Raw genomic sequence first — 66,244 nt, 5'->3', positions numbered from 1 at the left:
ATTTCTAACATTTGTATAGGTATATTTTAACTAATCAAAACTGTGAGGAAAAATATAAAGTTTATTAATAGACTCCAACTTAGTATTTCCTCTTACCTAAGGTGCTGTGGCTGCTGAACCTGGATTTGCTGTTCTTGCTGAGTTTGTGGTTGAATGTTGCTTGTTACTGGACAAGCAAGTTCAAGCAAAGATCCAGCCACTTCAGTACTGTCTGAGTATATGTAGTTGGTACACCATGGTGGTGGTGGTGGTCTGCTGGAACTTCTGAAGAGCTTCTGGTACCTTAGAAACCAGTGAGTCCAGAAATCCCTTCATCCTGTGTTGGGGGACAGTCCTCACCTTCACTCAGATGTACACTTCAAGTGAAATAGCATTGTCCAGAGAATTATTCATATTTATGGTTCCTAAAATTAAAGAACGGTACTCAACTTCATATGGAAAAACAAATAAAACCCAGGATAACCAAACAATTCTGTACAATAAAAAAACTTCTGGAGGCATCACAATTCCTGACTTCAAACTCTACTACAGAGCTACAATACTGAAAACAGCCTGGTATTGGCACAAGAACAGACAGAAGAATCAATGGCACTGAATTGAAGACCCGGATATCAATACACACATCTTCGAATACCTGATATTTGATAAATAAGCAAAAAATATCAAATGGAAAAAAGAAAGCCTATTTAACAAGTGGTGTTGGCATAACTGGACATCAACATGTAGAAGAATGAAAATAGACCCATATCTCTTACCATGCACAAAACTCAAGTCCAAATGGATCAAAGACCTCAACATAAAGCCAGGCACACTGAACCATATAGAAGAGAAAGTGGGAAGTACACTTGAAAGCACTGACACAGGGAACCACAGGTTTTGACTGGGAGGGTGGGGCTACAAAGGGGAAGGTTCTGTGGAAAGGTGTATAAGGGTCAGAGCTGTCCAAAAGCCCTGAGGATTGGATCCTGTCATTCCTTGGAGTCGCTGCCTACCCCTTCTGGGAACTGGAGATCTGTTGTCAGTGTTCAGAGCAGTTAAGTCCCTTAGCTCCATCAAGACACCCTATCTCACCCAGCAGAGCCTAGAGTTGGGTTCACCTCCACAGTCACTTACATCTCTTATAGTTTGCTGATTTTTTTTGAGATAAGGATTTCCTACTTAACCCTGTTTGCCCTGCAAGAGATTCTGCTAGATAACAAACAGCCAGGGACTTTTGTTTCTACCAAAGTCATTACTTGAGTCAGTTTGTGTATTCTGTTCTGGGTGACCTTGTGTAGCATGTCATGCCCACCCACCTACACTCTTCCCTGCTACCACACAGTTCATGAAGCAGGCAAGGGACTGGAGAGTGAAATACACAAAGACTCACAGACAGAGACACAGGTCATCGTTGATTCCAGAATACCCCCCAAAATGCCCTTTTATTGTGTCCAGGGGCAGCTTATATAGGGATAGCCATGACCCAGTCAAACCCACCAGAAACCACTCCCTTACCATCAGGATCTCCTGAGAGTTTCCTGCTCAGAGCAGCTGTAACCTGTCTTAGAGCAGAGTAAATAAGTTGTTTACAAGAAATTCAGGAACTGGAGGTTCACAGCTTCCAACTACCTTGAACTCCAGGAAGTTTTGAGGGCTGGAGATTGCACATGTGTGTCATTCATAATGGTTTGAATGACTTCTTGAAAATGACTTCTTCTTCTCCTTCTCCTTCTCCTTCCCCTTCCCCTTCTCCTTCTCCTTCTCCTTCTCTTCTCCTTCTCCTTCTCTTCTCCTTCTCCTTCTCTTCTCCTTCTCCTTCTCTTCTCCTTCTCCTTCCCCTTCTCCTTCTCCTTCTCCTCCTCCTCCTCCTCCTTCTCCTTCTCCTTTCTCTTCTTTTTTTCTCTCTCTCTTTTTTCTTTTTCAGTGTTTCAATACAAGACAGGGTTTCTCTGTAGCGCTAGCTGTCCTGGAACTCTCTCTCTGTGGATCAGGCAGTCCTGAACTCATAGGAATTAACTTCGAGTGCTGGAATTAAAGGCATGTGCCACCAATGTCCGGCTTGTGCTGATCTTTAGTTTTACTTACACCAGGTATGGTTCTGTACATCTTTACCATCAACATTTGGGAGGCAGAGGCAATCTCTCTGAATTCCTGGCCAGCCTGGTCTACAGAAGGAGTTCCAGGACTGCAGGGTGACATCCTGTAATTAAACAGCAATAACAAGAAGCTCTTCTCTGCTGGTTGATTCATGGTCCCATCATGGAGACTAGGATATACTCAATCTGGCAGGAAGCATTCTGCTTCTCTTGTCTCAGTGTTCAAATTAAAACTGTGAACCATCATTTTACACTTAATTTAAGATTTTATGCTTTTTCTTATTTCTTCCATTAGTTTCTAGAGACCTCAGGTACGATGTTCTAGAACTCTAGAAGTAACCAACCATAACATTGAACTAATGAGTTTCCTGACTGTAGCATCTAAATTATCATCTCCATCTTAAAGTCCTGTCTTTCCCAATGTTGTACAGTTGCAGACCACACTAATGATACTGAATCTTTAATTTCTCTATTGAGTCTTTCTTTCCCACCCTATCCATCTATGGAGCCCAGAGTACAAGCTTGGAGCCCTCCTGCCTCCTTCGCTGAAACATCAGCACAGGTGACAACTGGCAATTAAAATCAATAACTAATGATGCCCATTTCACAAATGCTTTCAATTGTTTCAGGAAGGGTCATCTAGGTGAATGGAGACTCAGAAGCTGGGAAACTGGGTGTATCCTTGGCTTTCTTTGAGATCATGGAGAACCAATCACCTGGAGTGATTCTTTGCTTCCTGTAGCCTGTTTCTCAGTGTGAGTGGATTCACCTGCACTGTGGTTAGAATTCAACAGGGTATTTGGGATAGAGCATTCTATTGACAGGCTTCACACCACAGACAGAAGGATGACTTTAAAACCAACAGATGGTGATCAAAATGTGTAAACTTAGGGCCTACCTTAACCTGTCAGGAGTGTTTAATCGTGAGCTATTGTGGCCATGATGCAATTAAAGTTTATGGAAATTGATGATTCGGATGTCAACCCTCTTGAGAAATTACTCTCGGATGGAGGAGCCTGCCTGGCAGAGCCGGCAATAGCGTTGACTCTGACAACTCTGAATTGCTTTCATCTGTAATTATGTTTTGTAAAAACAGATTTAATATCTTCCCATTAGCATGCATTTTCTTGTAATATGTACATGTAATCTCATGATTACATCTCAAACCTGTGGGCACACATCTTTCTGGAATGTCAAAAGATGACCTCTCTCTCTACTATATTCTCCACTTTATGGTAAGAAACTCGGAAGTCTTTTCCCATCATTAGCCTTACTGACAGAGCAAGTTGGTCAGACATGTGTTTTTCTGGACAGATCACAAATGGAACTTTTGCAGAGTTACTCATGAAATCACAGGTCTCTGGCCTTGTTGGATATAAGCCCTTCAAACAATTTATTTCTCTTTCTTTCTTTCTTTTTTGCTTTGGGTGTTCTTTTTGCTTCAACTGCTTACTGCAAATTATAATCTTCAGTGATGTGGGATTCCCCTCTGTATGCTGTGAATACTATTGGTTAATAAAGAAACTATCTTGGGCCTGTACAGGGAATATAGGTAGTCAGGGAAAACTAAGCTTAATTCTGGGAGAAAGTGGGCTTCATTCCAGTCCTGCAGGGCTGGTTCAACATTCTCAAATCTATCAATGTAATACATCATATAAATAAACTGAAAGAAAAAAAACTACATGATCATTTCATTGGATGCTGAAAAAGCGTTTGACAAAATTCAACACCCCTTTATGATAAGGGTGTTGGAGAGATTGGGTTTACGAGGATCATACCTGAATATAATAAAAACAATATATAGCAAGCCGACAGCTAACATCAAATTGAATGGAGAGAAACTCAAAGCCATTCCACTAAAATCAGAAACACGACAAGGCTGTCCACTCTCTCCATACCTCTTCAATATAGTGCTTGAAGTTCTAGCAATAGCAATAAGACAACATAAGGGGATCAAGGGGATTCGAATTGGAAAGGATGAAGTTAAACTTTCGTTATTTGCAGACGATATGATAGTGTACATAAGCGACCCCAAAACTCTACCAAAGAACTCCTACAGTTGATAAACACCTTTAGTAATGTGGCAGGATACAAGATCAACTCCAAAAAATCGGTTGCCCTCCATACACAAAGGACAAAGAAGCAGAGAGGGAAATCAGAGAAACATCACCTTTCATGATAGCCACAAATAGCATAAAATATCTTGGGGTTACTCTAACCAAGGAAGTGAAAGAACTATTTGACAAGAACTTTAAGTCCTTGAAGAAAGAAATTGAGGAGGATACCAGAAAATGGAAAGACCTCCCCTGCTCTTGGATTGGGAGAATCAACATAGTAAAAATGGCAATTCTACCAAAAGCAATCTATAGATTCAATGCAATCCCCATCAAAATCCCATCAAACTTCTTCACAGACCTTGAGAGAACAATAATCAAGTTTATATGGCAAAACAAAAAACCCAGAATAGCCAAAACAATCTTATACAATAAAGGAACTTCTGGAGGCATTACCATCCCTGACTTCAAACTCTATTACAGAGCAACAGTGTTGAAAACAACTTGGTATTGGCATAACAACAGAGAAGTCGACCTATGGAATTGAATAGAAGACCCGGATATTAACCCACAAACTTATGAACACCTGATTTTTGACAAGGGAGTTAAAGCTATACAATGGAAGAAGGATAGCATCTTTAACAAATGGTGCTGGCACAACTGGATGTCAACCTGTAGAAAAATGAAAATAGATCCATATCTATCACCATGCACAAAACTCAGGTCCAAATGGATTAAAGACATCAACATTAATTCGACCACTTTGAACGTGATAGAAGAGAAAGTGGGAAGTAGTCTACAAGATATAGGCACAGGAGACCACTTCCTAAGCAGAACCCCAGGAGTGCAGACAATAAGAGAAACAATGAATAAATGGGACCTACTGAAACTGAGAAGCTTCTGTAAAGCAAAGGACACTGTCAGTAAGACAAAAAGTCTGCCTTCTGACTGGGAGAAGATCTTCACCAACCCCTCATCAGAAAAAGGTCTGATCTCCAAACTATACAAAGAACTCAAGAAACTAGACACTAAAACTCTAATTAACCAAATTACAAAATGGGGTACTGAACTGAACAGAGAATTCACAACAGATGAACTTCGAATGGCCAGAAGACATTTAAGGTCATGCTCAACCTCCTTAGCGATCAGGGAAATGCAAATCAAAACCACTTTGAGATACCATCTTACACCTGTCAGAATAGCCAAACTCAAAAACACCAACGATAGCCTATGCTGGAGAGGATGTGGAGTGAGGGGAACACTCACCCCTTGTTGGTGGGAATGCAAACTTGTGCAGCCACTGTGGAAATCAGTGTGGCGGTTTCTCAGGAAACTGGGAGTCAACCTCCCTCAGGACCCAGCAATTCCACTCTTGGGAATATACCCTAGAGATTCCCTAACATACTACAAAAGCATTTGTTCAACTATGTTCATAGCAGCACTATTTGTAATAGCCAGTACCTGGAAGCAGCCTAGGTGCCCCTCAATAGAAGAATGGTTAAAGAAGGTGTGGAATATATACACATTAGAGTTTTACTCAGCGGTAAAAAACAATGACATCTTGAATTTTGCATGCAAATGGATTGAAATAGAAAACGCTTTACTGAGTGAGGTAAGCCAGACCCAAAAAGAGGAACACGGTATGTATTCACTCATAAGTGGATTCTAACCATAGTTAAAGGTCTTTGAGCCTATTATTCGTGATCCTAGAGAAGCTAAATAAGAAGACAAACCTGAAGAAGATTATTTAGCTATCCGCCAGGAGGTAGGAAATAGACAAGAGTCCCAGGTAACCTTGGGTGCATGGTGGGGGGTGGGAGGGTTGTTGGAAGGGGAGACGGTTAGAGAGAAGGGAGTAGGGGAGGAATTGGGAAAGCTCGGTGGACCGGGATGGGGGGGGGGTGGGAGGAAGGATGAATATGGGATCAGGGAAGAATATATTTCAACTAAGGGAGTCATATTAGGGTTTACAGGAGACTTGATTATATATGGGATCCCAGGTCCAAGGAGAGATCCCCAGATTGTTCTCTGGACAGAGGAGAGGGTGCCTGAATCGGCCTTGGCCCTTAACCATACTGATGAATATTTTGCTTATCACCATAGATCCTTCATCTGGCGATGGATAGCGATACAGACGGAGACCCACATTGGAGCACCGGACTGAGCCCCCCAAGGTCCAAATGAGGAGCAGAAGGACGAAGAAAATGAAAAAGGAAATAAGGACTGCGAGGGATGCTATCACCCACTGATACAAGGGGACCGATCTTATGAGAGCTTACCAAGACCATTTGGACTGGGACTTAACGAGCACGTGATCCAACCAGATTCTCTGAATGTGGCCGGATTCTCTGAATGTGGCTGGCCTGGAGTCTTTCTGAAAAGCCATTGACAATGACACTGGGACTTGTTTCCCCTGCATATACTGGATTTTGGGGATCCAATCTGTTTGGATACTCACCTTCCTGGACCTGGAGGGAGAGGGGAGGAACTTGAACTTCCCACAGGGCAAGAAACCCTGACTGCCCTTAGGGAAGAAGAGGGAGGAGGAGAGGGAGTGAGGGGGTGTGGGAGGGTGTTGGGAGGAGGGGCGGAAATGGAAACTTTTATAATTTAATAAAATTACTTTAAAAAATCAGAAATGAAAGGGGGCATAATAATAGACACTGAGGAAATCCAGAGAATCATTATGTCATACTACAAAAACCTGACTCCACAAAATTGAAAAAAAATTAAAAGAAAAGGACAATGTTCTGGATAGATACCAGATAGAAAAATTAAATAAAGACCAGGTGAATGATTTAATTAGACCTATAAACTGCTAGAAAATTTAAGCTGTCACGAAAAGCCTCCCAACCAAAAAAAGCCCAGCTTCGGATGGTTTTAATACAGAATTCTACCAGAACTTCCAAGAAGAGCTATTACCTGTAATCCTCAAAGTAGTCCACAGAATAGAAACAGAAGTAACACTGCCAAACTCTTTTTCTGATGTTACTGTTACCCTGAAACTGAAGCCACACAAAGATTCAACTAAGAAAGAGAATTACAGACCAATGTCACTCATGAACATAGCTTTAAAAATACTCAATAAAATATTGGCAAACTGAATCCAAGAAATCATCAAAAAAAATCACCCACCATGATCAAATTTGTTTCATGCAGAGAATGCAGGAATGATTCAATATACAAAAAGCTATCAATGTAATTCATCATATAAATAAAATGAAACAAAACAACCATACAATCATCTCATTAATGCATATAAAGCATTTGACAAAATCCAATACCCCTTCATGATAAAGTTCTTGGAGAGAGAGGGATACAAGGAGCATACCTAAACATAGTAAAAGCCACATACAGTAGGCCGACAACCAACATCAAATTAAATGGAGAGACACTCTAACTGATTCCACTAAAATCAGGAATAAGATAATACTGCTGTAGGAAGTCCTACAGCCAATAGCCCATAGGTTACCCGCCCACTGGGGCTTGGCCACTTTTACTATTTATACCAATGTAAAGCATGTGTCCACTCTCTTTATCAGCTGTAGGATTTGATTACTGTTCCCCATTCCAGCAGAGGATATTGATTTGTGGGTCTGCCCCTAAATAAATAACCATCTACTATTCTCAATTCTGAGCAAATGTAGGATTAATTTTAACCTTCCATCTTCATCTGGCACACATGTGGATTCAGACTTTACACCAAGGTGGATGGCCTAAAGGCCTAGCCAGTCCATGGCCCAGAAATTCTCCAAACCCTGCCCACTTGGCTTGCTTTTACTTACGCAGTTTTTTGTAGAACTCCCACCACAGTGGAGCTTAATGAGTGTGGTAACTTGAAAATTTCCCAAGCACACACACAATTGCTGTGTTCCCTGGTGCTTTTCCCTGGCAGGGTTCCTTGCTACATGGGGATTTCTGATGCTTCCGGTTTGTACTTCCTGCCCGTGAGTTCTGGGATTCTTGCTCCATGTATGGAATTGATTTAATTGCTTTTAATTAGTTCATCAAAGTATACTTCCCAGAATTTAACCAGTACCAAGGCACGAAACTAAAGCGGCTCAGTACCATTCCTGTTGCCACAAGTTGCATTGTTCCTAGTCGCAACTCTGCAACCAAGGCATCTCCTGGATAATAAAGTTTACAATTTACCAGATCACATAACAGGTAATTAATACATCAGTATGGCAGACTACATTAATAGTGAAACATTTAGTAACTTTTTTTTGCAAAAACTCTAAATTTTTTTCTGCAAGGCTTATGGTGATACTTCAATTTATTGGCTATTGGGACTCAGTTTTTTCCTTCATATTTGATCATTAAGAAAAAATATGGCACTTTTAGGAATGATACAGTCTTTACAGACTAATAATGTACAGCTAGTTGACAGGACTAATACCATAAAAAATCAGAAGTTGCCTGAAAAAAATAATGCTGTTAAAATTAATTTGACAGACAAAATTGAATCCATATCTAAGAGTACTGAGAAATTATCTGAAAGAAATCATACTGTTGAATTTGAAAATCAAAATTTGTTAAAAATTTATTATAGGTTAGCTGATAGAGTATCTCTCCTGGATGACAATCTGCACGCAATCCAAGTAAATTTCAAGGATGAAGTGTTATCTTTAAAGGAAAAACTTTAGACCTTGGAATCACATGTGCAGAAGTTAAGTGCCACAATGAAATTACTAGAAATATATACAGGCCGGGAGACTCAGGCTTTACAAAAGACAATAGTAAAAAGATATGAAATGATTGAGGAAATTATTGGAACTGATTAATAAGAAAAGAAGGCACAAGGACAGGATTCAGCATCACCAATAGCTGTCAGAGATGACTCAACCAGGGTTTTAGCTTCCTACCCTGTAATCTACTCTGACAAAGCATCAAGTTCTAAAGGGCCAAAAGGATCCAAAGAAGGTAGGTGGATACCTATAGGAATAAATGATCTAAAAGAAAATAAGCCAGCAGTTGTAACTTATGGCTTAGAACACAAAAAGATACTTGTACTATTAAAGGTTAGATCGGCACTTCCCTAGGGGACAAAGAGGGAGGAGGAGAGGGAGGGGGGGAGTGGGAGGGCGTTGGGAGGAGGGGCGTAAATGGAAACTTTTTATAATTTAATAAAATTACAAAAAAAAAAGAAAATAAGCAAGCAGTTGTAACTTATGGCTTAGAATGCAAAAAGATACTTGTACCTTTAAAGGTTAGATCAGCACTTATGGAACAATGGATCCTTTATACAATGAACATTGAGACATTTGACTATAATAGTGAACATTGGCTGGGAGAAGCAATTTCCTAACAAATAACGAGACATCAAAATGCCAAATGTTTTAATTGTGGTAGAATAAGACATCTGAGAAGGGATTGCAGACAAGGAAATCTAGGAATAATGTCTCCTCTGGTAATGGTAAGAATAGGAGGACTCAGTCTTCAGGTATATGTAGAAAGTGTGGCAAAGGCCGACATTGGACCAATGAATCCAGATCAACAAAAGACAGACATGGCAACCTGATACCATGGGGAAACTCCTTAAGGGTTTGCTCATAGGTCCCCAAGCCTAATGTGGCCCAGTCAATCCCAGTCACTGTGGAAGACATATCTCACCTGTAAAAGTAAAACATCCAGAACTTTTTGTAAAAGACCATACTGTTTTGTTTTATATGATACCATAAACATTGGGGATAAGTCAAAAATTCCAATAGGAAATAGGAAAGGTATATTCTAGCAGACTTCTATAAATGATCAAAGACCAAGGCTAAGAGTGCACATAAATGCCAATGTATTTGTTAGTTTGATAGCCTCAGGTGTTGCTGTGAGTATCATTACTCCAGAATCTTGGCATCCAAATTGGCCTCTTCAAGAGGCAGATGTTCAATTACTAGGAAATGGAAGCATAACTCAAGTTAAACATAGCACAAGATGGGATGACTGTCCTGGACCAGAAGGACCAAGAGGGAAACTGAGGCAATATTTGACTAATATTGCAGTAAATTTGCTATTTATGCTGATGAAAAGTGTGCATCTGCTTTCTTTGCCAGCTGTGGGATTCTGATACTGTTCTCTGTTTCAACAGTGAATATTGATATGTAAGTCTACCACTAAATAAATAACTATGTATTATTCTCAATTCCGAGGTACTGTGGAATTTCTGTTAAGCATCCATATTCACAAGGGTCTCCAGTATCTCCAAATCTATTCACCATAGGTCTTTTAGTTCTGGATATAGCAATAAGACTACAAAAGGAGATCAGGCAATTAAAATTTTAAAGGAAGAAGTCAAACTTTCATTATTTGCAGATGATATGATAGTATATCTAAGTTACCCCAAAACTCTACCACGGCTCTCCTCAAGATGATAAAAACCTTCAGTAATGTGGCAGGATACCAGATAAAACCAAAAATATCAGTAGCCCTCCTTCTATATACAAATGATAAAGATGCTGAGAAAAAAATCAGAGAACTTTCATAATAACCACAAATAAAATAAAATATATTGGAGTAGCACTAACCAGAGAAGTGAAAGACCTATTTGACAAGAACTTTCAGATTTTGAATAAATTGAAAAAGTTGCAAGAAAATGAATAGATCTCCCATGTTCTTGAATAGCAAAAATCAACATAATAATAACAGCAATCCTACCAAAATCAATCTATAGATTCAATGCAACTCCCATCAAAATCTCAACACAATTTTTCACAGACCTTGAAAGAACAATAATTAACTTCATATGAAAAAAAAAAACTCAGGATAGTCAAAACAATCATGAACAACAATGTAACTTCCAGAGGCAACACCAACCCTGACATCAAGCTCTATTATAGAGCTACAGTAACAAAAACATCTTGGTATTGGCATAAAAACAGAGAGGTTGATGAATATAATTGAATCAAAGACCTGGATATTAATCCACATACCTATGAACACCTGATTTATGACAAAGAAACTAAAATTATACAATGGAAAAAAGAAAGCAACTTCAAAAACTGGTGTTGGCATAACTGGATGTCAACCTGTAGAAGAATGAAATTAGATCCATATCTACTCCCAAGCACAAAACAGAAGTCCAAATGAATTAAAGACCTCTGTATAAATCTAACCATCCTGAACCTAATAGAAGAGAAAGTGGGACGTGTCTTTCAATGCATGGGCACAAGAGACCACTTCCTAAATATAACTCCAATAGCACAGACACTGAGAGCAACAATAAATAAATGGGACCTCCTAAACATGAAAAGATTTAGTAAAGCAAAAAACATGGTCAACAAGACAAAAAGAGTCTACTGAATGGGAAAAGATCAGAACCAACCCCACATCAGTTAAAGGATTAATCTCCAAAACATACAAAAAACTCAAGAAATTGTTCATCAAAAGGAGAAATAATTAAAAAAAAATGGAGTACAGACCTAAACAGAGAACTCTCAAGAGCAGAATCTAAAATGGTTGAAGACATTTAAGGAAATGCTCAACATTCTTAGTCATCAGCAAAATGCAAATCAAAACAACTCTGAGATTCCATCTTATACCTGTAAGAATGACCAAGATCAAAAACACTGATGACAACTTATGCTGAAGAGGATGTGGAGTAAGGGGAACCCTCATCCACTGTTGGAGGGAATGAAAACTTGTACAACACTTTCAGAAATCAGTATGGTGATTTCTCAAACAATTAGGAAACAACCTTCCCCAAAACCTAGAAATAACACTTTTCAGTATATATCTAGAGGATGCTCAATTGTTCCACAAGGACATGTGCTCAAATATGTTCCTCGAAGCATTATTTGTCAGAGCTAGAAACAGCAAACAACCCAAATGCCTTTGACCAAATAGTAGATAATGAAAATGTGGTACATTTACACAATGACTTCTATCCACTTGCGATTAAGTATATACTCTGTTTATTTTTCTGAATCTGGGTTACCTCAGTCAGGACAGTTTTTTTTTCGCTACCATCTATTTGCCTGTAAATTTCACATCATTTTTTTACAGCTGACCAATACTGTATTTTGTACATATACCATATTTATTTATTCTTAAATCTAAGTTTTATCCACATTCTGACACTTGAAAATATTGCAGCTATGAACATTGTTGAGCAAGTATCCTTGTGTTATGATTGAGTATCCTTTAGGAATTCACCCAAGAGTGGTATCACTGGGCCTTCTGTTAGATTGATTCCCAATTTTCTGAGAATCCACCATACTGAATTTCAAATTAGCTGTACAAATTTGCAGTTCTACTAACATAGTGGAGAGCGTTTCCTGTTCCACATCTTCTCTAACATAAGCTATCCTCAGCACTTTAGATCTTAGCCGCTTTGACAGGCTTAAGATGGTATTTCAGAGACATTTTGAATGATCCTTTGTTGTAGACTAGAATCGCCTCAATAGCATAGGGACACATCTGTTCAAGGTCCTTAGTATGGAGAATAATGGCATGTATTATCTCCTCAATATTGTTCACCTATTTTAAATTTATACCAACATATCATTTATTCGTATTGGGTGTATATGATCAACATATTTTTTTCTACAGTTGAGTGAGTGGCCTCCCAGCTAGACAGCCCAAATCATAAAGTTTTCACATGTTTATTTTTGGTTTTTATTTTTATTTATTGATAGATTTATTTATTTTTTGGTTTTTCAAAACAGGGTTTCTCTGTAACTTTGGAGGCTGTCATGGAACTAGTTCATGTAGACTAGGCTGGCCTTGAACTCTAGAGATCTGCCTGCCTCTGCCTCTCAAGCACTGGCATTAAAGACATGTGCCACTACTGCGTAGCCCATGTTTATTTTGAAATGTACAATGAGATCTGAGGGGAACACTCGTTCTCTTTGCCTCATCTCAAATACTAAATTAGTCATGTCATTACCCACAGCAAAACGCTTGCACTAGGTTTGTCCTACTTTCTCTGTAGTACATTTCCTCCAAAAGAGGCTCTCCAGCCCACACTCAGCAGAACACTCCCACACTGACAGTGCAGGTTTCTAGTGCAAACTAAGTAGAATACTAGGAAAATAGTATAAGAATTTACACATAAACACAGCATCACTTCCCAGTTTCTCTTTGCTTCAAAGATACTAAACAAGACTTCTTTATAGGCCCTATGGGATTATAAAATGAGTAAAATAATGAAGGGAATCAGAGATAAACCAGAAGAAATGGATCAAAACACAGTATTCATCTGCTTGAATGGAGGACAAGAGAGCGAGATCATGTTTAGAAATCTAATACACTGCTTCTGATTAATAATGATTGGCTTGGGGAATGAGTGATAAGACTTGTATAGTATTAGTAATGAGGCACAGAGGTCTGGTTTTCTCTCTGAATCTTTTGAATACTTAAAATCAGCATTCAACATGGGAATGAACTGTGGTTCTATGATGAGCTGGGTGGTTTTGGAGCAGTAGGATTCAGAAATTTTCTGGGTTTGGCCTGATTAATGGATTTCAAGACAATGGAAGCACAGGCTTTGGTTAGATATTTTGGGCCTGTAACTTATGTAGAATAGGTCGCACTGTGTGTGCTGTGTGTTGCTCAATTGCTTTAAATATGGAGCTATTTTTCCCTGACATGGACTCAGTGAAACAATTTCCAGTGAGGAACCATGAATTCTGACATCGTAAGTCCTCCTGAACCAATGTGCATGTCTCACTGTGGATCATCTAATGAAATCCACTGACATCATTTCTAAAGGTGTTATCATAAACACATTGATAATGCGGCCATTGAATCAAATTTTCTCAAATTGGCATCTTCCCAGGGGCATAATTTCCACAAAAATGAGTGGTGTCATGAAACTAGCGTAACTGTCCTTGTGTCTATTTATAAACAAAATTTCAAAACATGCACTGTGGAAATCAGGTGCAGAGCCGCAGGGAAGAGAATTTCAAAGTTTTCCCAATGGATGAGAAAACATCTGCACACACACAAAGAAAGGATTCGTGAATGCATAAGGAGCTTCTCATACGGCCACAGAAATAAAAGCAGGTGGTGATACCCAGGTGCCGACTGGATGTGCTGATCTGCATGGAAGGTCATAATTCAACTGCCGAGGCTTTGAGCAGACAAACATGCTTACTTTGATTTTGTTCTTCTTGCTCCAGAACATTTTACCTCAGGAGCCCAGTCTCATTCATCCCAGGTGCTTTTGGAGAATGAAGCAGAATGAAGAGAATGCTGGAGACACATTGAGATATTATACCTTCCTTATTTTCCCAACAAATAGAACAGATCTTGCAGAGTTTTTGGGAGAATTCTCTCATGAAGAGTAAGTGCCTTTGAATTTTCTATGTAAATGTCATCATGGATATTCCATGAGGGGCCAAGAGGGTGAACATTTGAACAATGCCTTATATATTCTGTCCTCTTCTCCCAACCTGCACCCAAACAAAAAACATCATGTTATTTAGAGACTATATGTTATTTTTCTACATTTATATTTCCAGTTTTCTGGAAATTTCTATTTCCAGAAAAAATATTTCTATTTTTCTCCCAGTCACCCTCCAAATTACCAGAGTGGGTGCTTTGTGAATAAGTACTCTATAACTAAATGTGCATTAATACTGTCCATATACACAGATGCATACAGACAAACATCTTATAAAATAGAATTCTGGTATTTGAATACATTTAAAAATATTTCTTAAAAAAGATTATATGACTGAAAAATATAAACAGGAAAGAAAAAGATGAAGATGGATAGGATGGGATGTGTTAAGTATATCACCCACTGATTATAAATAATTGTAAGCAGAAGAACCAAATATTGCCCATACTACTTTACACTCATCAGACATTTTGACTGCCTTAGCCAATTCAGTTAATTTCACAGAAAATACAGTAAATTCAATGGTTCACACATCACGTCCATTTTTATTGTTCAATAATTTAAAACTGAAATCATGACCAGGTTTACTCTTTGGTCAAAGCCTGTGGCCTTATCTTTATTCAAAGACCAGAGATGGACAAGGTTCTCAGTGAAAGACGACCATGGCGCATCTTCTTTATTGGAAATGCACTCTCATGAAATATAAAGTTTTTTCAAGCTTCCAGCTTCTTATGTCATCTGAACATCACAACACAGAGTACTTATTTCAATCATTGGGGGTGGTTTGGATTACCATTCAGTACAGATAGTCCTTGCATTTATTGCACATGATTTTCTGTAGGTATTTCTCCTATTAAACTCCGTATCATTTTACAGAATACTAAATGAAAACTATCGGTTTGTATTGGCCTTCATTTTTTCCGTGGAAGAAGTCAACAGGGACCCTGATCTTTTACCAAATATGCCTTTACTAATACTAATTTTTCCAAGTGGGTGTAAGACTGTGCCACAATTACACATTTGCAATCAATATTATTATACTATCCATGGTCAATATACTGAAGGCATGTATCCTAATTATCACTGTAAAATCTTGCCAGCATGTACAGTTATGCTTTCAGGACCAAGCTGGGTAGTATCTTCTATGGATGGAAAAGGCATGCACGGCTTCTTTCCTTATCAGGTGAGATTTTCTGTGGTCATGGGTGCAAGAAATCCTGTCTCCGTTGGTGCCATTCTCAGGTGCTAAGAAAAGTGTGAGGAGGAGACCGGCCTACACTTATCTCAAGCTGTTTAGTCCATGGGTACTATTCAGGGGACTTCTGTATTTACATTTTTGAAATAGAGATGAGGGAAGAGTAACAGGCAAGGCTGTGATTTAGAACTCTTTGCAGAAAAGTGTGTTTAACAAGTTCTTAGGAGTGCATGCCACCTCACGCTGTTCCCTGTTTCCTAGATTCTTCAGCTCACCTATGGACCCTTCCATCCCACCCTGAGTGATCATGAACAATTTCCTTTTCTGTATCAAATGGCCCCTGAGGACACATCTCTACCCATGGCCATGGTCTCCCTCATTCTTCACTTCAGCTGGAACTGGGTTGGACTGACCATCTCAGACAATGATCAGGGTATCCAATTTCTCTCATATTTGAGAACAGAGATGGAAAAAAATATACTCTGCTTTGCCTTTGTTAACATGATTTCGCAAAACATTTATTTGTACATGTCAAGAGCTGAAGTGTATTATAACCAAATCTTGACATCATCCTCAAATGTTGTTATCATTTATGGTGAAACAGATAGTACTCTATCTGTCAGCTTTAGAATATGGACATCTCGAGGTATACAGAGAATATGGGTCACAACCTCACAGTTCGATGTCACTACAAGTAAGAGTGATTTCTTGCCTGAATTGTTCCATGGGACCCTGGCATTTGCACACCACCATGCTGAGATTTCTGGTTTTAAAAATTTTTTCCAGTCAAAGAACCCTCTCAAATACTCAGATGAATACCTGTCAAGGTTGGAGTGGATGAATTTTAACTGTGGAGTCTTGGCTTCTATGTGGAAAACACTGAGGAACTGCTCATCCAACAGCTCATTGGAATGGCTGATTGCACAGACATTTGACATGACTTTTAGTGATGGCAGCTATGACATATACAATGCTGTGTATACTACGGCACATGCTGCCCATGAGAGGCTTCTTCAGCCCATGGACAATCAGGAAGAACACCTGTCTAACTGCATGAAGGTGATATTTCTATTTAATGATATTCATTGTTTTCTATATCAGTCTTTATTAGAGTCTCAGCTATCCCATTCTAATGTGTTAGAATATAGTTCCCCAAATAGAAAGATATTTGAACATTTTTCTTCTTGAGGAAGTAAATTACAGATTTGGAAAATCTCAAATGCAAACGTTGTGGGTTGGGAGACAAAATTTCTCGATGAAAACCAGTGATTCTGTTGTATAGTATCTGTATATCATCACACCAGTTGTAATACTGGAAACACGGGAGTCTTCGTCATTAATCCTCTCCAAGATAAAAAGATGAGCTTTTGTTCCTACTTGTCAAATATGTGGTAATCAGGGTAGGGGATGGTTTGCACAGGTGTTCTAAACTGATTCTGCCCCCAACTCTGGGCTCTGGAAAACGCACATGTATGTGAATGGATGGTTCTTATAGTGTAAGGGTGGATATTTCTGTGTTTCTCTGTACTTCTGGGTATATCTGTTTTGATGTTAAATATGTGTTTCTATCTATCTGCCTATCAACCTGTGTGTATAAGTGGAAGTAAATTGGTCTTTTTGTCAATGTCTTTCTCTATGGGTGTGTTGCTGTGTGTCTCTCCCTATGTGTATTTGTCAGTGCATGTATCTACAAGTGCCCATGTGTGTGATTTGTCTGTGTTTGTGGTTGTGCTTGCACTTATGCATATTTGTGTTACTGTGTATGGGCGTGTTTGGTGAATGTGTTATACATATGTATATCTTTATTTCTGTTCATTTGCATTTGAGGATAAATTTGTTTGTGTCAATGTCTCCCTGCATGGCTGTTTATAACTGTGTATGTCTCCTTGTACAAATTTATCCATGAATTTGTGAGCATGTGTATGAGCCTGTGTAAGTTTTTGTGGGTTTCTCTTTCTCTGTGTCTGAGTGCATAAGTCTGTCTCTGTGTGTCTGTATGTTCATATCCTTTCTTGGCCTCAGGAGTATGTATGTGTAAATAGTATGTGCCTGTATTATGTATGTATCTATGTATGAATAGTAGTCTGTGTGTATGTGTTTATGAATATTTAATACTTACAATTGGTGTCTTCATGTATGTCTGTGCTTATGTTTGGTAGTTCCTCTAAAAAAATAAAATTCTAGGACTGTTATTATATTTCCATTTAACTACTTGCTTTCATTGAGATTTCTCACATTGGCACATTCAAGAAAGTTGCATTTAAGATGAAATCAGAATATATTTTCTGACTTCAAGGAATTGCACATTCACTAAAGAATGCTGCCTGTCTTTCAGATGAAGTCCTTAATTAGGAAAACTCACTTCATTAATCCAGTTGGGGACAGAGTAAATATGAACCAGAAAGAAAAACTGCAGCCAGAGTATGACATTTTCCAGATTTGGAATTTCCCAAATGGTCTTGGACTTAAGGTGAAGATAGGAATGTTTAGCCCTTATTTTCCACACGGTCAACAGCTCCATTTATATGAAGACATTCTAGAGTGGGCCACAGGAAGTAGACAGGTAGGTCTGACCTGATGAACTGATTTACATTACACAGCAGTAACACTGTCACATGGGTCCACTTGTGTTTCCATGTAACTTAGTAAGAATAGATTGTCACATTTGGAGCCATTTTCTAGCCTCCTACAAAATGTTTCTTCTTTTCACTTTTTTGATGAGACTTTGTATGAACTGTTTCAGGATTTCATACATGCATACTGTGATTTTTATCATACAAGAACATGTTTCAAGCTTTAAAATAAATAGCAAACTGGTGGTTACCACTATTTAATCTTATTTCCTGAAATTCAGAAATATACTGTTGGTCCCATTTTCATTACTACACAGTAGTTTTCCTCTTTTCTGCTGCACCTCTGACACAGATGCTGAAAGACTGAGGCAAATTGTAAGGGAGGAGTAAAGTAAACATATGCCAATCAATGATTTTTATGATATAATTTGCTTTAAGCATTTTTGATGACAGATTTAAATTGACAATATCTTTAGCCATGCATTGACAGAACATTTTTTGACCCATCGAGAAACCTTATGAATTGAATTATTTTTATCTTTCTGTCTTTTTCTTTTCCATTGATATGAGTGTTTTTTGGCATGACTCTTTGCAGTACTGGAATGTGTGGTACGTATGCATGTCAGAACAATGATTTGGATTTCCACAAAACTGGTGACAACTTGGTTCCACAAAGAGTGAGCTATGAATGAATCTTGCATCTGTTCATGAAGAGCAATTGTTACTGACGGCTGAGCCATTTCTCTAGCTCTGAAGCTTATACTGTAAAAGAAATTTCTCACTAGAGGAACATTGCTTGATCACGTTAATTCTTTCATAGTTCACCCAAAACAAACAAGTGTGTATCTAGTTTCCTTATCTCTTTGTGTGGAGGTATTGGTAGTAAAGAAATTTGCTTTTGAAAATTTACAAATGATATATTCTTCTATGAGTTCTATTTGAGTTATAGATTAGAATTCTCATGAAGGTGATTTTAAGGTATCTAATTCAAACTCGCAAACTACAAAGTGGCTAGAATTTTAAAGGAGTTAACTTCAAAACAGACTTCAAGCTTTATCTGAAGTTATATCTCAGGTTGCCCAGGTAGTCTGAAATCTACAGTTAATATCCTTCCTCAGAGCGACAAGGAGAGTCATTCTCAGGGAAAAGGACATTTGATCTGAAGGTTTAACTACTGAGCTACATGTCCATTCAGAGATCGGCAATGATTTCAGATGTGTTGTAAGCTAGCCTCCCTTGAGCATTACGAAAACATTCACTGCAGGAGTCCAGAGGATTACGAACAGTGCAATCAGGGCTATACTCCTAGATATGCAAATTTCAATACACAAACAAGTGAAGAAACTATGAAGACATCCATGCAACAGAACTCCAAATATTAGAATCAGAGGTTTAAACAAGAGTGTGTTCAATGATGTACTGAACATAGAATTCAAAGATGACCTTGAAAGTCAACCTCCAGAACAAACAAGGAGTTCACGAAAACTTGCACACAATACAGAACTGAGTGAGCATGTGACAGATACATCCCAAAAGGTACAAAATAATGAAAAAATCCAAACTAAAATATGGAAAGGAAAGACAAATGAAATCACTTAAAGATATCAGTGAAAAGTCTCACTAACAGAATACTACAAGATGACGACAGGGTGGCAAGGCTCAAAGACCAGGCTGAAAATAGATATCTGAAACTATGATGAAGATAAAAATAAGAAAAATAAAAGATGTGTGAGACCAAGAGGAAATCTTAAAGGATCCAAATTTTAACCTATAGCCAGAAGAGAAGAATACACCATAATCATCACTGGTATATCCAATAAAATATAAAAGTGACTTTCCAGAATACAGTGGGATATGTGGCTATCTAGAGACAGGAGGCATTTAAATACCAAACACATAATATCAGAAAAGAACCTTCCCCTGATATAGTTTACTTTGAATTCAAAATATATAGGACAAAGAGAAGTTGAAGGCTTCAGGAAAGAAGTCCATTTTATAGAAATTCCCCACCTGGATTACAGTAGATTCTTTCATGAACTCTGGAAACGGGACAGTATCAGTGAAAGAATTGAAGCATTTAGATTCATAACTATTGATTCAATATAAATAATCTATAGATTCAATATTAATAATATATACTATAAATAATAATCTATAATATAATATATAAATAACAATTTATAATATAAATAATCTATAGATTCAATATTAATAATCTATAATAAATATAGATTCTATACTATACCTTACAAAGTTATCTTTCATAAATGAAGGAGACTGTGTTTCCTCCTCTTGAGTATCAAGTTGACAGTATTTAGAATTTAATGAAACCCAAATATACAGAGCAAACCTGAAATGGATTTTTGCTTAATGTGAAATAGGACAATCCACTTCTTATCCATCCATATCTTTCAGATGGGAAAAAAACTTACAAAGAGGGGGGGGTGCTGCATGCCTTTAATCACAGAACTCTTGAGGCACAGGCAGGTAGATCTCTGAGTTGGGGGAAACCTGGTCTACACTTTAATCCAGATCATTTCATTTAGGAAAATCCCCCTCTTATCTTGGATGCACCCTTTGCTAGAGTCACATATAATGAAATAAAAAAACATTTGTTCTTTGTGTGCTTCTTCCCGAGTTCATTATTTCATTGGCATTAAGGGTATTTCTTTGGGAGTCCAGTGTATAATGGAGATCAACTGAGGCATTAAGCCTCATGGACTGAGAAGTTGTTGGATTATTAAACTTTCCATTCATATCCAGCAATTATTGGGTTAGCTAGATCACAAGACATTCTAATAAATTGCATATGTTTATAAATAGAGGAGAGAGCCAGAGATAGAGACAGAAACAGCGACAGATTTGTTCTATAAGTTTGTTATCCTAAGAACCCTAACTAATACAGAGATAGAACAAAATTCAATGATGTACATAAATTATTGGAATTCACAACCATTCTAACACTATTATGGAATTTATATGAAGACCAATAATAATTAGCTAAAAAATTTCAATGGCATTTTATTGTTAATTTTCTCATTCTCTAGTCAAAATACACAAACATCAAGATTGGCTATAAAACCAGCATTCATTTTTGCTTCCAAAACCAAACCTCACTTACAAACATGAAGAGACTACTTCTATAAATATTGGGTGGGAGAATTTTGAGGAAATGTAACATAATAAAAAAAATTAGAGACTAAACATTTTGATGGACATAGATCTAAAATTTCTCAACTAATTTTAATAAGTTAATAATAAGACTCAACAACATGACTTTCCATCTCTCTCTCAAAAAGGCAGTTTCTGTCTCTCCCTTCTTCCCACTTCCTCCCCCCTCTCTTCCTCTCTCTCTACTCCTTTCCCTTCTGTCCTTTTCTCATCCATAACCCAGTAAATAAATATCCAACCTCATTCGGCCAAAAACAAAATGAAACAACAAAAAAAAAACTCCACAAAACCTCAACAACACAACAGAAATATCTGCTCCTCTGGTAAAGATGACTGCATTTCAGAGATTCAAGTTTGGTTCAACATATGCAGATCAGTTATGTAAATGTGGCACTTAAATAGATTCATGGATAGAACTAGAGGATCATCCAAATATGTGTAGAAGGTGTGCATAACAGTTTCAGCATTCATTCAGAGTTAAAATTTAAAAAAAGCACAAAAGAAAGATTACATCTTGACAAAATCAGGTTTTCTTTTGATTAATTAATATTTTCCAACCTTTTAAATTTTAAAATTTTCTGTGGCAAAGCATTTGACAACATTGTCCTACAAGAAGAGAAACTCAAGAATTTCCATTAAAATCCTAAGTGAGGCCAGATGTATGTTGAGGTACATATCTTAATCTAAACTCTTGGGAAGCAGAGACAGTCAAAGCCCTGACTTTTTATGGCAAGTATGGTCTACATAGCAAGTCCAAGCCAGCTAGGGTTGCATATAGAGACCACACTTCAAAATACTTGGGCAAAAATAGACAAGTACATACATGTACTCCACAGTCATTCAAAATAGTCCTTAATATCTTAGCACGTAGAAAATGAAATTGCAACTATGAAAAACAGAAAAAAGGAAAGAAATATGTTCTCTGATAAGATACATGTTTAATCCCAGCATTCAGGAGGCAGAAGAGGCATATCCTTGTGGGACCTAAGTCAGTCTAGTCTATAGAAGGAGTGAGGTCTACCAACACTACACTGTGAAACCCTCATTCAAGGAGGCAGAAAACAAAGGAGTACTTGTCCCTAACCATATTATGGAGAATATGAAAAAGCCTGTGCATAAAAGATACTGCAGTTTCAACACTGAACTCGGCACTGAACAGAGCGCGCAATGTGAGCCTGCAATATTAACAGTTTTCCAAAGCAGCATAAAGAGCCCTATGACCAGGTTTTTGATGATTTGAAGATATTTTATTTTAAACTTTAAAATCTTGTTCAATTAACCTGAAGTTATTTAACTTTTATCCATGCTCTGCAGTATCTGCAGCCTTTGTCAAGCACATTATTCTCAGGAAACACTCCACCTTCCAGCTCAGTACACATCAACTCAGCACTTCATCACTAGAAATGCACCAGGCTCTACATAGTTATCTGTCTTTTTTTATACTCTGTCATGCTTTGCAGGGCAATTTCAGTGGAGTTTTAGTGTGCTATCTCAGATTTGAGGAGTATTTCCCTGTTTTAGATTTCTCCATTGGTCCTAGCTTGCTCTGCTATTGCTGTGATTAAACAGACCATAAGCAAAGTGAGAAGGGAGGGTTGGTTTGACTCATGGGTTGTAGTTGAGGGAAGACAAGGCAGGAATCTGAAGACTGCAACTAAAGTACCGATCCTGAAGGAACACTGCTTACTGGCTTCTTCTGCTTGATTTCTCATACAGCCTGCCTAGGGGACAGCACTGTCCACAGTGAACTGGGCACTCCTACATCAAATACCAATGTGTAAAATGTTTTACAGTTATGATGACAGGTTAATCCAATGGAAAGAATATTTTGATCAATGATCCCTCTAACTTTTTAATGTACTCTGTGTCAAATTGCAAAACTTAAGTAGAAGAAAACTGTCTGCATGCTCTGTCATGTTTACTTGTCCAGAGTAAACAACTCATTCTTCTCCCTAAATTTCCAGCAATGTGACACTATCAATTTTATAATCAATTGTTTCTACACATTCCTATAAATAGGCATTCTATAATACACTATGTGAAATATGACTCTTTGGTGTATATAAAATAAATTTATTGATATTTTATCAAGGTAATTTAAGGTAGTTATGGAATGAATAGGCAGATCTCCTGATATCCTCATGTGTCTAATTTTCCTCAGATGATTCCCTCTGTGTGCAGTGCTGATTGTGGTCCTGGATTCAGAAAGTTCAGGCAGGAAGGAATGGCAGCCTGCTGTTTTGATTGCACTCCCTGCCCAGAAAATGAAATTTCTAATGAGACAAGTGAGTATTTACTGCGGTGATAAACCCTTGACCTTGATGATCCTCTCTAACACACAGAGGGATGATCAAAGGGTCTAAAATCTGCTGCACAGATTGAATATATCCCTTTCCTAAGTTAGATTTAATGGAATGTGATCAATATCAATGTTGCTTCAAGTCAAACTGTTTGCTATGACATACATCTTGGACTCACCGAAAATTCATGTTATTTGTCAGTTTCTCAAAGAAACAGTTTTAATATTCAAACTGCAGTTTGAGATAATTCTAAGCAAGGTCTTTCCTAGTGATTGTTTAATCTTACTGCATGTGTGTATGTGTCCCTACAGACACTTATAGGCACCATGTAGGTATAAGAATCAATGAAGATCAGAATAGGACATCAGATCCACTGAACTCTGGTGTGGGAGGTCCTTCTTTCAGTCTCTCACTACAGAACTCTGTTATGTAGATGTTAGGAACAAATTGCAAGTTCTCTGTATGGTTAATGAAAACAGGAATAGTTACTTGTACAGTTAAATCAGAAACAGTTAAATATGAGAGAGAAGACTTTAAGCAATATCCAGAGACCCCCTTTTCAAAGGATCAATGTGATTTGAACTCTAGGGAATATTGATAAGTACTGAAACATGATACAGAACATATGAGGAGTCCTGCATTCAATATTTTTATGTACAGAACACACTTAATGATGTCACAAATATGATATTAAAACATTCTGGTATGAAATTAGCTTAGTCACAATTATCTGAATGGTGTTGTCACCTACAAGTTCTTATTAGTCAGATGATTATTTGTTTAGTGTTGGGTATATACAGATGGCAGAAATATTGATGTTCTCTATGATTCTCAGTCCATGTAATAAAATAAAAGTCCTTAAAGCATATTAATGGCCAATAATATGGCAAAGTAAATAAATCCCTTACTACTACAGCTGATAATGAGTTCATCCCCAGGACCCATGTAATAAATAGAGGTAATGAACTCCTAGAAATTATCTTCTGACTGTTGAGGGAGGCTGCATGTTCATCCCAACTGCCCAGACTTGAAATAATCACACAGGTACTGTATTCATTAAATCACTATTTGGCCCATTATGTTTAGCTTCTTATTGGTTGACTCTTACATAATTATTAAACCCATTTCTATTAATATGTATATTGCCACATGGCTGTGGCTTACTCGGTAAAGTTTTCAATTATCTGTCCCTGGCTGCATCTCCATTGCTTCTGTCTCCTTCTACTTCCTTTCTCCCAGCATTCTGCCTCGCTTTTCCTGCCTGCCTCTATTCACTGCGCAGGCCCAAAGCAGTCCATCATTCATTATCCAATAAAAGCAACACATAAACAGAATGTCTTCCCATACAATCTGACCTCTATGCACTCAGCCATACAACATACACCAAAGAAATGAACAGCATCTAATGAATTGACTTCAAATGAAAAAATCTATAAGAGTAAATTGCATTGACTGTGCTATCAGTCTTACTTGAGTATTCTTCTGTTATTGTCCTCATGGTTCTATATCTGTATTTATTTCCCTCTTGAGTACACTCTGGGTCTGTATCTCACAGAAAAGGAAGAAGGAAGGAGCTTGTCTATTCACAAATTGATGGTATCAAGATGTAGGGCTTATTAATGCTAAATATGTAGAGAGGATTCTACCCTCAGTGATAGAGTTACTGCTCCTCTTCTACATTTGTTTTCATTGCTACTTGTTTGCTAGCTTATTTTACGTAAGCTCATAGGATTGTGAGTGGGTTTTTTTGCATTTATTTATTTCACACACCAACAATAGTTTCTCCTTCCTCCTCTCTTTCTAATCCCTTCTTTCCCCCACATCCACTACTGTCTCCATTTAGAAAGGATAAGGCCTTCTATGGAGCCAACAAAGCATGGCGTGCCAAGTTAAGGCAGGATCTAGACCCTTCTTTTTGTATTGATGCTGAACAATCCATTTCACAACAGGGAATGTGTTCCAAAAGGCCAGTTCATGTGCCATGAATTGATCCTGGCTCCACTGCTAAGAATCCCATAAACAGACCAGCCTACACAACAGTTAGACACATGCAGAGGGCCAAAGAGAGTCCTATGCCAGCTCCCTAGGTGTTGGTACAGATTCCATGAGCTCCCTTGAGCTCAGGTCAGCTATTTCTGTGGGTTTCCCTGTCATGATCTTCATCCTCCCCTGTTGACTGAGGTTTCTGTCCTGCCAAGTTCCCTCAGTCATTAATTCCCAAAGAAATACACAGAGGTCTACATTAGTTATTAACCTATTGGCCCAGGATCTTAGGCTCTGCTTATTAACTAATTCTTAAACTTATATTAACCCATTATTGTTTTCTTTTTTTATCTGTATCTATCCTTTATAAGTTGCTTTCAAGTTTAGCTAAACTTACAATTCTTTGTTTTTCTTTTTTTTTCAAAGTTTATTAAAATATAAAAGTTTCCATTTTCGCCCCTCGTCCCAACACCCTCCCACTTCCCCCCACTCCCTCTCCTCTTCCCTCTCCATCCCTAAGAGAAGTCAGGGTTTCCTGCCCTGTGGGTAGTTCAAGTTCCTCCCTGCTCCCTCCAGGTCCAGGAAGGTGAGTATCCAATCAGACTGGATCCCCAAAAATCCAGTATATGCAGAGGAAACAAGTCCCAGAGTCATTGTCAATGGCTTTTTAGAAAGACTTCGGGCCAGCCACATTCAGAGAATCCAGCCTCCTCCAGAGAATCTGGTTGGATCAAGCGCTCCTTCAGTCCCAGTCAACTGGCCTTGGTGAACTCTCATTAGATCAGTAGCCTTGTAGCTTAGTGCCTTTTTTTGGCCAGACAGTCACATCTTGCTTGCTCTGTACCATGTCACAACTCCAGATTGAGACTTCCTTCTTCCTTGAATTCTCATTGCTGTGTCTCTACTTTCTGCACCCCACCTAATCTTCCTGCCTCGGTACTGGCCAATCACTGTTTATTTAAAATAAAATTGACAGAGTACAGACCACTGCCCCACAACACTCCCCTTGCTCATATAATCCCTCCTCCCTATTGTCACCTGGTCTCTGTACACTGCCATTTTGTCTTACTGACAGTATTCTGACACCAGCCAACTCAGCCAGGTATGGGGATCTTGTGGGACATGGTTTCTCAAAGACCAGGTGGGTAAGGATTTGATGGTGACAAACAGAAACAAACACAGAGGCAGTTTGAATCTGAGTGTATTTTACAGCTCTCAATTAAGGGTTTTTGTAAAAGATGAATAGGTATTACAATTCTTCAAATCTGTGTTCAGTAAATCAGTTACAAATATCAATTATCATAATCTCCTGGCACAAGAAGACACAAAATCAATCAGGTATTACATTTCCTGAACAATGGGTTCAAAGAATCAGTTATGAATGGAACAGATAACATCTTAGTCACTAAACAAAGCAATTCAATAAATAACTTGTAGTTAATGGATGACTCCTAGGTCCAAATCTAGTTAATTAATTTTCCTGTGTAATCCTTAACTAACATCTAACTTTTATCTTCTTTAAAATCCTCAAAGTTCAATTTAAAACTATACCAAAACAATGCTTTCTATACTACAATGCCAAAGCCAACCTCATCTACACATGGATAGCCATACAAATTCATATTTTGTCGGGAGGATATTCTATCAAAGTATTATTTTATAATTATGCAAATGATTATGAAGCAAAGTGCTAAATCTCTTAGAGAAGAGGTCATGGCCAATGACCCCAATTTAAGGGGGTAGCTTCATCTTGGCCCGGACTACAAGAAACCTCTCTTAAGTACAGAAAGGAAATAGAAGCAAACAGAGTACCATGAGAGCTATGGCTCAATATTTTCTCTCTGGCTAGAGAGTCCCACAACTGGTTCCAGCAGACCTCTTCCTTTTGGAGTCAAATGCCTCAGTCTATGGAACTTGTCACACAGATTCTACTGGGTTGGTGTGGCAGTGTCTTTTGCTTACAGAAACTTTTCAGGTTTAAGAGGTTCCATTTATTAATTGTTGATCTCAATGTTTGTGCTGCTATTGTTCTATTCAGGAAGTAGTCCCCTGTGCCCATGTGTTCAAGGCTCCTTCCCACTTTCTCTTCTATCAGCTTCAGTGTAATTGGATTTATATTGAGGTCTTTAATAGACTTGGACTTTGAGTTTTGTTCAGGGAAATAGATATGTATCTATTTGCATTCTTCCACTTGTTGTTACTAGTTATGCTAGCATTACTTGATGATGCTTTCTTTTGTTGTTGTATGATTTTGGCTTATTTATGCCAAACCAAACTGTTATTACTAAAGCTCTATAGTAGATCTTGAAATCAGGCATGGTTATACTTCCAGAAGTTTCTTTACAAGATTCTTTCAGCTGTCTGGGGTTTTTGTTTTTCCATATGAAGTTGGTTCTTGTTCTTTCAAGGTCTGTGAAGAATTTTGTTGCAATTTTGATGGAGATGAATAAAGTCTGTAGATTGCTTTTGGTAAGACTTCCATTTTTACTATATTAATACTACCAATCGATAAACATGGGGGATCTTCTATTTTCTGATCTCTTGTCCAACATGTCTTTTAAAGACTTAAAATACTTACCATACAAGTTTTTCATTTGTTTGTTTATAACTTCCCCAAGATACTTTACATTATTTGTGGTTACAGTAAAGAGTATTGCTTCTCTGATTTATTTCTCTGCCATTTATCATTTGTATAAATGAAGACTACTAATCTCTTTGAGTTAATCTTCTATCCAGCCAGATTACTTAAGGTCTTATCAGATGTAGCAGTTCCATGATATAATTTTTGTGGTCACTTATATATACTATTATATCATTGCAAAATATAAAAATTTGACTTCTTCTCTTCAATTTGTATCCCTTGATATCTTTTTGTTGTCTTATTTGTTGTCTTATTGCTCTAGCTAGAACATGTAGTATTATATTGAAAGGATGTAGAAAGATTGGACAGACTTGTTTTGTTTCTTTTTATAGTGAAATTACTGTGAGTTTCTCTTTATTTAATTTTCTGTTGACTTCTAGCTTACTTTTATTTCCTTTATCATGTTTAGGTATGTTCCTTGTATCCCAGGTTGCTGTGGAATAAGTTTCTAGTACCCTGTAAAGATTTGTCATTTTTACTGATGTAATAAAACACTAATTGGCCAGTCAGGCAGGCAGGAAGTGTAGGTAGGGTGACCAGAGTAGGAGAATTGAAGAGGAAAGGCTAAATTTGCAGTCACCAGTCAGATGAAGAGGAAGGAAGATGAGAATACCTCACTGAGTTAGGTACTCAGCTACATGGGTAAACATAGATAAGAATTATGGGCTAATTTAAGTTTTAAGAGCTAATTGATAGGAAACATGAGCTAATACACCACCAGTTTATAATTAATGAAGACTGTGTTTTTTGGAATGAATGGCTGTGAGACTGGGCAGGAAGAAACTTCTATCTACACCTGATCTCTCCAGATCTGTTATCATGAAGGGGTATTGGATTCTATCAAAAGCTTTTTTTGGAATCTAATGTGATGATCATGTGAGTTTTTTATTCAAGTCTGTTTCTATGGTGGATTACATAGACAGATTTTCAACAAATGAAAATCTGTGAACCAACCTCACATTTCTGGGATGAAACTTGCTTTGTCATAGAGGATAAAATCTTTGCTTGTGTGTGTTCTTGGATTCATTTTTCAAGTAATTTATTGAGAATTTTTGCATCGATGTTCATGAAGGAGTTTGATCTCTAATTCTATTTCTTTGTTGCATCTTTGTCTGGCTTGGCTATCAGAGCAACTGTGGCCTATTAAAAAAATTTACATATTCATTCTGTTTCAATTGTTCAGAAGAAGTTGAAGAGTATTGGTTGTTTCAGGGCAAAGAGCGGCTTGTTCATCCTGGCAGCCTGGCTAGTTTACACCTGAAATAATCAGACAGAAACTGTATTAATTAAATCACTGCCTGGCCCATTAGCTTTAGTTTCTTCACGGTGTGGGAGGTCCTTCTGTCCATGTGCAGCTATTGGTATTATCTCTTCTATGAAATGTAGATAGAATTCTGCACTGAAGCCATATGTCCAGGACAGTTTTTTTGGTTGGGAGATTTTTTAATAACTGTTTCTATTCTTTATGATATTGGTTTAATTTTGGTTTGTAGTAACTGTTAATCAATTTTTCCATTTCTTTTAGATTTTCCTGTATTTTGCAGTATAGGTTTTTGAAATATGACTTAATGATTCTCTTTTCTCTCTCTGTCTCTTTCTGTCTCTCTGTCTCTGTCTCTGTCTCTGTCTCTGTCTCTGTCTCTGTCTCTCTCTCTCTGTGTGTGTGTATGTGTATTTGGGTTTTCAAGAGAGGGTTTCTCTGTGGTTTGTAGTCTGTCCTGAAAGTAGCTCTTGTAGGCCCAGCTGACCTCAAAATCACAGAGATGCACCTGCCTTTGCTTCATGAGTGCGGGAATTAAAGGCCTGCACCACTACTGAGACCCTAATGATTCTCTGGTTTCTTCAGTGTCTGTTGTTATCTCTACCTTTTCATTTCTGAGTTGGTTAACTTGGATTTTCTTTCTCTGTTTTTTTTTAGTTAATATGGATAAGCATTTGTCTATCTTGCTGACTTTCTCTATAAAGAAATTCTTTGTTTCATTGATTCTTTTAATTGCAGTCTTTGTTTCAATTTCATTGATTTCAGACCATGTTTGGTTATTTCCTGTCATCTACTCCTTCTGTTTGGGTTTCATTCTTTTTGTTCTACAGCCTTCAGTTGTGCTGTTAAGTTGATAGTATGAGGTTTTCCAAATTCTATTTTTTTAAATTTTTTTTGTTTCTTATCATATTTTTTCTTGATTTTTATTCAGCTCAACATTTTACTCTGCTCAACTCCCTGCCTTTCCCTTCCCATTCAACCCTCACCCAAAGTCCCCATGCTCCCAATTTACTTAGGAGATTTTGTCTTTTTCTTCTTTTTATGTAGATTAGATCTAATGTATGTCTTTCTTAGAGATTTCATTATTTTCAAGGTTCTGGGGGGTTGTGATTTTTAGGCTGGTTTTCTTTGCTTTATGTTTAAAAAACACTTATGAGTGAGTACACATGATAATTGTCTTTCTGAGTCTGGGTTACCTCACTCAAAATGATATTTTTTAGCTCCATGCGATTGAATGCAAATTACAAGATGTAATTATTTTTTCTTCTATGTGGTAATGTACCGCATTTTTCTTTGTTCAAGGGGCATTTAAGCTGTTTCTAGGTTCTGGCTATGACAAACAATGCTGCTATGAACATAGTTGAACACATGTCCTTGTGGCAAGGTTGAGAATCCTTTGGATATATACCCCAAAGTGGTATTGCTGGGTCTTGAGTAAGGCTGTTTCCTGATTTTCTAAGAAATCACAAGATTGATATCCAAAGGGTTTGAACCAACTTGCACTCCCACCAGCAATACAGAAGAGTTCTCTTTTCCCCTCAACCTCTTCAGCTAAGGTGTCATCAGTGTTTTTATCTTGGCCATTCATACAGGTGTAAGGTGGAATCACTGAGTTGTTTTGTGATCTGATAAGATACATGGGGTTATTCCAGGTTTTTAGATATCTTGAGGTTTGTTTGGTTACTGAGTATGTGTTCAGTTTTTGAGAAGATTCCATGAGGTGCTGTGAAGACGGTATAATCTTTTATGTTTGGTTGGAATATTCTATAGATGTCTGTTAAGTCCATTTGTGTTATAACATCTTTTAGTTCCTTTATTTTCCTGTTAATTTATTGTCTGACAGACCTGTCCAGTGGTGAGAATGGAGTGTTGAAGTCTCCCACTATTAGTGTGTGGGGTTTAGTGCATGATTTAACCTTTGGCAGTGTTTCTTTTATATATGTCTGTGCCCTTGTATTTGGGGCATACATGTTCAGTATTGAGATTTGCTCTTGATAGATTTTCCCAGTGACTAATATGAAATGTTCTTCTTTATCTCTTTTGATTGATTTTCATTTGGAGTCTATTTTGTTAGATATTAGGATAGCTATACCAGCTTGTTTCTTAGGTCTATCTGATTGGAAATTTTTTCCCCCAACCCTTTACTCTGTGGTGATGTCTGTCTTTGAGTTTGAGGTGTGTTTGTTGTATAGAGTAGATGGATGGATTCTGTTTTGTATTCAATCTGTTAGCCTGATTCCTGTTAAATGTGAGAAATGTGAGTTGAGTCGATTTATATTAAGAGAAACTAGTGAACAGTGATTGCTATCTTCCTAAATTTAGATTTCATTATTGGTGATATTAATTTGTGTGTTTTTCCCTACTTTGGAATTTTTTGCTGTGAGATCATGAATTGTCAGTTTCTTTCTTTTTATCTATATTTTTTTGATGTAGCCAACTTCCTTGAGTTGGAGTTATTCTTTTTTCTTTTTTCTGTTTTATTTTATTTTTTTAAATTTCTACCTCCTCCCATTTTCCTACTCTCTCCCCCTTCTTCCTCCCCCTCCCTCTCCAGTCCAAAGAGCAGTCAGGGTTCAATGCCCTGTGGGAATTCCAAGGTCCTCCCACTCCATCCAGGTCTAAGAAGGTGAGCATCCAAACAGACTAGGCTCCTACAAAGGCAGTCCATGAAGTAGAATCAAAACCCAGTGCCATTGTCCTTGGCTTTTCCGTCAGCCCTCATTGTCAGCCACATTCAGAGAGTCCAGTTTGATCACATGCTCCATCAGTCCCAGTCCAGCTGGTCATGTTGGGCTCCCATTAGTTCAGCCCTGCCGTTTCAGTGGGTGGGTGCACCCCTCGTGTCCTGACTTCCTTGTTCATGTTCTCCCTCCTTCTGCTCCTCATTTGGACCTTGGGAGCTCAGTCCAGTGCTCCAATGTGGATCTCTGTCTCTATCTCCATCCATCACCAAATGAAGGTTCTATGGTGATATGCAAGATATTCATCAGTGTGGCTATAGGATAGGGCCAATTCAGGCGCTCTCACCTCAGCTGCCCAAGGAACAATCTGGGGACATCACCTTTTACACCTGGGAACCCCTCTAAAGTCAAGTCTCTTAACAATCCTAAAATAGCTACCTTAATTAAGATATCTACTTCCCTGCTCCCATATCCACCCTTCCTCCATCATAACCCTCCCATTCCTCCCAGCTCTTCCTATCCTCTCTTTCTCACTTCTCTCTCCCCAGCTACCCTTACCCCCCACCCCACACCACCCCCACCCCCAATCTCCCAATTTTTGCCTGGCAATCGTGTCTACTTCCAATATCCAGGAGGATAACTATATGCTTTTCTTTGGGTTCACCTTCTTATTTAGCTTCTCTAAGATAATGAATTATAGACTCAATGTCCTTTAATTATGACTAGAATCCACTTATGAGTAAGTACATACCATAGTCATCTTTTTGGGTCTGGGTTACCTCACTTAGGATAGTGTTTTCTATTTCCATCCAATTGCTTGCAAAATTCAAGATGTCGTTGATTTTTACTGCTGAGTAGTACTCTAATGCATATATATTCCACACTTTCTCTATCCATTCTTCCATTGAGGGGCATCTAGGTTGTTTCCAGGTTCTGGCTATTACAAATAATGCTGCTACGAACATAGTTGAACAAATGCTTTTGTAGTATGATAGGGCATCTCTTGGGTATATTCCCAAGAGTGGTATTGCTGGATCCTGGGGTAGGTTGATCCCAAATTTCCTGGGAAACCACCACACTGATTTCCAAAGTGGTTTCACAAGTTTGCATTCCCACCAGCAATGGATGAGTGTTCCCCTTACTCCACATCCTCTCCAGCAAAGGCTATCGTTGGTGTTTTTGATTTTAGCCATTCTGACAGGAATAAGATGGTATCTCAAAGTTGTTTTGATTTGCATTTCCCTGATTGCTAAGGAGGTTGAGAATGACTTTAAGTGTCTTTTGGCCATTTGAACATCTTCTGTTGAGAATTCTCTGTTCAGTTCAGTGCCCCATTTTTTTTAAACATTTATTTATTTACTTATTATGTATACAATATTCTGTCTGCAGACCAGAAGAGGGCACCAGACCTCATTGCAGATGGTTGTAGGCCACCATGTGGTTGCTGGGAATTGAACTCAAGACCTGTGGAAGAGCAGGCAATGCTCTTAATCACTGAGCCATCTCTCTAGTCCCCAAGTGCCCCATTTTTAATTGGTTAATTAGCACTTTAAAGTCTAGTTTCTTGAATTCTTTATAGATTTTGGAGATCAGACCTTTGTCTGTTGGGAGATTGGTGAAGATCTTCTCCCAATCAGTAGGTTGTCTTTTGTCTTAATGACAGTGACATTTGCTTTACAGAAGCTTCTCAGTTTCAGGAGGTCTCATTTATTCATTGTTGCTCTTGTTGTCAGTGCTACAGGGGTTCTACATAGGAAGTAGTCACCTGTGCCCATGTGTTGTAGACTACTTCCCACTTTCTCTTCTAACAGGTTCAGTGTGGTCAGATTAATAGTGAGGTCTTTAATCCATTTGGACTTGAGTTTTATTCATAGTGATAGATATGGATCTATTTTCATTCTTCTACAGGTTGACATCCAGTTATGTCAGCACCATTTGTTGAAGATGGTTTCTTTCTTCCATTTTATACTTTTAGCTCCTTTGTTGAAAATCAGGTGTTCATAGGTTTGTGGATTAATATCGGGATCTTCATTTCGATTCCATTGGTCAACATCACTGTTTTTGTGCCAATACCAAGCTGTTTTCATTACTGTAGCTTTGTTATAGTGTTTGAAGTAAGGGATTGTAATGCCTCTGGAAGTACTTTTATTCTATAGGATTGTTTTGGCTATCCTGGGTTTTCTGTTTTTCCATGAAATTCTGATTATTGTTCTCTCAAGGTCTGTGAAGAAATTTGTTGGGATTTTGATGGAGATTGCATTGAATTTATAGATTGCTTTTGGTAGAATTGCCATTTTTACTATGTTGATCCTCCCCACGCAAGAGCATGGGAGATCCTTCCATTTTCTGGTATCCTCTTCAATTTCTTTCTTCAAAGCCTTAAAGTTCTTGTCAAATAGTTCTTTCACTTTCTTTGTTAGAGTTACCACAAGGTACTTTGTGCTATTTGTGGCGGCTATCGTGAAAGGTGATGTTTCTCTGATTTCTCTCTCTCTTTCTTTATCCTTTGTGTATAGGAGGGCAACTGATTTTTTGGAGTTGATCTTGTATCCTGCCACATTACTAAAGGTGCTTATCAGCTCTAGGAGTTCTTTGGTAGAGTTTTTGGGGTCGCTTATCATATCATCTGCAAATAATGAAAGTTTGACTTCTTCCTTTCCAATTTGAATCCCCTTGTTCTCCTTATGCTGTCTTATTGCTATTGCTAGAACTTCAAGCACTATATTGAAGAGGGATGGAGAGAGTGGACAGTGTTGTCTTGTTCTTGATTTTAGAGGGATGTCTTTGAGTTTCTCTCCATTTAATTTAATGCTCGTTGTTGGCTTGCTGTATATTACTTTTATTATATTTAGGGATGAACCTTGTATCCCTAATGTCTCCAAGACCTTTATCATAAAGGGGTGTTGAATTTTGTCAAATATTTTTTCATCATATAATGAAATTTTTTCCTGAACACTTTGCTCTGTGGTGATGTCTGTCTTTGAGTTTGAGATGTGTTTGTTGTATAGAGTAGATGGATGGATTCTGTTTTGCATCCAATCTATTAGCCTGTTTCTTTTTAAATGTGACTTGAGTCAATTTATATTAAGGGAAATTAATGATCAGTGCTTGCTATCTCCTTTAATTTAGTTTTCATTATTGGTGAAGTTAATTTGTGTTTTTTTCCCTACTTTGGGATTTTTGGCTGTAAGAGCATCAATTATTGGGTTCTTTTTCTTTTCTTTTTATGAAGTCAACGTCCTAGGGTTGACTTTTCTATTCTGACACTGTGTGTAGGGCTGGTTTTGTGGCTAGGTATTGGTGAAATCTAGATTTCTCATGGAATATCTTGTTTTGACCTTCTATGTTGATTGAATGTTTTTCTGAGTATAGTAGTCTGGACTGGCAGCCATGGTCTTTTAATGTCTGCATAATGCTTGATCATGATCTTCTGGCTTTCTTTGTCTCCAATGAGAAGTCAGGTGTGATTTTGATAGGTATGCCTTTATATTTTACTTGGCCTTTTTCCTTTGCTGCTCTTAATATTCTTTCTTTATTCTGTATGTTTAGTGGTCTGATTATTATGTGCCAAGGGGATTTATTTTTGATACAGTCTATTTGGTTTTCTATACACCTTTTGTATCTTCATAGGCACATCTTTCATTAGGTTGGGAAAGTTTTCTTCCATGATTTTGTTAAATATACTTTTTCTGCTTTTAAGTTGAATTTCTTCTCCTTCTTCTTTACCTATTATTCTTAGGTTTGGTCTTTCCATGGTGTCCCATATTTCCTGGATAATATGGGTTCAGCTATTGCTATATTTAATGTTTTCTTTGACTGATGAGTCTATTTCCTCTATTGTAATCTTCAACGCTTGAAATTCTCTCTTCTATTTCTTGTATTCTGCTGGTTATGCTTTCATTTGTGGTTCCTGATCATTTTCTCATGATTTCTGTTTCTATAAATCCCCTGGCTTGTGTTTTTTTAATTGTATATATTTCAGTTTTTAAGGCTTGAGTAGTTTCTTACATATGTTTGATTGCTGTTTTTTGGTTTTCTGAAGGGATTTGCTAATGTCTTCCAAATTTTTGTCTGTCTTTTCCTCTATTTTTTGAAGGAATATCTCATTTCCTCTTTAAGAGTCTCAAACCTTCTCTTGAAGTTATTTTTTAGGTCCTTTTCTTCTGCTTTGTCAATATTTGGTAGATCAAGTCTTGCTGTTGAAGGGTCTCTAGATTTTACTGGTGTTGTATAGTTCTTTGGGGTGTTGAATGTGCTCTTATCTTATCTACTCATCTTTTATTCTAAATGGTATGGTTTGGGCTGTGACTCTGGTCATTAATCTCGGTGCCAGTGGATCCAAGGCTCAGATGGTTATTCCTTGTGGGACAGTCAGTACCATGGATCTAGTTACCGCATTGATCACTCAGTGTTCCTGGAGGTCACTTGCGCTTCTGGGGTTTTCCTCTCTCCCATGGATTTTGCTGTCTCAGGCTTGCTCTGGCTTAGGATGCCAACTCAGACCTGTTTCTGTAAATGTTCATGGTCTGCATCTGCTTCTGCAAAGGACCCTAGATCGGGGTTGGTCCTGTAAAGGTCTCTGGCTCCTATCTACCCCTTCTGATATCCCATACTTGGGTGTGCCAGGACCCACAGAGGACCTGGCTCAGGCCTACCCTCTCAGAGGTCTCAGACTCACAGCCATATCTGCAGGGGATCTGGGACATGTCTACTCACTGGAAGGTCCCAGATTCATGCCCCGATCTGCAATGGTCTCTGACTCTGGCCCACTCGCTCAGTGGTTGCTCCCCTGTACCTGCTCCTGTGGAGTTTGCTGTCTCAGCTCTGTTCAGTGCCAGGTTGCTGGCTCAGTCCTGCCTCTGCAAATATTCCTGGTCAAGATCAATTCCTCTTCCAAGGCTGGGACACCATAAACTAAACTGAGTTTACTTAGTTCTATTCCTGAACAATTTTATACATGTCTCTCTTTTGCTAGTTCCTCTCCCTGTATGCAGCTTTCCATGGCATATGTCTCACAGCTTGGGAATCTCAATATCCTATCATCTCAAAATACGAATGTGGCTCATCTTCACAGATGCATTCAATGAACTCTCACAGGATCTCCACTGAGTTTCTGACTCTGGGAATTTCTTCATCAAAAAAGGGGTCACATACAAACAGTAACTGTTTTTACTGTGTAACATGTTGCAGTTTCCCAGCCTTCCAAAGAGCTCAGTTCATCATCTCCCTGCAGTAGGATCTTCACCACAGCACCAGGTTTCCCAAATTCTTTATGTAGGCACTTAGTGCTATGAACTTTCCTCTTAGTTTATACTTTCCTAGTGTCCCATTAGTTTAGGTATGTTGTGGATTCATTTCATTGAATGCTAGGATGTCCTTAATTTCTTTCTATATTTTTACTTTACCCAGTGATGGTTCAGTTAAGAGCATTTCCATGAGTTTGTACATTTTTTTGGGTTGTGTTCCTGCTGAACTCTAACTTTAACCCATACTGGTTTTTTTGTTTTATTATTATTATTATTTATTCATTTATTTATAAAAAATTTCCGCTTCCTCCCCTCCTCCCAATACCCTCCCACTCCTCTCACTCCATCCCCTTCTACCTCTCCAGTCCCAAGAGCAGTCAGGGCCTCCAGCCCTGTGGGAAGTTCGAGTTCCTCCCCCCTTCCTACAGGTACAGGAAGGTGAGCATCCAAACAGACTAGGATCCCAGAAAGCCAGCACATCAAGATGAAACAAGGCCCAGCGCTATTGACAATGGCCTCCCAGTCAGCCACCATGTCAGCCACATTCAGAGAATCCGGCCCGATAACAAGCTCGATCAGACCCAGTCCAGCTGGCCCTGGTGAGCTCCCACCAGACAAGTCCCATTTTATCAGTGGGTGAATGCACCCCTCACGGTCCTGACTTCCTTGTTCATGTTCTCCCTTCTTCCAGTCCTCATTTAGACCTTGGGGGCTCAGTCCAGTGCTCCAATGTGGGTCTCTGTCTCTATCCTATCTCCATCCCTCGTCAGATGAAGGTTCCCTCTGATCCTGTCTTCCTTGCTCAAGCTCTCCCTCCATCTGCTTCTCATTTGGACCTAGGGAGTTAAGTCCAGTGCTCCAATGTGTGTCTCTGTCTCTATCTCCATCCATCACCAGATGAAGGTTCTATGGTGATATGCAAAATATTCATCAGTATGGTTATGGTCTAAGGCCAGTTCAGGCACCCTCTCCTCTGCTGCCCAGGGAACAATCTGGGAACCTCTCCTTGCACCTGGGAACCCCTCCAGAATCAAGTCTCTTTCAAACCCCAAAATGGATCCCTTAGTTGATATGCACACCTCCCCACTCCCATATCCATCCTTCCTACCTCCCGCAATCCCATACCCCCAAGCTATCCCGAATCCTCTCCTTCTCCCTTCTCTCTAACCATCTCCCCTTACATCCAACCCTCCACCCCCCATGCACCCAAGGTTGCCTGGCAATCTTGTCTACTTCCAATATCCAGAAGGATAACTATATGATTTTTTTCAGGTTCACCTTCTTATTTAGCTTCTCTAGGATCATGAATTACAGGCTCAAAGACCTTTAATTATGGCAAGAATCCACTCATGAGTGAGTACATACCATATTCCTCTTTTTGGGTATGGGTTACCTCACTCAGGAAAGCATTTTCTATTTTCATCCATTTGCATGCAAAATTCAAGATGTCATTGTTTTTTACCGCTGAGCAAAACTCTAAAATGTATATGTTCCACACCTTTTTAAACCATTCTTCGATGGAAGGGCACCTAGGTTGTTTCCAGGTTCTGGCTATTACAAATAGTGCTGCTATGAACATAGTTGAACAAATGCTTTTGTAGTATGATAGAGCATCTCTTGGGTATATTCCCAAAGAGGAGCTGCTGGGTCCTGAGCGAGGTTGACTCCCAGTTTCCTGAGGAACCGCCACACTGATTTCCACAGTGGTTTTACAAGTTTTCATACCCCCACCAACAATGGATGAGTGTTCCCCTCACTCCACATCCTCTCCAGCATAGGCTATCGTTGGTGTTTTTGAGTTTAGCTACTCTGACAGGTGTAAGATGGTATCTCAAAGTTGTTTTGATTTGCATTTCCCTGATTGCTAAGGAGGTTGAGCATGACCTTAAGTGTCTTTTGGCCATTCAAAGTTCTTCTGTTGAGAATTCTCTGTTCAGTTCAGTACCCCATTTTTAAAATTGGGTTAATTAGAGTTTTAGTGTCTAGTTTCTTGAGTTGTTCGTATATTTTGGAGATCAGACCTGTGTCTGATGAGGGGTTGGGGAAGATCTTCTCCTAGTCAGAAAGTAACCTTTTCGTCTTACTGACAGTGTCCTTTGCTTTACAGAAGCGTCTCAGTTTAGGAGGTCCCATTTATTCATTGTTGGTCTTATTGTCTGTGCTACTGGGGTTCTACCGAAATGGTCTCCTGTGCCCGTGTCTTGTAGACTACTTCCCACTTTCTCTTCTATTAGGTTCAATGTGGTCATAATAATATTGAGATCTTTAATCCATTTGGATTTGAGTTTTGTGCATGGTGATAATTATGGATCTAATTTCATTCTTCTACAGGTTGACATCCAGTTATACCAGAACCATTAGTTAAAGATGCTTTTATTCTTCCATTGTATACTTTTAGCTCCCTTGTCAAAAATCAGGTATTCATAGCTTTGTGGGTTAATATCCGGGTCTTCTATTTGATTCCATATGTTGACTTCTCTGTTCTTATGCCAATACCAAGCTGTTTTCAATACTGTAGCTCTGTAATAGAGCTTGAAGTCAGGGATGGTAATGCCTCCCAAAGTTCCTTTATTGTATAAGATTGTTTTGGCTATCCTGGGTTTTTGTTTTGCCATATAAAGCTGATTATTGTTATCTCAAGGTCTGTGAGGAATTTTGTGGGGATTTTAATGGGAATTGCATTGAATCTATAGATTGCTTTTGGTAGATTTGCCATTTTTACTATGTTGATTTTCCCAATCCAAGAGCAAGGGAGATCTTTCCATTTTCTGGTATCCTTCTCATTTTCTTTCTTCAAACACTAAAAGTTCTTGTCAAATAGGTCTTTCACTTCCTTGGTTAGAGTTACCCCAAGATATTTTATGCTATTTGTGGCTATCGTGATAGGTGATGTTTCTCTGATTTCCCACTCTGTTTCTTTATTCTTTGTGTATAGGAGGGCAGCTGATTTTCTAGAGTTGATCTTGTATCCTGCCACATTACTAAAGGTGCTTATCAGCTGTAGGAGTTCTTTGGTAGAGTTTTTGGGGTCGCTTATGTACACTTTCATATCATCTGCAAATAACGAAAGTTTAACTTCATCCTTTCCAATTCGAATCCCCTTGATCCCCTTATGTTGTCTTATTGCTATTGCTAGAACTTAAAGCACTATATTGAAGAGGTATGGAGAGAGTGAACAGCCCTGTCATGTTTCTGTTTTTAGAGGAATGGCTTTGTGTTTCTATCCATTCAATTTGATGTTAGCTGTCGGCTTGCTGTAAATAGCTTTTATTATATTTAGGTATGATCCTGTATCCCCAATCTCTCCAACACCTTTATCATAAAGGGGTGTTGAATTTTGTCAAATGCTTTGTCAGCATCCAATAAAATGATCATATGGTTTTTTCTTTCAGTTTATTTATATGATGGATTATATTGATAGATTTGCATATGTTGAACCAGCCCAGCATCTCTGGGATGAAGCCTACTTGATCATAATGGATAATTTTTCTAATGTGTTCTTGCCAGTATTCTGTTGAGAATTTTTGCGTCGATGTTCATGAGTGATATTGACCTGTAATTCTCTTTCTTGGTTGTGTCTTTGTGTGATTTTGGTATCATGGTAACTGTAGCTTCATAAAAAGAGTTTGGGAATGACTCTTCTGTTTCTATATTGTGAAATACATTAAGGATTATTGGTAATAGCTCTTCTTGGAAGTTCTGGTAGAATTCTGCATTGAAACCATCTGGTCCTGGGCTTTTTTTGGTAGGGAGGTTTTTGATAAGAGCTTCTATTTCTTCACTACTAACAGATCTATTAAGATTTTTCACCTGGTCTTGATTTAACTTTAGTAAATGGTACTTATCTAAAAACAAGTCCATTTCTTGTACATTTTCCAACTTTGTGGCATATAAGCTTTTGTAGTAAGCTCTAATGATTCTCTGAATTTCCTCTGTGTCTGTGTTTACGTCCCCCTTTTCATTTCTGATCTTATTAATTTGCGTGTACTCTCTCTGCCATTTGATTAGTTTGGCTAGGGGTTTGCCAATCTTGGTGATTTTCTCCAAGAATCAGCTTTTTGCTTCATTGATTCTTTGAATTGTTTTCTGTGTTTCTATTTTGTTGATTTCAGTCCTCAGTTTGATTATTTCCAGTCTTCTACTCCTCCTGGGTGAGTCTGCTTCTTTTTTTTTCCAGAGCTTTCAGGTGTTCTGTTAAGTCTCCAATGTGTGCTTTCTCCGATTTCTTTAATTGGGCACTTAGTGCTATGAACTTTCCTCTTAGCACTGCTTTCATTGTGTCCCATGGGTTTGAGTATGTTGTGTATTTTCATTAAATTCAAGGAAGACTTTAATTTCTTTCTTTATTTCTTCGTTGACCCAGAGGTGATTCAGACTGTTTAGCTTCCATGAGTTTGTAGGCCTCCTGGGGTTAGAATTGTTGTTGAATTCTAGCTTTATTCCTTGGTGATCTGACAAGACACAGGTGGTTACTGATTTTTTTTTTGTATCTGTGGAAGTTTGCTTTGTTACCGAGTATGTGGTCAATTTTTGAGAAGGTTCCATGGGCTGCAGAGAAGAAGGTATATTCTTTCCTATTTGGGTGGAATGTTCTATAGATGTCTGTTAAGTCCATTTTATTCATTACTTCTATTAATTCTCTTATTTCTCGGTTAGGTTTCTATCTGATTGACCTGTCCATTGGTGAGAGAGGTGTGTTGAAGTCTCCTACTATTAGTGTGTGTGGTTTGATGAATGCTTTGAGTTCTAAAAGTTTTTCTTTTACATAAGTGGGTATGTTATATTACCCACTTTTTTTATTAGGGGCATAGATATTCAGGATTGAGACTTCCTCCTGATGAATTGTTCCTGTTATGAATATGAAATGTCCATCTCTATCTCTTCTGATTGATTTTAGTTTGAAGTCAATTTTGTTGGAAGTTAGAATGGCCATACCCGCTGGTTTCTTGGGTCCATTTGCTTGAAAAACCTTTTCCCAACCCTTTACTCTGAGTAGATGCCTGTCCTTTTGGTTGAGGTGTGTTTCTTGTAAACGGCAGAATGCTGGATCCTGTTTTCACATCCAATCTCTAAGTCTGGGCCTTTTTATAGGTGAATTGAGACCATTGATATTAAGTGATATTAATGACCAGTGGTTGTTGACTCTGGTTATTTTTTTTATTTTTTATTTTTTGCAATAGAGTTTGTGTGTTTCCCTTCTCTGAGTTGTGCTTGTGAATGATCACTAGATGTCTGAGTTATTGTAGGCAGTGTTGGCAATGTTGGAGTCCTTGGGTTGTGATTTTCCTTCTATTATTTTCTGTAAGACTGGATTTGAGGCTATGTATTGTTTAAATTTGCTTTTATCCTGGAATATTTTGTTTTCTCCATTCATAGTGAATGATAGCTTGGCTGGATATAGTACTCTGGGCTTGTATTCATGGTCTCTTAGTTTCTGCAGTACCTCTATCCATGACCTTCTGGCTTTCATGGTTTCCATAGAGAAGTCCAGTGTAAGCCTGATAGGTTTACCTTTATAAATTACTTGACCTTTTTCCTTTGCAGCTCTTAATATTCTTTCTTTAATCTGTATGTTTTGTATTTTGATTATTATATGGCGAGAGGATGCTTTTTTTGGATGCCGTCTATTCAGTGTTCTGTATGCTTCTTGAACCTTCATAGGAATATCCTTCTTTAGGTAGGGAAAGTTTTCTTCTATAATTTTGTTGAATATATTTTCTGGGCATTTGATCTGCAATTCTTCTCCTTCTTCTACTCCTATTATTCTTAGATTTGGTCTTCTTATTGTATCCCAGATATCTTGAATGTTTTGTGATGAGAATTTGTTTGATTTGCTGTTTTCTTTGATCAGAGCATTTATTTTTCTCTATGGTATCTTCAGAATCTGAGATTTGTTCTTCTATCTCTTGTATTCTATTGGTTATGCTTGATTCTGTAGTCTCTGTTCATTTACCTAGATTTTCCATATCCAGCCAGCTCTCGATTTGTGTTTTCTTCATTGCCTCCATTTCAGTTTTCAATTCTTGAACTGTTTCCATTACCTGTTTGATTGTTTTTTCTTGGTTTCCCAGGGTATCATTTACAGATTTACTCATTTCTTCAAACTTTTTGTTATACTTCTCATCCATTTCTTTACTCATTTCTTCAAACTTCGTGTTATACTTCTCATCCAGTTCTTTAAGGGAGTTATTCATATCCTATTTAAGGGACTCTATTGCTTTCATAATGGCACTTTTTTCCATTTCTGGTTTAAGGTGTTCAAGTCCTTCTGTTGTAGGGCCACTGGGATCGGGTGTTTTCATGTTATTTTTCAGATTGTTGGAGGAATTCTTGCCTTGGCGTCTGCCCATCTCTTCCTTCAAATGCTCTCTAATGGATCTTCTGGTACTGAGTCAGGTTCCCTTGTTGGCCAGGGACCTCCCTGACAAAAGGCCTACCTTTCTGCAGGCAGGCTATTGAAACACAGGAACTCCCTCCTGCCAGGTTGCACTTACCGCCCACTCCCAGTGCCCAAGCAGGCTGAGCTGGGGGATTTTATGTCCCCGAGGAATGGAGGAATAAGGGAAAGGGTTCCTGGGTGAAAGCTGGGATGGGATTGGAGGTGAGACGGCCTAGCAGGGTGAAGCAGCCCCAGCAGAATGACCAGGTAGTCAAGGGGGCCAGGGAATGTCTGAGTTCCTCCTTGCTCGGCATCTGCCGTGGATCAGGAGCAAACTCACCCCACTGATGGATCTTCTGCTACAGGATCAGTGCCCCTTGCTGGCCAGCACATCTTCCTTTTTGTAAATAAACTTATTTAAGTCAGAAAAAAATTATTTCTTCATTCTATTTGCTTAGTGTTTGATTATTATGGGGTGAGGGGACTATTTTTGGCCTAGCCAATTTGGAATTATGTAAGCTTCTTGTACCTTCATACACATGTCCTTCTTTAAGTTGTGATTTTTTTTGCTTTTGTTAAATATATTTTCTGTGTCTCTGAGCTGAGATTCCTCTCCTTTTACCCTCATTATCCTTAGGGTTGATCTTTTCATGTCGCCACAGATTTCATGGATCTAGTATGATTGTAATTTTTGGATTTAACATTTACTTTGACTTATGAATCTATTTCCACCATTTTATCTTTAACATCTCTGATTGTCTCTTCCATCTCTTGTATTCTTTCCATAATGCTTGAATCAGTAGTTCCTGTTCACTTTTCCATATTTTTCATTTCCTGAATTCCATCAGTTTATGCTTTGCTTATTGTTTCTATTTCAATTTTCAAGTCTTGAACTGTTTCCTTTAACTTTTGACTGTTTGTTCTTCCCTTTCTTTGTTTCTTTAAGGAATTTATTGATTTCTTCCAAACTTTCTTTGTCCTTTTTTTTGAGTTCTTAAGGCAATTGTGAATTTCCTCTTTCAGAGCCACTGCCATCTTCCTAAAGTTATTATTAAGACTATTTTCTTGTGTTTCAGCTCATTGGAAAGCTCAGATCTTACTGTTGTAGGATCATTAGCAGTCCCATATTGCTCTTTCACTTGTTGAATGTATTCTTGTGCTGGCATTTACTCATCTGTTCTTCCAGCAGGTGTGGGTCATGGCAGTGCCTAAGTAGTCTGTTCTTCCATCTGATATGGCTTGTGTCTGTGCATGATCTTCAACTGCTGAGTTTGCACTTGTACCTATGTAGTCTTCTAAGGTTACAAGGGATTACTGGCCATGGAGAGGATATTCAGGTGCCTGCTTGCTGCCTGTGACTGGGCCAGGAGTGCAGAGGAATGGACTTCTTTCTTCCCAGAATTATCCTGTTCTCATTGACCTGCCTCTACTTCCTGTCAGGTTGTCCCACCTATAATTGCTGCCTTTCTACTGGCCAATCAGCATTTATTTAAAATATAATTGACAAAATGTAGACCATTGTTTCACACCAAGTGTAGTGATGCAGCCTGGAGGCAGGTCTCTCAAACTGCTTGCCACTCATAAGAACAGCTGCTTGTTATGAACAATACTGAGGAGTACAGCATCCTTACTATCAGATGAGGACACAGCTAAGGGCATATTTATTTAATTTATTAGATTATATTTGCATTTCCTAATAACAAAATTATATTTATATAACCTTCCTTTCTCGTTTCCACTTCCTACTTACCCCATATAAACCCAACTGACCTCATATTCACCATCTCTTTTGATACCTTACTGTAAACACATACAAATTAATGAATCTGAAAGGACTATAGCCATCCCAAGCATGGAAGATATATCTCTAACAAACACTGTGCTTCTCTCACATTCCCATCACCTTGCTGTAAACCATTAGATTACTATGGTATCTTGAATAAAATTTGCCCCCATGACATCATGGGGAGTGATCCTATTAGATTATTTGGTCTTTTGGAGAAGATATGGTCTTATTGGATGAAGTGGTACACTGTGGAGGCAGAATATGAGGTTTCATATAAACTTAATAAACACACAGTGAGTCTGTTTACTTCCTGTTGCTAATGAATAAAAACAGAATTCAAAGCCTCTTCTACAATTCCAGGTCCATCTGCACATTACCATATCCAAACATAATGATGATGAACTGAACTTCTGGTTATAAAACACCCAATTGAATGTTTTTTTTTCTTTAAAAGAGTTGCCATGGTCATCATTTCTCTTCAAAGCAATATAAAGCCTAAGACAATTACCTTCCCAAAGCTAGTCACAAAGATCTATTCCCTTAATCAGCCACTTTCTCCACCTGAGACTGACTATCATTGTCCAGATATCAAAGTGTGAAGTCAAGCTAGAAAAAAATCCCTCATGAACATCCTAATTAACCTGATAATCCAATTTAACACTTCATCCTAAAATGGGGACACCCTTTTAACTTTATAAATTGTCATTTTCCCACAGGTTATGCCTGTTTCTACTCTAATCAGAGAATGCTTTGTATTCTTGGCCCAAATATCCACTCCTCTCCTTTGTTCTGTTCCCTTTTCCCTCATTCTCTATCACCTGTCTTTCTACTAAAAACATCTTTCCTTATAACATGACAAATGATGCCATTAACACACATTTAATAGACAAAGTAGTGATTGTTTGGATTTATTCCACTAAAGGATAATGAATGAGTATTGTGAAATGGAAGCATTGCTATGCAGCATTAACTTTTAATGTCATCCTCAACACAAGTGCAGATATTGCAATGCTAATTTTAACGCACATAAATGAAATGTCTTATCAATAAAAATGCTCAAGATTCACTAATCATAGTTTTCTTTCTCCATCAGATGTGGATCAGTGTGTAAAGTGTCCAGAGGACCAGTATGCCAATGCAGAACAGATCCATTGCTTTGACAAAACTGTGAGCTCTCTGACCTATGAAGACCCCTTGGGGATGGCTCTGACCTTAATGGCCTTGTGCTTCACTGCGTTCACTTCTGTGGTTCTTGGGGTCTTCATAAAGCACCATGACACCCCTCTTGTGAAGGCCAATAACCGGAATCTCAGCTACACCTTGCTTGTCTCACTCATCTTTTGTTTCCTGTGTCCCTTGCTCTTTATTGGTCATCCCAATGCACCTAAGTGCATCCTGCAGCAAATCACATTTGGAGTAGTATTCAGTGTGGCTGTTTCTACTGTGTTGGCCAAAACAGTGACTGTGCTTCTGGCTTTCAAAGTCACAATCCCCGGAAGACGGATAAGGTACTACCTGATTCCAAGGGCATCCAATTTCATTATTGGCATATGTGCCCTCATCCAAATTATCCTCTGTGCAATTTGGCTGGGAGTTTCTCCTCCGTTTATTGAAATTGATGTCAAGAGTGAGCAAAGCCACATCATCATTGTATGTAGCAAGGGCTCAATTATTGCATTTCATTGTGTCTTGGGATACCATGGAACCCTTGCATTAGGGAGCTTCATTGTGGCTTTCTTGGCCAGAAATCTCCCTGATACATTCAATGAAGCCAAGTTGCTGACATTCAGCATGCTGGTGTTCTGCAGTGTCTGGGTCACCTTTCTTCCTGTCTACCATAGCACCAAGGGCAAGGTTATGGTGGCTGTGGAGGTCTTCTCCATCTTGGCCTCCAGTGCAGGCTTGCTGGGGTGTATCTTTATCCCCAAGTGCTACATAATATTGCTAAGACCAGAAAGAAATTCTCTAAAAAAGTTAAAGAAGAAAGCATCTTTCTGAACTAGCATTTCCTAAATTGAAACTGACAGCTGTTGCTTTGTTACAAAACCACTTGTTTAGATACAATGAAAGAAGTATGCATTAGCTAGTGTCTTTCACTGTTTCTTCTAATAAAGATGCCTAAAATTGACATACATACATACTATTTTTCTGAATATAATGTCTTGTAATCTTTCATTCATCCACTTAATTTACAAGACCTGGCTATTGGACATAGCTGCATTGTAGAAGAATTTTTCTTTCTTTAATATACAATCAGTTTTAAAATAAACAAAAAAGTCCATACATTGATGTCTGAGTGAATGTATCTTTAACTGCCAGTGAGTGTTGAGACTAAAGACTCACATGATCTATTCCTATACTTTCTTCCAAATTCACTATGTCTCTATTTTCCTTCAAGTACAGGACTCCAAGAAACAACCACTCTACAGGAAAAAAAATGTACAGTGAGACAATGAAAAAAGAACATCTTATTAAGTGTTTCTGAGCAATTTGAGTTTCCCTTTTGAGAATTCTCAGTTTATTTCAGCACCCATTTAATATTGCAATCTTTGTTTTTGATATATAGTCTCTTGAGTTCTCCATATATTTTGGATATTAGACCTCTATCAGATGTGGAGTTGGTAAAAATATTTTCTCATTGTTGTAGGGAGAGGGCTGCTTGTTTTTCCTGGCTGTCCCGCTAGCTTAACTCCAAAATAATTACACAGAAACCATATTAATGAAAACACTGCTTGGCCCATTCGCTCTAGCTTCTTATTGGCCAAGTCTTATATTAATTTAACCCATTTCTAGTATTCTGTGTATTGCCAGGTGGAAGTGGCTTACCAGACAAAGTTCTAACTGGCATCTGTCTCAGGTGGAGAATCCATGGCATTTCTCTCTTACTCTGCCTTTCTTCCTCCCAGCATTCAGTTCTGTTCTCTGCACCTAAATAAGTTCTGTCCTATTACCTTACCAGGCAGTTTCTTTATTCATTAATGCTAATCACAGCACACAGAGAAGACTCCCACATCATCACATTATCTAGGTTGCCTTAGAGGAGTTTTCAGCTTGATGAGGCCCTATTTCTTCATTATTGATCCTTTTCTATACACTACTGGTGTTCATTCCAGAAATTTTTCCACCATTCCAATGAGGTTGAGGCTATTTCTTACTTCTACCAGGTTCAGTCTATCTCTTTTAATATTGAAAGCTTTGATAAATTTGAACTTCAGTTTTGTGCAGGATGATTAGTATGGATATACTTATTTTCTACTATATGCAGACATCCAGTTAGGCCAGCACCATTTGTTCAAGATGCCATATTTTTTTCATGTCTGCTCTTTTGACAAGTCAAAACTAGGTGCCTGTAGCAGTATGGATTAATATCTAGGTTTTGTTGTTTGGATCTTTTGTTTTTTGGTTTCTGTTTTTTTTTCTGACTTTTAGGAGAGTGTGATGGATTTGTGGTACCTGGTAGCAAATTTTCTTTTGACCTTATTGGTGTGAACGGTGAGAGTTCCAGTTAAATTTTGTTTCTGGGCATGAGACATGGCACTTAGGAATGTGAATAGGCTAGAGTCTGACGTGTTTCCAAGGAAAGGGAGAAGAGTGTTCAAACAGGATGTGTTCATTTAGTCTCCTTGAAATGAGAATACAAGGTAAAGAGAGGACACCAGAGGAGATCTGCTATAAGACTGAGGATTCAGATAAGGAAGAAGAGTGCTGAGTTAATGATCTACACATAGTCTTTCTTCTTTCCTGGCTGAACTAGCATTTTTGGTGGCAGAACATAGTTCTTGGGAGTGGAACCTAGGTCTCCAAGACTGCAGATTTACTGTTTTTACTGGCAGGTTTATCTTGTTGGCCTAATATCCAGGAAAGCAGAATAAAGATCAGTTTCCATTCTGCAAGAAACATTAAATGTCATCTATATCAAATATCACTTTTGTTTAATATAAGGAATTCTAAACATTTCTTATATCCCACTCTGCAAATGTTTATGCATATACACTGGTGCATAAACACCCAGTTACTACTGAGCTCCTTTACCTGTTAAGAGCACTTTCTGTTCTTTCTGAGGACCCGGGTTCACTTCTCAGCCCCCACATGGCAGCACCCAACTATCTGTAGCTCCAGTTCTCAGGTATTTGACATCTTCATACCAAAACACACAAAAATATAATTTTAAGAAAGAAAAAACAAACACCAAGTGACATAAACACTGTGTCTCAGAACGAAATAGTCTAAGAATATAGTCTCAGTGAACATGCTTGGGAATCGGGGCATGTGACCTTAGGTCCCTCAATATCTGTCTCAGCTTTGAATAGACCTGGTTAAATCGCCCAAGGTCTGGGCAGTAACAGTAGTGGGCACTAAGCTCCCCTGTGGCACAGGGTGAAATCCTCAGATGGACTGGCTCAGATTGGTAGTCTAGCACAGCAGCTTCTCCATAAAACACACAGATAACCAGTTTCTGTTCTTACTGAAGGTGATAAGCTGGGAACAGATGTCCAGGGAATGCAGAATGGCTTAGAAGTGGGGGTCAGTGATGCACTTTAGTATTCTATGACCAGGATCTGCAGGCTGCCCACCACATTCTCTGGGAGAGCTCTGAGATTCAACATGATTGCACAGAAAGAAACTATAACCCATTCTCACTAGATTTGACACAGAAAGTTAGGTTTTTAATGTAAAAGATTCTCCATACTTCTATCCTAAATGATTCCATAGTTTTCTGAGTGGTTATATGAGAACCTGATTCAGTTCACATGGAACAAGACCAAGCTATGATATTCTAATGATCCTGCCATTGTGAAATACACACACACTGGTTTGCTATGAAGGCAGACACAGATGCCCATACCCCCTTCTCTGTACATGTGTTTCGCTGGTTCCTAAGAAAATAACTCATTCATAAAGAGATACCAAAGAGAGTTGAGCATGGTGAGCTGAAAATTTAAATCAGAGGCACGGTTCTCCATTTTTCTTGATAATTTTTAGACTTTTATGTGTTCAAGCAAATGTGTGATAAGTGGAATTTGCATTTGGAAACATTTCTCGAGTTACCAAGGCAATGTGCAGAATATGCCATGACAAAACAGACTCCACCCTGTATTCATTTCCAACTGTTCAATGTGATCAGGCTGGAAAATTTTCAAGACTTTCTGATGATATAAAGAAAGAGCACATCTTTGTACTGCTTAGCTGCAGGGGCCTCCTTTGTCCTGAGCCAATGACAGCAACTATAATTGATATTCATCCATTGGGATCTGAGAAGAAGGTCAGTGACCCTTTCACATCTCCCTACACTGAATAGGAAAAGGCCCATCAACATCCTATTTTCCCACCAGTATGGGATACAGAGACTATGTCCACCATTGCTACTCACTCATCCAAGAAACCTTGGTGTATATTCTGCATTTCAAGTATTTGATGTTTCTGCCTCCAATAAGTAAACAGTGTCAGAAGGGAAGATGAGACTCCACACAGAACTAGCATCTCCTCTACATCTCTGATATCAGCTCTGTCCTGATGGGATCTCTCATGTATGTGCCTACACTTCCCAGTGCTGGGTCTACACACAGTGACTCACCCCTGCATGTCAAGGGCTTGCTGTCTGAGGTGCATCTGGAGACCAGTCATGCTTCTTCCATGCAGTTACTATTCAGGTCTGTCTCCCATTCTCATGTCTGTTGGAGAGTTCAGAAAAGGCTCAATCAACAGTAGCTACAGCTGCTTTATGTGATTTTCCACATCAGATTATAACACTTTTGAGTCCGTAGCTCAGGTCAATTCAAAACACTAACATATAGCAATCTTCCTGCCCCCCACACACACTTGACCTAATGAATGTCAATTACTCATGAGGCACATTTCACAGATTCCTTCAGTTCTTCTAGCCAGTGGTGTGGGAGAATTGTCTGTATTCTGTCAATCATGTATTTTAATAAAACGCTGATTGGCCAGGCAGGAAGTATAGGCGGGTCAACCAGACAGGAAGTAGAGGTGGGACAATGAGAATAGGATAAGGCTAGGGAGGAGGAAACTCCCTCCACCACTCCTGTGCAGACCACCGAAGAGGCAATATGTAAGCTGACAGCTGAAAAAGATACCAAACCACGTGGCTAACATAGATCAGAATAATGAGTTAAGATAAGTCATAAGAACTAATAAGTAGCCTGACCTAATGGGCCAATCAGTTTTATAACTTATAGAGATCTCTGTGTGAATGATTTTCTTTGGAACTTGCTGGCTGTGAGGTACCAGGTGGGATAGAGACCCCAATAAGCTGGCCCTCATGTTACATATGGTGCCCAGATGTGGATAACTAAATCCACAAAAAGCTTGAGAAAGCTTGGGAAAGAATAGAGTAAAACATGTTTTCTTGGTAGCAGCAATTTCTCAGGTCTGCTCTGCTTGCTAAAGGCAAGCAAGCACTCTCATCTAAGGGAAGCTTCCTGACTCAGCTTCAGCTGCAAAACCTTGCAGCTCTTTTAAAAGGTCCTGTTACAAAACACTTAAATGGTGTTGACGAAAAGCTAAACATGCTTTTCGGTTTTCAGCCATAGCAGGAAAAAAGCTGTGCTGTTTTATTTATTTACTTTTTTTGTAAATTTTATTAAATTATAAAAGTTTCCATTTCCGCCCCTCTTCCAAACACCCTCCCACTCCCCCCACTCCCTCTCCTCCTCCCTCTTCGTCCCTTAGGGCAGTCAGGGTTTCCTGCCCTGTGGTAAGTTCCAGTTCCTTCCCCCTCCCTCCAGGTCCAGGAAGGTGAGTGTCCAAACAGACTGGATCCCCAAAATCCAGTATATGCAGAGGAAACAGGTCCCAGTATCATAGTTAATGGCTTTTCAGAAAGACTTCGGGTCAGCCACAGTCAGAGAATCCGGACACCTTCAGAGAATCTGGTTAGATCACCTCCTCGTTCAGTCCCAGTCCAACTGGCCTTGGTAAACTCTCATTAGATCCGTTCCCTTGTATCAGTGGGTGATAGCATCCCTCGCAGTACTGATTTCGTTTTTCATGTTCTTCCTCCTTCTGCTCCTCATTTGGATCTCGGGGGGCTCAGTCCGGTGCTCCAATGTGGGTCTCCGACTGTATCGCCGTCCTTCGCCAGATGAAGGATCTATGGTGATAAGCAAAATATACATCAGTATGGTTATGGGCCACGGCCGATTCAGGCACCCTCTCCTCTGTCCAGAGAACAATCTGGGGGATCTCTCCTTGGACCTGGGATCCCATATATAATTAAGTCTCCTGTAAACCCTAAAATGACTCCCTTAGTTGAAATATATTCTTCCCTGCTCCCGTATTCATCCTTCCTTCCTCCCCCCCCCCATCCCAGGCCACCGAGCTTTCCCCGTTCCTCCCCTACTCCCTTCTCTCTAACCCTCTCCCCTTCCATCAACCCTCCCACCCACCATGCACCCAAGGTTACCTGGGACTCTTGTCTATTTCCTACCTCCTGGTGGATAGCTAAATAATCTTCATCAGGTTCATCTTCTTATTTAGCTTCTCTAGGATCACGCATAATAGGCTCAAAGACCTTTAATTATGGTTAGAATCCACTTATGAGTGAATACATATCGTGTTCCTCTTTTTGGGTCTGGCGTACCTCACTCAGTAAAGCGTTTTCTATTTCCATCCATTTGCATGCAAAATTCAAGATGTCATTGTTTTTTACCGCTGAGTAAAACTCTAATGTGTATATGTTCCACACCTTTTTTAACCATTCTTCTATTGAGGGGCACCTAGGCTGTTTCCAGGTTCTGGCTATTACAAATAGTGCTGCTATGAACATAGTAGAACAAATGCTTTTGTAGTATGTTAGGGAATCTTTAGGGTATATTCCCAAGAGTGGAATTGCTGGGTCCTGAGGGAGGTTGACTCCCAGTGTCCTGAGAAACCGCCACACGGATTTCCACAGTGGCTGCACAAGTTTGCATTCCCACCAACAATGGATGAGTGTTCCCCTCACTCCACATCCTCTCCAGCATAGGCTATCGTTGGTGTTTTTGACTTTAGCTATTCTGGCAGGTGTAAGATGGTATCTCAAAGTGCTTTTGATTTGCATTTCCCTGATCGCTAAGGAGGTTGAGCATGACCTTTAGTGTCTTCTGGCCATTCGAAGTTCATCTGTTGTGAATTCTCTGTTCAGTTCAGTACCCCATTTTTTAGTTGGGTTAATTAGAGTTTTAGTGCCTAGTTTCTTGAGTTCTTTGTATATTTTGGAGATCAGACCTTTGTCTGATGAGGGGTTGGTGAAGATCTTCTCCCAGTCAGAAGGCAGCCTTTTTGTCCTACTGACAGTGTCCTTTGCTTTACAAAAGCTTCTCAGTTTCAGTAGATCTCATTTATTCATTGTTTCTCTTATTGTCTGTGCTGCTGGGGTCCTATTTAGGAAGAGGCCTCCTGTGCCTATATCTTGTAGACTACTTCCCACTTTCTCTTCTATCAGGTTCAAAGTGGACGGATTAATGTTGATGTCTTTAATCCATTTGGACTTGATTTTTGTGCTTGGTGATAGATATGGATCTACTTTCATTTTTTTACAGGTTGACATCCAGTTATGCCAGCACCATTTGTTAAAGATGCTTTCCTTCTTCCATTGTATACCTTTAGCTCCCTTGTCGAAAATTAGGTGTTCATAAGTTTGTGGGTTAATATCCAGGTCTTCTATTCGATTCCATAGGTCGAATTCTCAGTTCTTATGCCAATACCAAGCTGTTTTCAATACTGTAGCTCTATAATAGAGTTTGAAGTCAGGGATGGTAATGCCTCCAGAAGTTCTTTTATTGTATAAGATTGTTTTGGCTATCCTGGGTTTTTTGTTTTGCCATATAAACTTGATTATTGTTCTCTCAAGGTCTGTGAAGAAGTTTGATGGGATTTTGATGGGGATTGCATTGAATCTATAGATTGCTTTTGGTAGAATTGCCATTTTTACTATGTTGATTCTCCCAATCCAAGAGCAGGGGAGGTCTTTCCATTTTCTGGTATCCTCCTCAATTTCTTTCTTCAAAGACTTAAAGTTTTTGTCAAATAGGTCTTTCACTTCCTTGGTTAGAGTAACCCCAAGATATTTTATGCTATTTGTGGCTATCATGAAAGGTGATGCTTCTCTGATTTCCCTCTCTGCTTCTTTAGCTGTGCTGTTTCAAAATGACAGCTTTCTGGGCTGTCTTGCCAGGGCAAACTCTGACTCTTTCAGGCAGGCAGTCCGACTAAGTGTGGTCTGTGAGCAGAATGCTGCAGCTTGCTTGCTAGCAAGGACCTTGCAAAGCCATAGATTTGTGACAGTAAAAATGTCTCCAATGGTACCTCTATCATGAGTCTGGAAAGCTAAGGAATGGACTGGATCTAGCCGTCAAAGCAACGGTTTTAGACTCATGTGCTCAGAAAAAGAGAGATATACAGTATAAAGAGATTCAAAGAGGAAGAAAACCTCTAAATGGTTTACTATGAGTTAAAAATATATGTAGGCTAAAGGGTAAAGTTCTTAGGGTAAAAAAGGAAAAAAGAGTAGTTGGGTGTGGTGGTACACACCTTTAATCCCAATGCCTGGGAGGCAGAGGCATATTGACCTCTGTGACTTCAAGGGGCAGAGGTAGATTGACTTCTGTGACCTCAAGGTGTGGTAGTACACGCCTTTAATCCCAAATGCCTTAGAGGCAGAGACAGAAAGATCTCTCTGAGTTCAAGGTGTGGTAGCATACACCTATAATCCCAGCACTGGGGAGGCAGAGACAGTGGGATCCCTGTGAGTTCAAGGACAGCCTGGTCTACAGAGTTATTCCAGGACAAAGATATATACAGAGAACCTGTCTCAAAAAGCCAAAAGTTAAAAGTAAAAATAAAAGAAATAGAGGTTGAAATAAAGCTGCATAAAGATGGAAAATAAAGAGAGAATCTTGATACTGTATGTTATTATGGCTCTTTGAATTGTTTGAATGCTGAGGAAGGAGCAACAGCTGCTAAAAGACTTTTGTTTATAAATGCTGCTGAACTAACCCAAGATAGGTATTTTGAAAATACGTTGGCTTCAAAACTGAAGTCAAAAGGTATGATACTTTGGAGAAGAGATTTTGCTTTTGTTTCCACAAAAAATAAGAGGCTGTGGATTCATTCTGAGTTAAGAAAAATCAGGTTTGATAAAGGAAGGCCACCTGAGAAATCTCCTATAGGAACAGATGGCCCAGAAGACAGAATTCTACATCCAGAACAGATTCAAGACTGCCACCTGAGATGATCGAGACTCACAGGATACTCCAGTCATGACTTTATTGTAACTCTAAGTTTTCTTTAGGTCCCCATAAGACTTTCAGCGCCCCCAACCAGAAGGAAGTAGCCTGAAATACTACGCCCACATTCCCAACAAATGAACTATGGGTATTTTCCTTTGTTTAAAAAAAAAAGAGGGAAATGGTGTGGGAGAATTGTCTGTATTCTGTCAATCATGTATTTTAATAAAACGCTGATTGGCCAGGCAGGAAGTATAGGCAGGTCAACCAGACAGGAAGTAGAGGTGGGGCAATGAGAATAGGATAAGGCTAGGGAGGACAAAACTCCCTCCACCATTCCTGCGCAGACCACTGAAGAGGCAACATGTAAGCTGTCACACTGGAAAAGGTACTGAGCCATTATGGCTAACATAGATAATGATAATAGATTAATATAAGTTACAAAGACTAATAAGAAGCCTGACCTAATGGGCCAATCAGTTTATAACCTTATAGAGATCTCTGTGTGATTGATTCTCTGGGACTTGCCAGCTGTGGGATACCAGGCGGGACAGAAACCCCAACAAGCCGGCCCTCATGTTACAAGCCAGGCTCAGCTGAGAGAATGCAGATTGGAGGAAATTTGGGAATAAGGTGTTTTTTCCACTTTCTTTGAGGTCCTGGAGAGCTGGACATATTTTATTCACCATCAAATGACAGGCTTGAACCTCCAGGCTTCCTGGTGACCCCTTCTCAGTGGGATGGATTGACATGAACCATGTTTGGAATTAGATGGGCTATTTAAGAATCAGGGTGCTTTTGCTGGGTGGTGGTGATGCAGGTACTAGTGTGGCAATGACAGGCAGATTTCTGTGAGCTTGAGGTCAGACTGGCCTACAGAGCAGATTCCAGGACAACATGCTTCAAAGTTACAGAGAAACCCTGTCTAAGAAAACCAAAATCAATCAATCAATCAATTAATCAATCAATCAGTCAATGAATGTGTGTTAGAGGGGTTTCAGACACCAGAGAGGGAAACATATAAATTTGAAACTAAAAAATTGTGATTAAAAGTGTGTGACATGGGACTGGAGAGATGGTTCAGATTTAAGAGATTAAGAACACTGACTGTTCTTTCAGAGGTCCCGAATTCAATTCCCAGTAACCACAACATGTCTCAAACCCATCTATAGTGAGAGCTGGTGCCCTCTTCTGGCAGTCATGCATGCAGGAGAAAATTGTTTATATAATAAATAAATAAATCTTGCAAGGCAGTGGTGGTGCATGTCTTTAATCCCAGCACTTGGGAGGCAGAGGCAGGTGGATCTCTCTGAGTCTGAGGCCAGCCTAGTCTAAAAGAGCTAGTTCCATGACAGGCTCCAAAGCTGCAGAGAAACCCTGTCTCAAAAAACCAAAAAATAAAAGTTTTTTTATGGGGAGGGGCAAAATAAATAAATAAATAAATAAGTAAATAAATAAATAAATAAATGTTAAAACATACACATGACCTGAGCCCTCCACCATTGCTGCAGCAGTGATTTGCACAGAAAGATAGTGGGGGGGGGGAATTTCTTCCTAATTTTATTTCCTTAAATTAAATTACAATTAGTTAATTACCATTAAATTGAAAGACCATGCTTCTCTAAGGTCTTTTGCCATGAAAATGATAGTTCAGGCCCCACTCACACTGCTGCAGCTGGCTAGACAGAGGCTGCTGAGGGAGGAGGCCTTGATCATTTCTGCTCTGGAGATCTGCCCATGGGGCTTCTCCCAGTGATGTTTGAGGTTTCTAGGAGGACCTTGTATCAAAACATTTAAAAACAAACAAAGAGAAACAAGAGAGAAGTAAAGAAAAGAGAGAATGAAATTTTACCCTGCAGTTGATCTGTCCTCATAAGACATATTCCTCTTTGTTTGGTGTTCCTTTCTGAATAGTTATGTTTTCCTTTTGAGGTATCCAAATGTTGAGGGTCTCTTTACTTTTTAAACATAAGAATTTTCCTGAAAAGACAAGAACATTGTCTTGCCACAACACTTATGAGGTTTTCTTATGACCTGTCAGATTGTCACCTCTGTGGATGAACTGTTATTTCTCTTTCTCAAGAGGTCTCTCCTTTTCACATCAGAGTTTTAATAATTTTGGTGGTATCTGTACCTTTCCTTCTCCTGCGGAAACAAGAGTGAAACCTTTCCCCAATGTAGTACATCTCTTGGTTTCCATTCTGAGGTTAACACATCTTTGAAATATACAGGTTGATTTAATTCAGAAGGTTTTCTTCTATAGAAAGTCTTTCTGTTGCTGTTGTTCCTTTCTCACTAGTGTTAAGAAAATTCAAGGTTAACAAAGCACTATGCAATCTATTTCTGGGGGTATTTTCCATCCCTTTTTGTTTGTATAACATAGCTCTTATACTTTGATTTGATCTTTCTATAAAGGCCTGACCTGTAGGATGTTTGGTATACTTTATATTATAATAAGCATAAAACTTTAATTTTCTTAGAGACATATACTGGACCATTATTTGTTTTTATTTGTGCAGGTATACCTATGATGGCCATAAATTCTAATAAATGCATAATTAGTAAACGAGCCTTTTTCAAGCTCAAGGCAGTTGCTCACTGAAAACCTCAATGGTGTGGTGCACATATTTTAATTTGCCAAATTCTGCAAAGTAGAACACATTCATCTGCCCAGTTTCACTCCTTTGAATACCCTTGGGGTTACTTCCTGCAGGTAGAGGTGTTTGGTTATAGAAAGAGCAAGCAGGACATCTCTTTATAATCTCCTAAGTTTGTTGTCATGTAATAGAAAACACTTCCTTTAAACCTTTGCTATTCATGTGATGCTTTTTAATGGAATTCTGAGGTTTTCAGTACTCTTCCAATCAATAATTGATCAATTTCTGCATTACCTTGGGCTAGAGGACCTGGAAGACACGTATGGGATCGGATGTTTGTTATGTATACAGGACAATGCCTATTCCTGATTATATCTTGAAACTGGAGGAACAATTAAGTCAATTCTGTATCATCTGGTATAAATTCAGTGGTTTCAACATGCAAGATAACTCCTTCTGAAGAATGTGAACCAGTACCTGTATTGAGGGGTTCCTTAAAATCCCATAGTACATATAAATAGCATATAACACTCCATTTTGAGCAGAGATATAAGGGCTTTGTTCCACCTTACTTAAATCTTCTGCTTTATAACCCAACCTTTCCTGATTTATTTGCACCAGTATAAAATGTACAAGCTTCAGTTATTGGAGCATCTTGTACAATTTGGGGGAAAATCCAAGTAGTTTTCTTTGCAAAGTTAATTCTATAACTTTGGAAATAATTGTTACTAATCTCTCCTAAAAACTTACCATAAACTCTTTTCTAGGGTTCATTGTTTTCCCGTGATTTTTTTAAATTTCATCAGTAGTAAAAGACACTACAATCTCTTTTATGTCTGTTTGTGATAGTTTAAGAAATCTCAATTTCCTTTTATAATTAATTGAGAGATGTTTTTCACATATGTTTTTAATTTTTTACTTGGTTTATGTGGAAAAAAATCTATTCTAAAATCATATATTGCCTCTGCATTAAAATTCCAGTAGGAGAAATTCTGAAAGGCAATATGACTAGAATGCAATTAATATTTGGATCCACCCAATCCACATAGACCTCCTGTAATTTCTTCTCAACAACAGTTAATTATTTCTCAGCTTCATCTGCTAATTCTCTGAGACCATTAAAGTCTTTTTCATTATCTGAGGTTTTCTTTAAATGAATTATTAGATTAGGTGTTATCCAAACACCCAGTCATAGGCTACAAAAATCTCCTAACACTCTCTGAAAGTCATATTAGTCTGCAATTGTTCCCTCCTAATTTGTACATTTTGTGTTCTTACTTTCTGTAAACTCATTTAATAACCTCAGTAATTGACAGAATCGTCTCTTTGTATTTTTCAGGGGCAATTTGTAATCCCTATAAAGGCAAAACTTTCTTTACTTCTTCAAACATTCTAAAGTATCTATGTTTGAGTCAGATAGCATAGTGTCATACATGCAATAGTAACTTTTAGATTTATTATATTGTTTACATGTTACTTCCAATGGCTGACTCACAAAGTATTAGCACAGCATGGGGTTATGGAGAAATCCCTGTGGGAGAACAGTCCATTAATATCTCCTAGTAGACTGAAAATTATTATAAGTAGGCACTGTTAAGGCAAATTTTCCTCTGTCCTTCTTTTGTAAAAGCATAGTGAAGAATCAATCTTTTAAATCAATAACTATAAGAAGCCATCCTTTAAGTAATATAAAAGGTAAAAGAATTCTAAGTTTTGGAGGGGCCATAGGGTGAATTATCTTGTTGACAGCTCTTAGATCTGTCACTGTTGCTATTTTTCAGATTTCTTTTTAACAACAAATAGAAGAGAATTCCATGAGCTGGTTGATTCTTCAATATGGAGAGCATCTAGCTGTTCCTGTGCCAGCTGTTATAAATCCTGAAGTTTTCCTTCTGCTAAAGCCATTGTTTAACCCATATTGGTTTCTCTATTAACCTTTTTAAGGTAGGGCTGTTAGTACTTCTGGAGGTTTGGTTGTTTCTTTGTGTTCTTGTACAGCCTGAATGACTGGTGACATTGCTTGTATTAACATGTAACAACTTTCCCACAAATATGAGTTTCTGGGACTGCAGGAATGTTAATCTGGGTTTTCCATGCTACAGCAGTCCATGACCCCAAAATTTACAACAGTATTAGGTATATATGGTCTCAGCCTTCTTGTCTGTTCTTATGGCCCTATGCATTCAATCCACCTTGTTGTTTCACTTGAGATAGGGTTCCAATTCCTAGAAATTGAACACCTACCTCTTGAGGAAATCAATTCATATGTCAAGATTCTGGAGTAATGACAGTGATATCTGCTCCTGTGTCCATTAATCCCCCAATTACAATGTTATTTATATGCACTCTTAGATTTGGTCTTTGATCATTTATAGGAGTCTTACAAAATATATGTTTCCTATTTCCTACTGGAGTTTTTGATTCATCCTCCATGTCTATTCTATCATCATGAGCAGTATGGCTTTTTACAGTATGCAATGGATGTTTTAATTTTCCTGATTAGACATTCTCTCCACACTCATTGAGAATGACTGTAACCAGTTTTACATGGGGCCTTTGAGTAGCTCCCCAAGGAGTTTCCCAATGCTACTGGGCTGCATTTTCTGTCTTTTGTTGATCTATAGTTATTGATCCAATGCCGACCTTTGCCACCTATTCTATATATTTCAGAAGATTGAGACCATCTATATCTGGAATTCCCAGAATAGATATTATTTCTATAAAGTCATACCTAAAATTCTTTCTCAGTTGTCCTATTTTACAACAATTAAAACATTTGGCATTTTGGTGTCTTCTCAAACCGCTGGGAATTGCTTCTCCTACCCAAGCCTCAGTGCTGTAATCAAAAGTCTCAAAATTCATTGTATTCATTCCTCCTTGGGTGCTGGTCTAACCTTTAAAGTTCCAAATACCTTTTTGCATTCTAAGTTGGCATTTCCAAAAGCCAGATATTCAATAAGTACTTTTCTATCTCTGGTTCTGTTTCCTCCTACTTGTACAGCCTTAGTTAATCTTTGTGGAAAAAAAAGTCACTAAAGGGTTCTCTCTGGCCCTGTTTACCCTGGTATATGATTCAATTCATTTCCTTATTTCAAAATCCTGTCCCAAGCACTGAAGGCTGCTGTGTGTTCATAATAGAGAGCTTGGTGCTGTGGGTCTGAGTAACAGCCCTTGCCAAGAATTGGAACTTGGAAAGCCTTTTGCTTTTCCCTGTTCTAAAATTTTTGCCTCTACTCTCCAATAGCACTTCCATAGCAGCTGGGATCCTTCTTAAAGGACTGCTGAGACAAAGTGAAGTCAATTATGTTGGGTTGCCTTATTGCTTGAAAATCACATTTCACCATTTCATAACAAATGGTTGCATACAAGCTATAAGATATGATTGCTTGCTTAATTTTCTTTAGATTGTTCATACCTATAGGTTGTCATTTGCATTCTTTGAATACTTTATTTTATTTACTACCAGATGGCTTTTCAGGGGATACTATTGCATAAGCAGTTAAAACTCTGGGTTAAGTCATCCCAGGCTCTGGCAGGTACTGGAGTAATAGTCTATCCATTAGCCTATCATATCTTTTTAACAGATTCCAATTGTTAAATTAAACAGTATGAATTCTTTCAGATAATTTCTCAATACCCTTTGACATGGATTGAATTTTGTCTGTCAAATTAATATTATTCTTTTAGATGATATTAATTTTTTCAGCTTGCTGTTCATTATTAATCTGTGAAGATTTTATCATTTCCAAAAGTGCCTCATTCTTGGCTCTTTTCTTAAGGCTATAATATGAAAAACAAAGCTAATTCTCAAAATAAAATAAGTGGATCTATAAGGAAAATTACATGGGCCTTGCAGAATACAATCCATAGCATAAGTAAAATGGCCATTACACTACTGAATGGTAATATGTCATCATGACATTCAAACTCATCAACTCACTTACCTGCTTAGGCAATTTCATTGAATTGGTATGAATGTAATATACTTTATTGGACACCAGGTTTTGTGGTTGCAGGTACATGGCAGAGGAAAACAGAGGAGTAAGATGCAAGCAATTGCAACCTCTCCTGGTCTGGTTCCATGCACTGTTGCCTACTTAGATACCGACAAATATGCTTTGTTTAACAAATTAAGAGTAATTATTAAGGACAATGAAAGTAATTCCATACACTGAGAGGGTAGCATCAGCATGCTGTGGCTGGGGCTGTCTGGGTCCCAGGCAAAGAGGCAGGGATGGGGTGCATATACAGGTTGGCAATCTGAGAGCACAGCTAGCTCAGTCAGTAGAGCATGAGACTCGTAATCTCAGGGTCTTGGTCTGTGCACACTTTTTGTATGCACTTATAGTACTGTGAACATGCCTAAAATGGGCTGATATCTTGTGGGTATTATGTCCACATATTTGTCTGTGCAACAAAGGCTATCATGGTGCAAAGGGATGCTGGGAGACTGATTCAGATTCCTGGGAACTGGAGAGATCTTAGTAACAGTCAGTTGTTTTGGGAAATCCAATTTAGGTCCTTTCATGAGCAGCAGTTTTAATTACTAGCTGAGTGTCCTCTCCAGCCCTGAATTATACTCAACAGTTTCACTAGAGGAAGCTTATTTTGCTCCATAATTATTGCATAATTCAAGAAAATTGATAAGGATGTGTCTAGTTTTCTTCTCTATATGAGAGTATTGGTAGGAATAAAACTTTGGATTTGAAGAAATTTGTTAGTGAAATATCTTGTTATGCAACTTGGGCATAATTGGCAGCACGAAATCTGATGTGGTTTGTTTTAAGGTATCCCATTCAAACTGATGAACTACAAATACAAGGTATTCCATTCAAACTGATGAACTACAAATACAAAGTGAATTGGATTTTAAGGTAGTTAACTTTAGGGAAGTCTACAAGCTTGATCTGAAGTTATCTCAGGTTACTCAAATAGTATGAAATGTCTGGTTAATATTCTTCCTCAGAGTGATGAGGAGAGTGATTTTCACGTGAAAGAATGTATTGTATAAGTTGTAGCTACTGAGCTGAATGTCTATTCAGAGGGCAGCAATGACATCTTTTATCTGTTCTACCTACATCTTGGGTGAGCAGAGGAAAAACATCCACTGGAAGATTTCACAGGATTAAAAACAGAATATTTTAAAGCTAAATGAATTCTAATGTCACAGTCATGGCCTTAAATAAGAGTATGTTTTACAACATCCTAAAAAAATTCAAACAATAATTATAAGAATGTACTAAAAAATCAGAGGACAAAAATATCCACTGGAAGAATAAAATGAGATCATGAAGAAAAGACTGAGTGAGCATGTAACAAAGGAATTCAATAAAGATAAAGATAAATACCAAAAATAATTCAAACTAAAATATGTAAAGAAACAGTAAATCCAAATGAATACAAATATCAGTGAAAAGTCTCACCTGAAAGATTCTTTCAGGTTGAACACAGGATGACAAAACGTAATAACAGGAATAAGAATTAGGAAATACAAATTATGACAAAGGTAAAATGTTGGGACCAATTGGACTCCTGGCCTTCAGCTGCTCTTCCCTGTTAGAGCCTTCTGATTGGAGTTACTAAAAGCGGTGCCTTGCCTAGAGGATCAGAGGAAGGGGTTTTCACCTGTTGGCCCACTTGACTCCTGGGTTTTTAAGCCTCCATGGTGTTACGAAATAAAGGACTTCTTACCAGTGATAAGACGTCTGTGTGTCTGTCTGCCTCTGTGTGTGTTTTCTCAACCTCCAGCACCTTGCCCGAAGCTCACAAACTGTATGGTAGTGCATAGAGCGCAGACGGGGCACAGTGCACTGTAATTGGAGTTCAACTGAGAAGTCAGAAACAAGGGAATGCTGAGAGGTCGCCCTGGGAAGGTGAGGGTGGATTGGGGTGTGTGTTAATCCTGACTTCCTTCACTAGGGTTTCGGTTCCAGGACATGCAGGCATTGCAATTGGAGGCCCCAGATAGAGAGGTAAGTGGACAGGGTTGTTCTGGCCGACGGGGACATAGTGAGGAATTGTTGGCAGTATCTTCTCTGCCTTGTTCAGAAAACAGTCGCTAGGGAGGAGTCTGATGATTTAGAGTTTGCAGAGGATAGTGAGGAATCATCAGAAGATGAGGAGGAAATCATACATAGGGAAATAAGAAATCTCTGTAGAAAACTGAGAGAAAGTAAAGTAAAAAAGATTCACACCCAACTCCCTTGGTCCCACTGGCTTATAATGATGAAGGTTGGTGGTCGCAGTTAAGTAGGGGCTATAACATTGAACAAAACATTACTGGTTGCACCAGTAATGAAGGTGCCAGACACCAACAACCCAGGGCAAATAATTCACCAACATTTTGCAGTACAATTTAAAGAAATAAAGCAATTGAAGGAAGTTGCTGCTGCATATGGGGCTCATGATAGAATCTTTCTCTGCTCTGAATTTAACACCAAGTGATTGGCAGCAATTATGTTGTGCTGTCTTATCTGAGGGAGATTATCTCATATGGCGAGGGGACTCTAACCAGTCAAGCTCAACGTAATTTTGATATGTTAACTGGGGTTGGGGCTTATGCTGATTTGCAGCAATAAATTCTTTATGATCCAGGAATATTCACTCAAAAAGCTGCAGCTGCCACTAAAGCTTGGAAGGCCCTGCCTAACAATGTAGCTGGGCTAGAAGGCGGCTGGAGGGGAGCTTTGCTAGGCAGCTGTGGCAGAAGGCTCGATAACTTGGCCTGTAGGATGCCACAGTGGTGCCAGGAGTACCAGCAAATGCAGCAACAAGTGCTGGAGCTGAGACAAGCTGGAGCACAGACCTGGCTGGGCTTCCCGAGAAGGCAGCAGTGGGGCAAGAAGAAGGGGGTGGAGGTTCCAGGCTCTGCAAGCTCTAGTCTGCTGGGCAAGAGTTAGGCTTTCCCGCAACACCCGAGAAACCCTTGTTGTAGCTGTGGAAGGTCTCTGAGCCTGCATCCTGCTTGGGCCAGTTCTGGTGGTGCAAGCCAGAAGGATTTGCTGAAGGAGCAGGAGGACTTATGGCTAGTACAACAAGTGTCTTGTTCACACTTTTATCATTCCATTTGTGTGACATCTGTTAATATTGCTAATGCCTCTTATGTGGTGAAACAACTCAAAGGTTACTTGAATAGCCTTTGAAATGATACAATTAGCCTATCAGATTGTTGATACTTGTGTGTCCTGTTTTAGCCAAAGGGTTGGTAGAATACCATAGCCCAAATGGGAGGCTGGGTCCAGTGGTAATTGGGGACCCTATTGCTGGCAATCTTAACACCTGTTGCCATGGGCATTCTTCTCTGAATTCTGTGTAAGATCAGACAACCCATGAGAATGCAGCATATGGTCACTTAGCAAGTTCTTCTGAGCCTGTTGCCAGTAACTCGAATGTACTCCAGGTTTGATTGCAAATACTGCACAATGAAGACTCTGTAGACGGCCAACTTCTACAGAAGAGGGCCCGCCTAAGACAGGGAAATGGCCTCCGAAAGACAGGTAAGAGTTTACTCTTCTGAGATGACCTAAGACAAGAGGGTCTTCTGTTTTATAAAAAATTTAGGGGGGGAGATGTTGGGACTAATTGGAGTCCTGGCCTTCAGCTGTTCTTCCCTGCTAGAGCCTTCTGATTGGAGTTACTAAAAGCTGTGCCTTGCCTAGAGGATCAGAGGATGGGGTTTTCATCTGCTGGCCCACTTGACTGCTGGGTATTTAAGCCTCCATGGTGCTATGAAATAAAGGG

General features: G+C 38.7%; 1 protein-coding gene across 1 annotated transcript; it reads left to right on the top strand.

Annotated features, from left to right (window-relative positions):
- Nucleotides 1–15,357: 15,357 nt before the first annotated feature.
- LOC148121638 (vomeronasal type-2 receptor 116-like) lies at nt 15,358–47,679 on the top strand. The gene is made up of 5 exons (XM_087906688.1): nt 15,358–15,597; nt 15,865–16,719; nt 17,996–18,223; nt 23,566–23,689; nt 46,775–47,679. Exons 2-5 carry the CDS (start codon nt 15,994–15,996, stop codon nt 47,677–47,679), a joined length of 1,983 nt encoding a protein of 660 aa, XP_087762814.1. The 5' UTR covers nt 15,358–15,597; nt 15,865–15,993.
- Nucleotides 47,680–66,244: the final 18,565 nt, after the last annotated feature.

The sequence above is a fragment of the Myodes glareolus genome, chromosome 6 (assembly GCF_982192425.1).
Source record: "Myodes glareolus chromosome 6, mMyoGla1.1, whole genome shotgun sequence".
NCBI classification, from domain to species: Eukaryota; Metazoa; Chordata; class Mammalia; order Rodentia; family Cricetidae; genus Myodes; species Myodes glareolus.
The sequence above is the reverse complement of the archived record's forward strand: the minus strand, read 5'-3'. Positions and strand labels throughout refer to the sequence as shown.

Excerpts from the sequence above, each read along its gene's own strand:
- LOC148121638 (XM_087906688.1), top strand. The coding sequence starts at position 15,994 with ATGGCCCCTGAGGACACATCTCTACCCATGGCCATGGTCTCCCTCATT. Across the intron at positions 16,720-17,995 it reads ACCTGTCTAACTGCATGAAG|ATGAAGTCCTTAATTAGGAA; the intron begins GTGATATTTCTA and ends CCTGTCTTTCAG. Across the intron at positions 18,224-23,565 it reads GGGCCACAGGAAGTAGACAG|ATGATTCCCTCTGTGTGCAG; the intron begins GTAGGTCTGACC and ends AATTTTCCTCAG.